A 71,898-nucleotide genomic window follows, 5' to 3' on the forward strand; every position below is an offset into this window, starting at 1 on the left:
CACACTTAGTGGAGGTGTGGTTGAGGTCGTGGCTCCTCAAAGGAAGAAGGGGAGGCCACTTGGTTCGACCGATACTCGCCCAAGGAAGAAAAGGGTGACTAAGGCACAACGAGATCCATTAATCATCGATGTGGAGAATCCCTCTCATGAGATTATCTATGATTATAGTTATGTCCATAAATCATTATTCCGATGTTTGATATGATTCCAGAGAACAAAGAAATCTCAATGAATTATGAGAGTGCACATGAGTTGATGGAAAGATCTTACATACACATTGATGATGCATTTGCATATAATGTTGCTCATGAAATAATAGAGCACGATGATATCAAACCACGTTCTGTTGCAGAATGTCAACAAAGAGCCAATTGGCGTAAATGGAAAGACGCAATTCAGGTAGAATTAGATTCACTGGCAAAAAGACAGGTATTTGGTTCGGTAGTGCTAACCCCACCAAGTGTAAAGCCTGTAGGACATAAATGGGTATTTGTCAGAAAGTGTAATGAGAAGAACGAAGTCCTAAGGTACAAGGCTCACCTTGTGGCGCAAGGTTTCTCAAAACGCCCTAGAATTGACTATGAGGAGACATACTCTCCTAAAATGGACGTCATAACGTTTCACTACCTTGTTAGTTTGGTAGTTTCCGAAGAACTGGACATACAACTTATGGATGTGGTTACAACATATTTCTATGGAGATCTAGATTCAGAGGTATACATGAAAGTTCATGATGGCCTTCAATTGCCCAAGTCAAGTGACTCTAAACAACGGAGTGCGTTTGCAATTAGGTTGAAATGCTCACTTTACGGACTAAAGCAATCCGGACGGATGTGGTATAAACGTCTAAGTGACTACTTGATTAGGAAAAGATATAAAAATAATGAATTGTGCCCCTGCGTATTTATAAAGAAAACAAGTTATGGATTTGCTATTGTAGCTGTATATGTTGATGACATGAACATAATAGGTACTCTTGACGAAATAAGGTAAACCACGAGCTATTTGAAATCTGAATTTGAGATGAAAGATCTTGGGAAAACTCAGTTTTGTCTAGGCCTTGAACTAGAGCACCGAGCTTGTGGGATTTTAATCCACCAGTCTGCATATGTCCAAAAGATACTCAGGCGATTTAACATGGATAAAGTTCACCCTGTTAGCACTCCCATGATTGGTCGAAGTTTGGATGTAAAGAAAGATCCGTTTCGCCCACAAGAAGAGGACGAAGAGGTACTAGGAGCTGAAACTCCCTACCTAAGTGCAATGGGCGCATTATTGTACTTGGCCCAATGTACTCGACCAGATATGGCAATTTCAGTAAACTTGTTAGCTAGATTTAGCTTAGCGCCAACGCAACGTCATTGGAGTGGTGTCAAAACATATTTCGATACCTAAATGGAACCAATGACTTGAGTTTATTTTTTCCTTACAGTAAGAGAAGAGGATCCGCAAATGGAATTGCAGTTTCTAAAAAAAATGTCGATGACAAAATTACTATCCCTACTCTGAAACCCCAAATAATCTTTTGGTTGGTTTTGCTAATGCTGGGTACCTTTCTGACCCACATAAAGGCTGTTTCCAAACTGGTTATGTATTCACTATTGGGAAAACGGCGATATCTTAGAGATCAACCAAGCAAAGCCTTGTGGCTACCTCTTCGAACCACTCAAAGATTATTGCTCTACATGAGGCGGTTTGTCAATGCGTATGGCTAAGGTCCATCATTACTCATATTCGAGGAACTAGTGGTTTAAGTTCTATCACTGAAAAGCCTACGTGCATTTATGAAGATAATGCAGCTTGCATCAAACATATGAAGCTAGGTTATATCAAGGGTGACAATACGAAACATATATCTCCAAAGTTTTTCTATAATCAGCAACAACAAGCTCTCCTCAAGATTCAAGTGAACTAAGTTAAATCTGAGGAGATTGCGACAGATCTATTTACCAATCATTGCCTAAAGTTACGTTTGAGAAACATGTAAAACATATAGGAATGTGAAAGCTTTCCGAACTCCCTGGATTAAAGTAAGAATTAGGGGGATGGGTAGACTTTAGGGGGAGTCTAGACCCACGCATGTCATTAGTGTGCTGTACTCTTTTTCCCTTCGACCAAGATTCATTTTGTCCCATTGGGTTTTATTATCTGGCAAGGTTTTTGATGAGTCAACAGTTCACGCACTACTATGTCTTTGACTTGGTACAAGGGGAGTGTTAAAGGAAACATTATTACATTATTAGTGTGTCTTCGTCAAAGTAACTGACGGAAGCAATTAGGCAAATCACCATTGATATTTAGTCAATTACAAATCTAAATTATGTAACGAATCAATTAACGTTTAATGTCATTAAACTGATTGATACATTTTCATGTAATATTCCCCTATATAAAGGGGGTTCGTAATAATACGAGTAGACCAATTCCGTTTCACTTTTACAATTTGGACATTTTTTAAAATTAATTAGTTAGTTTGTGGACCACATAATTCTGAGTTTGAGATTATGTTATTATTTATTTAAATCTTTTTTTAAGTAATTTGTTATAATTTTTTTGAGTAATTTGTTAAAAAAAATTTAGGGCAAATTATAAAAAGGTACCATCTCCCATCTTATATAAGAAAAAAGTCACTAATGAATTAATTATAAAAAAGTCATCATATTTAAGTGGAAATTAGAAAAAGGTCAATAAAATTAGAAAAAAAATCACTTTAAAAATTTTTCCAGGACTGTTTTGCCCTTTCTCACTATTTTTTTTTTCTAATTTCCGCCATAACTTTCCCGTCCGGCGATAGATTTTGACAAAATTGGTACCGTTAGAAAAGATGTCGCTTCCCTCTTTCATTTGATATACTACCCACTCTGAATCAACCAACCGTACAAGGCGCAATAACCATCGCAAAGGGTTGCCGCTATCGATGGAGGTGCTCCAAGCAATTCCGGCGAAACCGAAGCTCAAGGTTCCCTAATTCTAGCTATCATCTTCATTCTGAGCATACTTATACCAATCTTATTTGAATTTTAACAAAATTTCGCATATTTTCACATTTTCACATTTCCTCTAGGCATGTCACACCTCTTGTCACAACCAATGTTACAGACACTGTCACACTATCTCTTAACTGTCACACCTTCTGTCACAACCGCTATCACACCCACTGTCACAGAAGCTGTCACACTATCTATTTACACTAATTGTCACACCTACTGTCACACCTCCTGTCATAACCACTGTCACACACATTCCCCTGTCACAACCCATGTCACAGCTGCTGTCACACTCATTGTCACACTACCTATCATAGTCGCTATCACACTCACTGTCACACTTGCTATCAGACTACCTATCATACCCGTTATCACACTACCTATCACAGCTAATGTCACACCCACTGTCACACCTCCTATCACAATACCTATCACACCAGTTATCACACTACCTATCACACCCGTTGTCACACATATCACAACCACTGTCACACCTGCTATCACACCTACTATCACACATGCCATCACACCCACTATCACACATGTCGTCACACTACCTATCACAGCCGCTATCACACTACCTGTCACAGATCCTGTCACACCCGCTGTCACAGATCTTGTCACAAATGCTGTCACATATCTTGTCACACCTGCTGTCACAGATTCTGTCACAGATGCTGTCACATATCCTGTCACAGATGCTGTCACACCTGCTGTCACACTACCTATCACAACTGCTGTCACAAGTCACACTACCTATCACAACATCTGTCACAACACAAAATTTCGTTCACAGAGGAGAAACTCGAAAATGTACGAAAAAGATTTTTATGGGTCAGTCTACGATGACTGGTTCGTTCACATAGGAGAATCTATAGTTCCAGAGAAGGATCCTTGAGAGATCCAGCCTTGGTGATTCAACATATCTTCCAGAGGCTGTACTCAACATTCCTCCAAATCCCTCAATAAAAGAAGCCATGAAAGAAGCTGAGGCACTGATGTATGGTGCCATTGACGAGCTTTTTGCCAGGACATCTGTCAAGCCCAAGGACATTGGAATCTTGATTGTCAACTACCGTTTGTTCAATCCAACTCCATCGCTTTCTGCCATGGTTATCAACTATTACCAGCTTCGAGGGAACATAGTCAGTTACAATCTAGGTGGAATGAGATGCAATGCAGGGCTCATCTCAATTCATCTCGCTCAAAAGCTTCTTCAGGTGCATCCTAATTCTTATGCGTTGGTTATCAGCACCTCCTCAGTTGTTTCAGGCGGAGAGAAAGCTATAGTGGTATTCTTGTAAATACTTCCAACATTAGTGGCAACGCTATAAGAGATTTAGGAATATGACTTTTTTCTAATTTCGAAATCTTATCTAACTTTTTTCTAATTTCATATATGGAATGTGACTTTTTCATAAGAAGTCTAAAATTTTATAGGGTGAATTTTTGGTTTTTTCTATCTTGTCGGGTAGTGCAACATCATTTTCTATATTATAAAAGTTGCCTTGGTGGGCTGGGCGGCGTCTAGGCGGCAATACTAATTAAAAACCTCAATTCTATAGAAGGGGTCGAGGGACTTTGGGTTCGCACTCTGCTTTTAAAACCCTATTCTCCTTCTTCTTGATTGGGTCCATTAGGGTTCACTGAAGCACGGCCCCCATGGCCTCGTTTGCGTCGCTAAAATCTGCAATCTTCGACAGAGAAGAGCGAAAACAGTACTATTCTCACTAACCCAACCGATTATCCTTTCATTCGATTCTTTATTCTTGTTTGATAATCTGAAATCTTTTCTCTTTCTGAATGATTCAGGCAGTACCAGGATCACATTCGCGGCCTCAACGCTTACGAACGCCACAACAAGTTCGTCAAAGATTACGGTGACTCCCATTTTTTTTACATCCTTCAAATAGTTTTTACATTTTTTAATCAATCAAACTCTGTTATCTTTTCTGAATAAGTACAGCATTTTTGTTATCCTTACATTGTCAACATTTCTGCTCCGAGTTTCTGTTACCACCATTTTTTGTTATCTGCATAGATATAACATTTATTGTGCTGAAATATTTTGTTTTGACATTCTTGATATTTAAGACAGAGCCGAGCTTCTATTCGGACTAATGCGGCATTTGTAACTTAATAATTGCTTTTATTGTAATATTATAAATGGCTCAAGGCTATGGAAATGTGAATTATGTTGGAGAAAGGACATAAAAGTAAGCGTCCGCAAATAGTGAGCTTTCTATTTATCGGATTTTTTTTATGTCCTAGAGCGAGTGGATGATGAACAGTCTCCTCTACGTAGTAAGGAGGGTGGCTACAGTTTCCATACATGTGTATATATACACAAACACACACACACACACAGATGACCTCTTTACTATATTTTTTTTAGGGTAGCAAAGCCGTGGTGGCTGTGTTTTCCTTTGCTATTTTTGGATTTGTTGGCGGGATAGCCATGGTGCCATTTGAGTGTTTGTTTATGGCATGAAAATGTTTTGGCCAAGAGCTTCAATCTGTGCATATATATTTTCTTTCTGGATTGATTTTTGCAATTAATATCAGTTCTGAAACTTGTAGGCATGGATTTTTTTATCAATCGTTTTGCTCTTGTTTTGATCTACTGCAGTTTTTAATACTCCTGTAATATTGTGTTTTATTTTCTTTATATTTCATTTACTATTGTTAGTGTAAAACAAAAGTTAGCATCATCTAATGGCTGGATGTCCGTTTTGGTAATTCCTTCATATTTAGCTTTGCCAGTTGAATAGTAGACTGGTAATTATCGCTTATGTTAGCTTTGCTTCTTAATATTTAGCAACTGTAGTAAAATTGAATAATTTTCGTTTTAATCTTATTTTATTATTTTTATTACTATTGCAGTTAACTATTATGGAAGAGAAGGGTTTTCGCATGTGAAGTTGCCTGTCAAAACAGATCAAGACACCCTAAGAGAAGGATACAGGTATGAAAGTTGTGTACCCTTGTTCTTTCCTGTGGTATATTTTACCTGCTTTGTAGCATTACAATTTACAAGTCTGCTTTATATATCCTAAAACATGTTTGTGAATGGTTTGCTTTAGGATACTGAGGGTTCTCCCTCAGACACAAAAGAAGGGTTTTTCTGTACCTGCAAAATCTTGGAGATAAAAAAACATATTTCACACAAGCTTTGAGTTGGAATTTTCTTCTGAATGCTAAATGAAGCTTATGCTGGAAGAAGCTTGCCTTTGTAACAATGTTTCTTTACATCTAGAAGAGCAGTATAACCCTCGTGATAACTAAATTTGTCAGTATTTCAGAACCTTTGGTTTCTTAATTGTCAAACAAGTTTTGGTGCTAGCTATTTTATTTTGGTTGTAACTGAACCACATTTCCAAAAGAAACACTATAAATGAGCCTCCCTTGTTACTGCTATGCCTGAGTTCTTAGATATGTGGAATGTTTTCAAATTTTAAAGGGTCATTTGAATGATTTGTTTAAGGTGTCTTTCTCATTAGGGTGGAATGGGTTAAATGAACTTTCTCAGTAAGGCGAAAGCATGAAACAGCTAAAGTGCGCTTGGGTAAAGTGTGACATTTACTGTAAACTGAAATTTGATTCTATGCTGCAATTTAATTTGCAATTCTGTCTCATTTGGGAATTTTCTTTTTCAGTTTTGTCAATTTAATAATTTTCTTGACCACCTACATTCAATTTTTCTTCTAAAGTTTGATGTGCTACACAGTACCTATTCTAGTCAGTGTTGTCCATGTCAGGCATTGTTAATTTATTGAAACTCTGATTTTTCTTTAGTGGCAGTTATTGGAAGTTTAGTGTCTCCCTCTTATTGTGAGATTTTGATTTAGTTCCTAACCACTTTTTACTAGGTTTATAAGATCTGAGGAAGATGACATGGACACATCTTGGGAGCAGAGGCTGGTGAAGCGATACTATGATAAGCTGTTTAAAGAGTATCCTTTTCAAATTGGTTCTAGTTTCCTACGACTATTTTGAATTTTCAAAGATAAGATCATCAATATATTTAGCCTAGTGAATAGCGATGCATTGTTATTTCGGATACACATGATAAAAAAGTTGACACCAACCTTCTTTAAAATCCAGTTTCTTGTTCAGATTAAATGGTTGTGTTTCTTAGCTTCTTACTCGTTGCATTATTTATGTAATAGTTATATTTGCATATTCACTTGTTTTTTCCTAGAGATATCAGTTTTCCTAGATGTCTTAAGAATTAGTACTGCTTGCGTCTTTGATTGTTGCCTTAATCTTATTGAAGATATTGCATAGCTGACATGTCACATTACAAGATTGGTAAGGTATGTACTCACATTGATTCGCAAAATTCCAATAGAAGTTTGATTATTCTCACTTTAGATGCTTACTACATCTGGTCATCTGGGGTGTCCTAAGGGAATGTCCTTGAACTATTGTTTTTCCATATTTGGTCCTTTTTCTACTGTAAATACTGTTCTTATACTATATCTCATTATGCCGTAAATAATTGTTTCTGATTTCCAATTCTCCTGTAGATTGGTCTTAGATGGAGGACAGAAAAAGAAGTTGTATCTGGTAAAGGTAATACTGTTGTCTGCAATACAGTTATTTGTGGTGACTAGTTGTAATATGTTTTCCCTTTATAAGACTGTATGTATCCTATGTATGAATAGAGTAAAGCATCAGTCTGCGAGTGATAATTAAAAATATTTGATTGGGATTGGTGGATAAGATACATAAATTCAGACCAAAAGCATCCATCAAGCATGTTATCCGCTTCATTGCTGGGAAATAAAATTACTCAGGATGGGCATCTGCTAGTTATAACGTGTTTTCCCTTTATAAGACTATGTATCCTATGTATGAATGGAGTAAAGCATCAGTCTGCAAGTGATAATTAAAAGTATTTGATTGAGATTGGTGGATAAGATACATAAATTCAGATCAAAAGTGTCCAGCAAGCATGTTATCCACTTTATTGCTGGGAAATAAACTTACCCAGGATGGGCATCTGCTTATTTTTCTTGCTTTTTTTTTTTCCTTTGAAAGAGTGTAACTTGGTGAGAATTATATATTACTAAATATTTCAAGACGTCAGTTCATAAGGTTCCTTTTCTTGCATCAAGTGGTTGAAGTGTCTGTAATATTCCCTTATAAATTTTGACCTTGAACTGGTTAAAATGTCAGTCATCTGCATTTCTTTGCTCTCCCCTTCTGCATCTGTTTCATATTCATTCATTGCTCGTAAGGCAATAATACAAAGATGACCTTCCGCTGTTATTTTTGTTTATTGATTTTTTTCTTAAATGCATTTTTGTAGCAGTACACGGTCTATCTTTTATTCTGCTTGCTTGCCTCTTAAATTGGAATGATATAGATTATAGAGTTGACATGATGCTGTTTTGTGACAGGGCAGTTCATATGCGGTAGCAAACATTGTGATCTGAAAGATGGCCTAGCCAGCTATGAGGCAAGTGTTTGTGACATTGTATATATTAATTATGACTCAATGACTCATCATCAAACAAAAAAGTCTAGTTCATCATCTGAATGGGGTGACTTGTAATCACTCATTTAATATTCCTAGCTCGTGTTGAGATGCTGTACATTAATATTCCTAGCTTGTGTTGAGATGCTGTACATTAAATAGCACAGTTGGAAAAGTAATCTGTAGATGTGTAAGGAAGAAAATAAGCACTAGCGGGTAATTGCTTAGTGTAACCTTTCAATTAGTGTTGATAACATAAACCACTTCATGTCATTTATATTATTGTTTCATCGCGTGTTCTGAATGTATTCTATGGTGATTATGGTCACTCATTTTTTTATTTGGCATTGAAGCTTCTGGATTACAACTCCTAAATACTATATATAGCTTTCATTTTTCAACAACAATCAGATTATAAGAATTTTGCATCCTAATGTTTTGTGTCGTTTTGCAGGTGAATTTCTCTTATTATGAAGCTGGAGAAAACAAACAGGCGCTGGTCAAATTGGTAACTTGTGAGAGGTAGTTGATGTTTATTATACTGCATTAGGCTCATTCTAGTACTTTGTCGCGCTACTTTCATTTAATGGTTGTTAACAGACTCTAATTGTCTATTTAATTATTTTTGCGTCTGCTGTTCATTCTTTTTGATGTTTGGATTAAATGGGTCTTACAGATGTTCGGAAAAGCTTCATTACAAACGTCAGAAAGAGAAGGAGGAGCACATGGAAAAGGAAAAGAAGGAAGTAAACAAAAGAAAGAGGTTTAACTTGACAAATACAACCTTGCATTTTTTTTTGGCCAATTTAATTTTTAGTTTTGAGATGCAAAGCTAACTAGAGTCTGTTTGCAGGAACAGGTCAGGGGATGATGATAACACTGATGATGAGGGAAGCAAGGGAAGGAGAAAAGGTTTGATGCCATATCATCTTGTCATTGTATAAATTACAAGTGTGAAAAATACTTCCATTAGGTTTTGATGTTTTTTTTTCCGGGGTCAAGCAGGGTTACATTTTTTTTTGGCTACAAAAGGCTGAATTACATTTTGTCAGTAGATATGAGACATAAATCTGATAGGGATACAAGACTAACATCGCTATTTTTATCCTTTGGCACTCTATAGTTTCTAATTAGCTTACACCAGGTGAACTCTCTTTGCAGGGAAAAAGCCTTTACTGTCCACAAGTGAACACAGAGGCAATGATGAAGAAGATGATGATAGCTTTGAGGAGTATCTTGAGGGAATGTTTCCTTGATGGTAATACATTAAGGGATGACAACTCCATCTCCCCCAAATTGCAAAAACCATTAATCATAGTGGAAGATGGAAGGTTAGGAGTTGTAAAGTAATGCCAAACTTACGTGTATATAACCATCAGTGACAGAAGGCAAAGGCAAACCCATCGCAAGAGAGGAGACATGTTGCATTATATTTCACCTTGATCACACACGTCAGCTTGAAAGGGCCTATGAAATGCCGAAATTATTTTTTGCCGTCATTTCATGAGGCAGATACAAATTCAACTGGAAGAGCCAGAGAAACAGTGGAACAGCTGTGGTAGGCTTGACATTGTGTTCTTGTTTTTAGGTGCGACTACATGTCTACATTGTTGATTGGTGTGTTTAGGTTAGTAATGATACGCTTCTGCATCGAGCAATGCAATATAATGCTAGCGTATTCTCTAATCATTTTCGCACGCTTGTACCGTTTTTTATTGAAAGCAAGAGGAACATCAGTTTGAAAGATGATGATCATGTGTTTTCCTGTTTCCTCTTTTGAATATCATTACTGTTTCCTTTTTTAGGGTTTAGGGTTCAATATCCAAATATATATATATATATATAGGAGGATTTAAAGGTGCGGACATATGTACGGATTCGCCGATTTCGGCGACGGCAGGCGGCAACGGCGGGGTAGACCACGACAACTGCACCCCACCTCCCGGCGGTCCCGTTTGTGCTGGCCGGAGCTCCATCGGCGACTCACGGCGGCTGAAATCGTGAAATCGCCGGAATTTGCCCAGCAATTTGATTTTTGCAGATTCTAATCGTCGTGTGTTGCCGATGGAGCTCCGGCTGGCACAGACGGGATCGCCGGGAGGTGGGTAGTGTGGCTGTGCTGGTCCGCCACGCTGTTGCGGCCTGCCGTCGTCGGAATCAGGACGTCCACACGGTGCGGACGTCTACACCTGAAACGCCATATATATATACTAACTTGAACCCAACTTTGGCGCCATTACACATCCAGAAAGAAAGGCTTGTGCAATGGCCAGAGCCCATTGCTGGTCTTCTCCAAACCTTCAAAGCTTCGACCGATTTCTCATCTCACCCATTTTCTCCCAACTCTCTCCTTCATTTCTGCTCCATCTCATGCTCATCTTCTAATCGAACTAAAATCACCCACCCAACTACTCCACACCTTCCAATGGGCCTCTAAACTCCCCAGCTTCACCCACTCCCCGTCCACTTACAGAGTTCTCATCCACCAGCTATGCACCTTTCGCCTCTTCGACACTGCCTACCAAGTGCTCGGCGAAATGCCCCATTCAATTGGTCTCCCCCCGGACGAACACATGTTCGTCACACTCATTCATGGCCTCGGCCGGGCCCATTTGGTGAAGAAAGTTGTCAATGTACGACTTGGTTGCGAGGTGCAACCAGAAACCTTCTCTCAAGATATTCAATTCGATACTCGACGTGCTTGTGAAGGAAGATATAGACATAGTTAGGGAGTTTTATAGAAAGAAGATGATGGGGAGTGGCGTCAAGGGTGATGACTATACTTTTGGTATCTTGATGACGGGTCTTTGTTTGACGAATCAGATTGGTGAAAGTTTCAAGCTTTTGCAGGCTATTAAGTCGAAGGGCGTTGCCCTGAATACTGTGGTATATAACACATTGCTGCATGCACTTTGAAAGAATGGGAAAGTCGGGAGGGCCAGAAGCTTTGATGAGTGAGATGGAAGACCCTAATGATGTGACTTTTAATATTTTGATATCTGGTTACTGCGGAGAAGAGAATTTAGTGCGGCACATGTAATGCTAGAAAAATGTTTTGGTCTTGGGTATGTGCCCCATGTTGTCACGATAACAAAGGTGTTGGAAATTCTATGCAATGATGGTCGGGTGATGGAAGCTGTTAAAGTTATAGAGAGAGTTGAGAGCAATGGAGGGTGGGTTGATGTTGTGGCATATAATACCTTGACTAAGGGTTTCTATCAATTGAGGAAAGCAAAAATTGGTCTTCACATTTTGAAGGAGATGGAGAGAAAGGGATGTCTTCCAAATGTTGAGACCTACAATATCTTGATATCGGGTTTCTGTGAGTCTGGGATGTCGGACGAAGCTCTTGATCTATCGGACGAAGCTCTTGGTCTGTTTAATGATATGAAAATAAATGGAATCAGTTGGAATTTTGCTACATATGATACGTTAATAAGAGGCTTATGTTCAGGAGGAAGAATTGAAGATGGGTTAAAAAATTTAGAATTGATGAATGAAAGCAAATTTTTTTATATTCATCTCTTTTGTCGGATAAGTTCACGAGCTTAATGTCATGAGCTTACTCCTTTGTTATGCTACTCGTGCGGCCTTAGCAAATCCCTTATGCTAAGTCAACATAATTCTCGCAACACTTGGTTAGAACAATTGAAAGACAATGAGAATATCCCTTAAAGAGAACTTGTATTAAACAAAGAGAACTTGCAAGTGTGCTTACAAGTAGACAATGAGAATATCCCTTAAAGAGAACTTGTATTAAACAAAGAGAACTTGCAAGTGTGCTTGAAGACTTCTTGCTTGATGCCTCAAATGTGAGGGGTGTCTTCCTATTTATAAGCCTCCTCCTACATGAATAGTTCTAGAGAATTATAGGACTATGTCCAAGTGTAGAGACTTATAGAGAATTCTATACAAGTCTATACAAGACTAAGAACTACCTTAAGTATTCTAGAGACTTCTAGAGTTGTTTTTGGTCCCTTAGCCTCACCATGGTTCTAGAGAAATCCGGAGATGTCCCAAGGCTTCCTCATTCTTCCGGAGACTTACAACGCTTTCTAGAACCTTCTATGAGCTTCCAAAGAGTTCTGTCATTTTTCCAGATGTGCCTAGAATGCTCAAGTGTCTTCCGTTACCTTCCTTGAGCCATTCTTGCTTCAAAAATGCTCAATGTAAAAATGGCTAAGTTTGGCGGGATGTGACATTCTTCCCCACCTATGCTCGCGATGCCCTCATCGCGCCTTGCTCCTCATATAGCTGGAGTTTGTCCTTGAACTGCCAAAGCGTATCCTCAGACTCCCAGCTTGCCTTCGTATCAGGCAAACCTCTCCATTTGATAAGGTACTTCTTGTAGCTTGGCACGCTTTGACGTCAGATGACCCGGTATGCGAGTACTTCATCGACTTCTTTGTCGAAGTTGGTGACAACCGATGTAGGTGCCCGATGCGATATTCTTTTGATGGGTCTTCCTCGTCCTCATTGTAGGGCTTTAACATACTCACGTGGAAGACTAGATGTATCTTTAACTTGGGCGGGAGGTTGAGCTTGTATGAAACTTTGCGTACACGCTTGATTACCTCAAACGACCTTTCATACATGTGGATCAAGCCCTTGTGCACCTTTCTAAAGGCCTTAAACTGATGCGGCAAGAGTTTCACAAGTACAAGGTCTCCTTCCTTGAACTCTACATGTCTCCTCTTCTTGTTCACCCACTTCTTCAGCTTCTTGGCAGCCTTATGCAACGATGGTCGAGCTAACTCCGTTTGCTCATGCCATGACTTGGCGAACTTGAGCGCGGCTGGGCGGGCTCTTCCCTTCATAGCGAGTGACAAGGGATAGATGGGTTGTAGGCTGGTGGCCCAACACGATCTCAAAAGGACTTTTGTTGGTGGCCTCGCTTTGCTAGTTGTAGGAAAACTACGCAACGTGTAGAAGCTTGGCCCAATCTTTTTGGTTGGCACTCACGTAGCGCCGTAAGTATAGCTCCAAGAGAGCATTGACGCACTCTGTTTGACCGTCGCTTTGTGGATGGAAGCTTGTTGAAAAGTTCAAGTCTAATCCTAGAATCTTGAACAGCTCTGTCCAAAATCTTCCCGTGAAGCACGTGTCTCTATTGCTGACAATGCTTCTTGAAACTCCCTAAAGCTTGACTGCATTGCGTAGGAATAGCCTTGATGTCTCCTCCGCTGTGCATTCGGCTGTTGCAGCCATGAAGGTTGCATACTTGCTAAATCGGTTCACTACCACTATAATACTCCCAAACTCCTCAGACTTCGGAAAGCAAGTGATAAAGTCCATAGAGACACTCTCCCATGGTCTCTCGGGAATGGGCAAGAGGTCAAGCAAGCTCCCCAGCTGTTGCTGGACTACCTTGTCTTGTTGACAAACTAGACACGTCTGCACATACTCTTCGACCCCGTCCTGCATCCTAGGCCAACGTTTTTGAATAATTAGTTAAAAACTTTAAGTTTTATAACGAGTTTGATTTGTTATTTTTAGTTTATTACAAATAAAATGGATTTTGCATGATGCAATGACATTAGATTTTGAATTTTCTTTTTAATTTCTAAATTTTAAAATTTTAATTTCATATAATTCAAACCGGCTCAATTCGAATTCGATATCATCTAATAAAATGAGCTGGTCTGAGCCCAGCTCGAGTATTTTTCAAGCCGAGCCGAGTTTGAACATGAAGTACAAAAATTAAATTTTGGTCTGGCTCGAGCTCGATCGAATGAAAACGAGCCAAACATGGACAACTTAGTATTCGGCTCGGCTCATTTACACCTCTAAGTACAAGCTCTCTCCAAAACCATGCATTTCCCAAAATTAGAAGTAACATACCTTTCCGAATGGGTGAAGCTAATGTTCAATCTGAGCTCAACCAAACCATCCAACTCGGATGAGACTGAGAAAGTGTTCCCAAACTGTTATGAGAGATGCCAAGAACTCTAACCCAGAAAAACACACTTTGGTAAGGAACTGGCCAAAGTGTGTTGCAACTGAAATTTCGTTAGACCCCAGCTATGATTAACTCAGTGGGGATTGATTCAGAAGGTTGTGGACACATCTAACATGTGCAAAAGACTCAATTGGCAAACAATTGATTGCCAATTGACACATTAAATCAAAAGATGGAGACAAATCAAAATTTGATGACATTTGGGTTATAGATGAATGGTTCAGGGGACTGCACATGACTCCTTCCCGTAGATAAACTAGGTATGAAGATATGTGGCTGGTTCCTAGTTGATATCCAACCTAGTCGTGTTTAGACTCTTGCAGAGAATGATCATAGAGGTGATTTGGTGTGAGGATAGTTTAGACAACACCATAGGATTAGAACAACAAACCAATAAGAGATAAGAGTTGATGTGCCCAATCTGGCCACAAGCTTGCACTTCCTTTCTACTAAAAGATAGGATGATCTAGATTAGTGTAGTAGGGCTTCAAGAGGCACAAGAACGAAGGATGTCAAATAGCAATGTAAAGAAGAAGAGAGGGTTAAGACTTGAGAGAGATGTTGGCGTGTTGGAAGGGGAGTTCACTGGACCATACTGGTCTTGGTCTCTTCACAGTAGAAAATAGCGTAAAGGGTTATGTTTCCTTGAAGAACAAATTGTTCCCTTGAAAACCCATAGCTTATTTAGTCGTAGCTTTGACCTATGTCAATCCTTTTCTCTTTTGTTGCTAGTGATAGTGCCACTGACTTAGACAGAGATCATCCGATGGATTTATAAGCTTTCAATGAAATTGATACTGAATCCTCTGTTTGAAATATCGGCAATATCGCCGATATATCGCTGATATTTCGAATCCGATACGATAAGAGCATATCGGTCAAAATTTATCGGTCAACGCAAAAATGATGGTCAACGGTCAAATATCGGTCAAACTTTGATTTTTTTTTTTCAATTTTTTTTAATTTTTTAATATTTATTTCCTCTTTTTTTTAAAAAATTATATAATTTTTTTTTCATTTTTTCATATATATTTTTAATTTATATAAATTTTAAATATATATGATGAATTTCAAGTCTAAATAATCATTCTTAAATACCTATTTTTATTATTAGATGTCGTTCCTGTACTTTAATTGTCATTAAATCAAGTATTTATTTTCTTTAGTTTACTTAGTACTGTTTTTTTTTAGTTTATTTGGTACATATTGAAGTATAATTTTATAAATTATATTGAAAATAAGCAAATTCGATAAAACCGATATATCCTCGATAAAACCGATATATCCCCCGATATATCGTTTTACCTCTCGACCGATACGATGCCGAAAATGATATTTAGACCATTGACTGAATCCAAGCTTAAAATAATAATAATAAGGTATGAGCATTATGTGTCATGATGTCATGAACCATGGATATCCATCTCCTTCTCCAAAGTAGATTAATACATGCGGTTACTTTAGTCGAAAAGGTTATATACTTGCACTGAAAAGGTGTATATAAGTACATCATTGTGCAAAGACGAGACCTCCTGCGCAACAAATTTAATTTACACAGTGCTGCCTTCTGTGATTTGAGCAATTAGAAATTTGCTTGTCCTTGTAATTGCCCCTGTTCCAGTAACCATAAATTTGATCAGAAATATTACAAGACGATTATGCGGAAGTAGTAGAACAAAACATAAATGCAAAAATAGGGGATAGGAAGCAGGTTAGAAAGCAACTAGGTTGAATAGTAAGCAGCTCTAGGAACATTTGAAGTGGCACTGACCTCTGTCACAAAGAAGGCATGGAACCCATACGGTACTCTATGGGGCAATTCAACAACTGCAACAGGATCACTGGACATTGTTTTTGCATCTATTACATGAATGGCTGATTTTCTGCATCGTCAAAATTCAAGTTCAGATTTCATATCAAACTCCAGACGATGGAACTATACAAATGATGGTACAAAATTCTTTGCAGTAACTGTTAATTACAATGGGAATTAGCAGTAGCATATGGAAATGTAAACTGGAGTTGTAAGGGGTGCAGAGAATGAACTTCAAAACTCAAATCTGATCAGCGGTTTAATAGTATAGCACACAGACTACAGACCATTAGATGCTAAATCAACAAAGATTACACAACTATTATTTCATTCACATATGCGAAACAGAGGTTGATATCTATATCCGTACATCATTTACTGCAAACACCAGCACTGTTATTGACTTAAGGTCTAATTAGTTAAGCTGTGTTGCAAAACAAAATAAACCAAGGGTAGATGTAAAGTTTAGCACAAAGATATATCATGATAGTGTACTGTAATCATCATAAGTTAGATTGGAATGAAAATTTTAACTTCATAATTAGCATGAAAGATGAGAGTAGTACCCAGTATTCTCATCATGTACAAAGAATATCAAGTAGCCATCATCTTCTTCTGAAGTAATGCCAGGAATTCGGGGGACAAAAATAGCCTCAGAACCAAATCTCCCAAGTCCCAGGTCATAAAGGCCTTGGACGTTTCCTCCAACCTCAATTTTTGTTTTTCCAGCCTCAGGTGCAGCATGCAGATCAAACTTGACTATCCCTGTCACCTTAGCAATGCTGTCCAGTGTGGTTCCGTAGACATACCGTTGCTTCCTGATTACAAACAAATTTATTAGTCAAAGTAGATCAACATCATGAATACTGCACTAGGTTAATATGATAACAAACAGTACAGAATTTGAAGACAAGGTGATAGAGAATAGGGAGTGCCACAGGAGTAACAAGTCTAATCTGTTATTGTATTCCAATTTTCAAATATCGAAAAGGCCAAGACTGAGCTCTTAGAAGTAACCTATTTCCACAGGCACTCCACAGGCACTAAGATAAGAGTAACATAAGTACATAACCGCCACCAGGATTCCGACTACTTTTTATTTTATTTTCAGCTGATAAGCAAACTGGCCTTTCAATATAGTTCTCCCTGTAATGTCAGCTTTGCAAATTCATGTGCATTTGTGCTCTTTTAAATCCAGAAATCTCCATGCAGCGAGAGGAGATACATACCTTCCAGTGTAGCTCTCATTCACTCTGGGAAAATCTACAGCTGATTCTGATAATTTCTTCTGTATCGCTAGACCGGTTTTTAAGTTGAATCTCATCTCATACCTGAAATTACATAGGAAACTCAGAAACAACATTATATGCGATGGTATTCACATTAGCAACATAAGCCAAAGTCTATTACAGCTCATTTTTGAAGTTGTCAAGCTTTTTCTTGATAGGTCCATTGACCATGTCCAAGTCTGGATTCTCAAGGCGGCATGTCATCAAGACAACTTCGTCCTCTTCCTCCCAAGCATTAGCTATTGATAATGAGTACGTTGGTATCAGAATCTTTACAAGAGCAAACATTAGGCATAGCTTCATCATGAAGGTCGATGAAAGATGTTATATATTATGATTATCACGCACAAAAAAATTAGAATTCAAAACAAAAATCTAAAATGATTATTATCATTTTCTTTTGGTGTGGAACATGAACAGAAAAAGAGAATGAGGTGATATAATTTAAACTCCTTGATTAGGCAAAATAGAAATCTAGCATAGATTTAAGTTAGGTTCCCCTAAATGCTTGATGCAACTATTTTTTTGTTAGAAATGCCAGATGTATTACTCTCTATAATCATGATAATTTTGATAATATTTCTGAATGTGGAATAGATCAATAATCATTGTCTATACATAACAAAAGTAAAAAAGAATCAAAACTCAGATAAAAAATCATCTAAATGCCTGTCCTCTAACAAAACTTTGTAGTCAGGTTAGACCACAACTGTGGAAAGGACAAGTCGGCTAAAAGCAACAGTCAAATAGTTGGCAGAGTTACTAGATTATCTCTACGTCAGTAATTGAATAAACCTCTATCCTGCATTTGATGCAAGACAGTGATAAAGACCAACTTAACCTCAACCACAGGGTGGCCAAAGCAACTTCAGTAATCCTTGATAAGTACAGAAGGTATGCAGTTCCAGCTTGGGATGTATGAAAGAGAAGGAATTGAGGGGAATCTAAAATTGAAAATACTAAAATAAATGAAAACCAAAACAAGTGAGTGGCTGATTCATCGGAGTTAAAAATGATAGTTAAAGAGCTTCTGACAGCTTGTCTACACATATGAGTGGCTGGGATAAAAAAATTGATCACCATGCAGTAACAATATGCATTTCTCCATTAAACAAATTCAACGTTTCTGAAGAAAACAGTTAGAATTAAATGTATGCAAAATGAGCTTGTTTCGGAAAGCATCATTTAGTTCGCAAACAATGTCTCCTTCATTATTTTAGATAAGGAAAGAAGTGCATACCATTATGGAAAATGAAGCAATTTGGAAGCTCAAACCATCTGATATGCAAATCATCCTTGGCATAACGAGGAAGGACACCAAAGCGAGCTTTTTTTGTCTCATCAAATGAGAATATCAGCTTGCCTTCCTTGACCATTTCCTGGAAAATATAAATTCAATGAAATGTTTTGAATCTCGATACTGTGATTGCTTGATGTTGAAAAATGATTCTCAAGTCATTTACTCTTCCAAAGAGCTTAAGTTGACGGAAAAGTTGGCCATTGTATTTCATGCCAAAACCACAGATTGATCACTCCCTCACCTATGTTGCAAAAAAAAAAAACCCTCACAAGTAAGTCTTTTACTGACCATTAACCAGTTCTACGCCCATATGTAGGAAACCACAGAAATTCAAAACTTGAGGATCCTAGAATTAACAAGTTAAGGTAACAGCAGTCTTAAATATTTATAAGACTTAACAATGGATACAAAATTAAATAAAGACACGAGTTTAATCATTTATACATAAAACCTGTAAATCCCCGCGCCCCCTCCCTTTAAGACTGTTTGAAGTATGTTCAGATGTTCAATTAGCATGCGTACTTGAATTTATTAATGCTTAATTCACATAATGGATGGTCCAGCACAAGTATTTACTGATTGAGTCTTCCATACCTTTGGTCTGAAATACAAGGGGAGATCCATGAAAATTGCATAGTTCTCAGTAATGGCAAAATCATGCATCATGATGGGAGCTGGTACTGTTATGGGTACAGGATCGTGCATGAAACCATCCTTTGAAACTACTCTGTACGTAATATATGGTGGATCATGTGAATACCCAAATGTAAACATCTCACCTGCATTAGGTACTCCATAAGTTATACGGGACAATTTCCTAATAAAGACGGACTAAAATATCTTTGATCAGAAATGTGCTTACCAGTGAAAGGGTCAACCTTTGGATGAGCAGTGAAGGAATGCTTCAATCTCTTGTCATAATCCAACAAGCCAACTGTTTGAAGATCTCCATCTTCCAGAACTTTGAGAACATCTGCGTGATAAAACAGACCCAAACAATTCAGTTTTACGCTCGGTGAGTCCCTCATATATGCAAAATACAATACAGTTTCAAATTTTTTTTCTTAATCATGAAAGCAGTGGCGCACTTAAAGAAAACATGAAAAACTTACTTTTCCCTAATAATGGGAAATATACAGACGATCTTAACTAGACCTTTCATCCCTGTGAGATGCTAAGATCTATTGGAAATGTAATCCCGGAGTGAGAAACAGATGAGTTATGCTTACAAGGTTTGTCTCCCTCTGAAAGTGCTAGAAGCTTCCCATGGTGGTATATGAGAGCTGTGTTACCTGGATGAGGGTAACTAACATTTAGTTTCACACATTCCTTCCTTTGACGAGGTAAAACTTATAGGAAAATTTACCAAAATGTAATCACTACTTCAAATAACCAAAAGACACATGTTCTACACTTCTATATACAAGTTTCAACCAAGGTATAATAAAGCAGAAATAAATGTTATCAAGTACTTAAACTTCCAAAAGCAGACATGTCCATGAATGATGAAGTAGAAAATCACAATAGCGAAAAGAGGCAGTAATCATAAAGGCAGTCATGAGTGTTTTGAAAATTTTGTTTACTGTACTAGACAACCTACTTGTCCCATGTCCATAAGAAAGATCTACTACTTTCAGTTTAGCTCTCAGCTGCTGCATGTTAACCATGAGTAAACCGAAAAGCCCCTTAAGGTCTCCAATCTGAAAACCAGACAGTGACAAACATAAGAATTGGATCTCCCAACAAAACATATGTTACAAGCAAGAATTCCAACAGCTCAAGTAGTTTCAATGGTGTACCTTCATAAATTTGGCACCTCCAAAGTACTCTTCTTGTTTAAGACGAGAGGTCTTTACATAGCGAGAGACATATGTTGCTTTCCCATCCTTGATCCGCATACCATGAATCATACTGCAACAATGTTATAAAAATCATCCTCTTCCATCCTTTAAAGCATGAACACACTATCTTACTCTTACAACGCACCATATTAACAGAGTAGACTCCAAACAATCCCCCAAATCGCATTATATATTTAGCCAAGACATGGTTATCAAAGAAGCAAATTTAGCATATGAACCACATTCAATAAGAAAGCAGGGAGTCACTCACCCATCTCCATCAAACCTGAAAATAGAGAGAAACCAACAAAGGGCATATGATCAGCACAACACCCAGATGATCAATTTACTCTCAAGTTTCAATCTACAGAATCTGAAATGGACAAAAGAAAGAATGGCCAGAAAGATATTAAGAGAAAATAGTCAAAATACCAATGATATCCAGCAACCGGAGCAAACTTGGGGTTGGGGCCAACCCTTACAAACTCTCCATTCAAGCAATCCTGTCATGTGTAAAATGTCAATACTCAATAGCAAATCCAGAATACTCACATCAATGATTGACGGAAGGAAGACAAACCGGAAGATGGCCGATGACATTGAGGTCCGTAGTGGGAGGCGTTTCCTCAATAACCGGAGCAAAGTTTCCGGCGAGATAGTGATGAGGCTGAGAAGTGTCGTACATCAACTTGACAATGAGCTTCTCAACCAAGTCCACCAGTTTGGAAGCGAGGCCGTTGCTCGGCTTCGGATTCGGCACCACTATTCCGCCGTTGCTCTTCATCAGCTTCTGCTTCGCGCCATGATCATGATCATCAGTAACGTGAGGCTTCTCGACCACCTCTGCCATCACAAGTGCGGTTTCCCTAGCCAAGCAGATGACACTCTTCTGGCTCTTGTTCTTGTTCTTGTGTTTGTGAACCAGGTAGTGTCGTGTGGTGGGTGGCTTTATCTTCGGAACTGATACCCGCACTTCTCTTATTATTAAATCCACTCCTCTCTTTATTGTATAGTTTTTGTTTTTACATACGTTGTTGTTGTTATGTGAAGTCTCCCATATGCCCTTGCTGCCGCCCAACTTCATCGATAAATCGAGCAAACTTGACACCGGGATACGGCTGCTGGAATCTGTGCCGGCTGAAGTTTTTGGAAGTTTCAGTCCGATGATCGATGTTGCTATTCCGATAAAGCTTATAGGTTAGCCAGCTTCGTTCGTATTTAACATGCATGCATGTCATACAAAATCTCCACGAGAGTAGTTAGCTAGGTTTGCTGTGGACAATGTAGTTTTGGTGGGAATGCGATGTGCTCTTTTGCTCCTTGCGTACTGAAATTAGTGAGGAATGAAAACACTAAGTACGTACTAATCAATCATTAGGACATATATAATGGGAATATAAAAGCTAATTGCATGCATGGGAAACTCAGATATAGAGGTTACAAACAAGAGAAGGCTTGGCCGGCCAGTTGTACGCGCCAAATGTTGTTGTTATTAACGTTGGTATTTTCAACCTAGTGTGCTAGCTCTTGCATCTCAAACACATTAGAACATGCATGGAAATCTATAAGAGAATTAAAGAGTGTACGTATGACCTTCCTATAAGCTAAGCTTCGTTCTAAAACAAGAAGAGTGGCGTGCGTGAACGGTTTGCTTGTGCTTCCACCTTTCCCTAATTAATTCTTCATCTTGCTTACCATTTCCTCCACCTCTCTCTATCTCTACACCGATTTGACGTACAATATCAGAGTTTAGGAGCGGATTGCCAACACTTTCAGGAAAAATTGAAACTTATGAAAGAATCTCTGGTGATACTAGTGAACCAGTACGTGGGGACTAGGAGAAAAATTGCTAGAGAGAAATGGTTTTGTAGAGAGTATATATATAGTTGGTGCAAGGGTAGATTGGAGATTCAACAGATGACAAATTATTCAAAACTATATAAAATTTAAAAAAATGGAACTGCAGCTAATTTTGAGAGGAGTGCCCTTGTTGATTGGAAATGGGAGTGACACGTTTTTATTTAGTTAGTCATAGAAATTGAGCTCCAGTCAGTCACCAATATTCATAATTAGTCATATATATAAGATTAGATGGATCTTCCCCTCAAAAAAAAAAAATAGATAGATCCCGTTTCTATCAAACTGGGAAGATGCCTCCGTTACAAGACAAGCGACGTCATAAAACTTCCTATTATTTTCCCTTTATTTTCTGGCGTACACGAGTACGTTGTACATGTCTGTCAATATCGATCTACTGTGGAAGATTCAATATCATGACTGCAGAGAGCATCCACAGGGGTTTGTCCTGCCTTTTGGATTCATATGAAAGTCTGAACGATATATACAGATACTATATTACAGAGTTTTCTTATGTATTTTTATATATATAGGAACTGATTCAAGAGATTAATAACAATGAATTTATAATATATTGACCTTTTTTATAATATAACAATGAATTTATAAATATATATATATATATTAACCTAGGAAGCCATCAGTGTAATGTTACACATCAAAGAATTAATGAAGGGATACTTTAATATTATTAATTCGGAGGTGATGTCATCGATCATCTTCAATACTTTAATTGCATGTCTTTCTGGCCGGATACAACATTCATTTTTGGGTTGCAAGGGAAATCTTTTTATTTTTTTATTTTCTTATGGACAAGTGGCTCCTTATTGCATGGTCTCTTCTAAGCCTCATCATTTAGCCCGCGTATCCGAAAAATCCGCGGAGGTCCGCAAGCCTGATGAGCTTTTACCCACCCGGCCCGCGAAAAAACTCAATCTGTGGGTAGAGGGCCGGGCTTAGTTAAGAGAAATGAAATCCGACCAGGCCCGTGGGTCCGCCCTGCCCAAAGCCGGTAAAAGCCAACCAAATAAAAAAAATTATACATACATATTATATTAATTTAGAATAAAACTATGGCATTATGAAACAACTATATGAAGGAAACTTCTCAGGATCGATCGACATCAACTGATATGATCGGTATATATATTTAGTAACCCTGTAAAATTTTTATTCAATTCAGACCTCGTCTGTCCGTCGAAATTTTTGTTAAACTGAAAACAACACTAATATGTTATAAGAGATGACCCATTACTAAGATGCGAACGCCAAATGCTGCTTGCATATCTAAATACCTAATTTTTGTCACCAATCGTGCATGGTTGCACTGAGGAAACTCATTTGGTGAAGCCCCGGTCAATGGGGGCTTTTAATATGACAAAACGCCTCTTTTTTAGTTAACCGTAGGTACAGATGGTCAAACCATGTCCAAAACTGACGAAATTTTTACGGGTTCCCTAAATATATATACCGATCATATTTTCTATGTCGATCGACCATATTTTCAAATTGAAGTTGTCGATCGCCGAAGTATCTACTAATGTATCATAACCTTTATATTATGTTTATAATAAAATTATCACATTATTATGCGATTATATGAAGAAAACTTCTCGGGATCGATCAACACTATCTGATGTGATCAGTATATATATTTAGTGATCATATAAAAATTTCATCCAATTTGGACCTCGTTTGACCATCGGAATTTCCGGTAAACCAAAAACACCACTAATATGCCATAAATGAAGACCCATTACCAAGATGCGAACATCGAAAGCCGTTTGCATATCTAAAATCACCTAATTTTTGTTACTGATCGTCCGCGATCGCACCAAGGAAACCCATTTGACAAAGCCCCGGTTAATGGAGGTTTTAATATGTCAAAACACCTCTTTTTTAGTTGACCGTAGGTACGGACGGTCAAACATTTTTACGGGTTCCCTAAATATATATACCGATCACATTTGCTGGTGTCGATCGACTATATTTCGAACTGGAGTTGTCGATCGCCGAAGTGTCTACTAATGTATCATAACCTCTATATTAGGTTTATAATAAAACTATCGCATTATGAATCGACTATATGAACGAAACTTCTCGGGATCAATCGACACCATCCGATGTGATCGGTATATATATTTAGTGATCCTATAAAAATTTCATCCAATTCGGACCTCGTTTGACCGTCGGAATTTCCGGTAAACCAAAACCACCACTAATATGCCATAAGGGATGACACATTACCAAGATGCGAATGCCGAAAGCCGTTTACATATTTGAAATCACTTAATTTTTGTCATCGATCGTGCGCGGTTGCAACGAGGAAACCCATTTGGTAAAGCCGCGGTCAATGAGGTTTTATTATATCAAAACGCCTTTTTTGGTTGACTATAGGTACGGACGGTCAAACCAAGTTTAAAACGGACGAAATTTTTACATGGTCTATAAATATATATATATCGATCACATATATTGGTGTCAATCGACAATATTTTGAAACTAGAATTTATTTGTGATATTTTTTTAAGAATGTTTTCTAAATTATTTTTATTGTTCTAAACCCTTAAATAATAGTGTTATTTTTTTTCCAATACAAACTCGCAAGGCCCGGCTCGTAAAAACCCGCAAGGTCCGGCCCGCAAAAGTCCATAAGACCCGCTTTAGGTGGGCGGGTTTGGATCTTCATATTTGTAAAAATACCCGACTCGTAATTTATTTAAATTTACTAAGGTCCGACCCGTTGACGAGCCCTAGTCCCTTTTTTATATATAGGAACTATTCAAGAGATTAAAGTGGATTGTAGGAATATTTTCAGGTTTCGGCAATTAGCCTGTTCATCTATCTTTCAATTAAGTTCGAAATAGTCTACTACTCTATTAGCATTATTCTCTGGGAGATTCCACTCTCATGCCTAATGCCTAAGTTAGTAATAAACTCAATCAATGGTATATAGTAGGTGGTCAAAATAGCATTACCTTCTGTCGAAGGCGGCTGCGGTCATTAAATAGCCCAAGTAGAGATTGAGCCTAGCAATGAGCTAACTTCGTTGTGGGACTGATACTCTTATGAGATTCCACTTTCAGAGCTCCCTCTTGCTGCTATAGTACTGCTTCAGTCATCATCCTGGCCCAAACCTGGGTGGGACTGATACTAGGCTATAACCTGCTGATGTTAGGCTAGTGGGGCAGGCCCAGGTGATCGATCCAGTAGCAATATAACCGCTACTGCAAACAAAAAGCAATCACATTAGTATTTTAAGTCTCTACTACATTTCAATTTTGGTTCATTCGGTCAATTAACACAGTTAATAGTTTCATTTCTCACCAATTTTTAGGGGTAGTTTCAACTTTTGTTTTCCCCCAATTTCAACTTTCATTTCCCGTCAATGTCTTTAGAGATTGTTTTTAGAAATTTTGAGCATTTTTATAGTAACAATATGGTTGTTCGTTGATTGACATCTACATTATGAAATTTATGTAGTTTTATTTTGTAATTGAGAATTTCAGCTCTCATTCATAATAGTTGTAGATGAAGCATGAATCTTTTTTATTTTTTTTATGAAATGAGATATATTAGTCAACCCGTTTTTAATAATTTTTTTAATGAACTTGCTTGTGGTAATTTAACACGGAGGCAATTCTTGGATACAAACCTGATTTTGGAGGTCACTAGTATTTGCTGCCAAATCTCACAAAATCAAAGTGAAATGAAGCTACTAAAGATGTTAATTGACGAAACTATCCTTGCAAATTAGTGAGAAATGAAGCTACTAAAGATGTTTATTGACGGAATGAACCAAAATAAAGCTGATATAGAGACTTGAGGTACTAATATGATAGTTTCTAAATGTGAGATATACGTGTTTAGAATGAACAATAATTAGGCAGTTGTTTAGTTAAATCTCCCTTATTCTCTCATTCAAATGTTCTTGTGGCAAAATCACCAGCTTTTGTACATAGATGGTTAACTTATTTTCTTGCTTCATCATTGTTTATTTTCTTTTTGCTACAAAAATGGCTAAATTACAAAGGGAAACCTCTGGAGTAGCTTTGTCCAGAGAGGTCGAAATTCAAAGTAGCTACAACATTTTGGGAAAATCATCTCCCAAGGGGGGTATGCTGAACTTTGGCGGGCATTGGCAAAAGAATTGGCAACAAAATTGGCTTCCCTCACTGAAAAGAAATACTTTCAAACTCAGCAGCAAGTCTTGAGAAATCTTAGACTATTATAAGCAATCTCTAAGGGGTGGTTAAGGTTCTTTTGATACAATCAAGGTTATAAAAAACGCTAGACGTTAATCGGGTGGACAGCTGAAACCAGCGTCCAGAGGATGATTCGGGGATTAATCGGATTTGTATTTTTGTATATATTTTAAATTTTTAATAACAAATAATTATATAAATACAATTAAAATAAAGAATATAATGCATGAAATTAATGTAAAAATATATATAATGTCTAGAATACTGAAAATACATATGTTCTTAATCTTTAATCCTTAGAAATGTTCAACAATATTGATCTAATGATCTTAGCCTCTTAGGAAAAAAAGAAATACAATTCAACAACAATGAACTTAGGAAAATCAATAATAAGAAACACAATTCACAAACCCTTTGGAAAATAAGAAAAACAATTCAAACAACGGGACTGCATTCTTACAAGCCTAATCTCTCGGAGCTCATTAAATCTTTCTTCTCCATATCATTCAAGTACTTCTTATGTATCCGAATCAAACTCAAAATCCAAAAAAAAAAAAAAACCTAGCCGCCCAGGATCCGCCCAGCCGCCTAGGCGGCACCTAGGCGGGTAAAAATCGGCCAGCCTCCTAATACTGCCGTTTAACATAAAATCGCGGCGGCCAGGAGTCTCCGGGAACGTAGGCGGCGATTTTTAGAACATTGGATACAATTAATGACCAATAAGGAATCACCTTCAACCACCAGTTTCGCATAGTTGAGTTCCTTTTGCTATTATGAGCAATCTTCAACCCAAAATCTACTTAAGAGTTTGAAAATCCTAAACTGTAACACTATTTGAATCTGAATCTCTCTAGGCTAAAAATTCTTCTTCTCAACTCGAACTAAATCACTGATCTGCCATGAATGATGCATGCTATACAGAATCAGCTATTCACACAATTGCATGTATTTTGCTATCAATGAAAGTAAATTATAAGCACCAAAGCAGAGATAAACTTTCACACAAACAAAAAGCACATCAATACGATCATTATATAGAGCTCTCCCCCACCATCAGTGCCGGGATTTGATTTGATTGATTACAATTCAATCCCTTTCAATTGGGGTTTACAGACAATAGTTTCCTAACAAAAATGTTAACGATCTGAACCATGAGTATCATAAGTCAAGGAAATGAATTTTGCCGTATAAACACAAAATTTTTAATTCAAATACTATGCTTTTCAAATATTATCGCTATTTTAATCCCCCATTATTCTTCACCACGAAATCACGTGAGTCTCGTCTCTCTCTCTCTCTGCATGCATCATGCTTATGCTAGCTAGCTTATATGGTACATCTAATTATCAATCATACTCGTAAGGACTAGCTAGCTGGGACAACATATATAGTTTACGCTAGTGTTAGTGATCATGATGGTGGATTAGTTAGATAGGGTGATTTGTCAAGGGCACCAATACAAAAAATTTTGTGACTCAATTATAGATAAACAGAGAAGAAGTCGGAATCACAACATCAGAATCATCATCATCATCATCATCAGAAGAACACTACAGGAAAAATGATCATTCACAGCGTGCAAAGAACGCCGTAAAATTCATTTACAGCGTGCAAATGCGCGCCTTTAAAGACCGCGTTGTAAAATCAAATTTTATTTACAACATACATTTGCACACCGTAAAAAGTCATTTATAGCGTTCTTTGCAAGCCTTGAGAGATAAATGCACATCGTGAATGACGTTTTTGCACGCCGTAGATTACACATTTGCACGCCATGAAAGGCATAATTGCAAGCCGTGAATGGCAAAACTGCAAGTCGTAAATGGAATACTTTGTGCAACAAAAGAGAAGAATAGAGAAAATATCACTTCATTAAAGATTAATAATCCATTTTAATTACAAAACAATATATATGATAACAACACCCGCTAATCCTAACCTACTAACTAAACCACTACAAGAACTCTATCTGTTGCTATAGAAGAGTAGCCAAACCAACTCATCCTCTGCCAAAAACTGGTGCATACTGAAGTACCTATAACTGAAAAGAAAGAGAGATATACAACATTGGTGATTCATATTAGCACAATGTTAATAAATAATAACACAGAGATATAAGTTCCGTTCAAATTAGTTCAGAATATTTACCTGAAAGTTGTCGAATGGTTCAGAATATTTCGAATCTAAACGCTGGTCATTTGAAGACAGTAACTAATTGGATTTGTTTCTGCTACAGCTGAACCTTTAGGCGGCGCAAATATGCATCTCTTGGTATTAATCACCTATATTACACCAGGATTTCAAACAAAATAGATTTGATATCAGCAGATATTCAAGATAGGCGTGTCATTAAATGAAAGGGATGAAGAAAATGAAAATTTATAACTGAAATAAGATTCATTTAATATATGCCAAATATATGTCCAAGGTAGTCAGACATTAAGTCTTGCAGATACACTTGACACTGTGACTAACAAGAATAGCTAGTAACAAAACCAAGAACTATCACTTACATATATGTTAGAATCATATGATCATGCGATGCTTCAGTCAACCACCTCAGTTCTATTAGTAATATTGGAAAAATAATGATGTATATGGTACATTGATAGGTTTGAGAAAGTAACCTGATGTAAATGGTGACTTAGTTCCCAGCATAGAAACACCAAGAAACTCCCGATGTAGAAAGTAATCTGCTCCACCTTCCAACTTGTGTTCCAATTATACAATACATTGCATCTTCCTGTTATAATTGGTTCCTACTATTAACCACATCAGAAAATTAAATATAGAGATAGGACCGAATACCATGTATAACTAATGACAAAAAATGCATTCTAGTCTATTTTGACCAGAGAAGGGAATAAACAAGTAGCTTAGGAAGCTATACTAGTTTTTGAAATATTTGTGGCACTAGGTGTATCGGATTAATGAAACCTTGAAGCTCGCAGGAAGTACACCTTCTCCATGTGTAAAGTTATCAACCATTTTCTCATGACCTTGGAGGTGAAGTGTCTTTAGGAGAAAATTATTTACTCTATCCGGCTCAGGTGGATTCTTAATGAGGTAGGCCAAACCAGCAGGAACAAAATCTCTCACAAAGACCCGCAGGCCAAACCAGTAGTACTAGAGCTCAATTTCTCATTTCATAATTAAAATGTTTAAGAAGTAGTTACTATGTTCCATTAGTAATGCCTGACAATTCCAGCAATATAACAGATATTGATAAAGAATGCAAGAACAGGCGCACATATAAGGAAATGTGCGCAGGAAATTCTTAGCCCAATGAACACAATGAGGCATGAACAGTCATGACTAAGTGATTATAACTAGATACATTGCATCAAGTTTAAATCAAATACAGAAGTCCTACTACATAACTCAATCAAAAAGAGGCGCAATTACCACAGCGATTGCAAATGAGATTAGAGGGCAGAAACAATTCAGTACATTCATAAACCCCCTAAATAGTTCTTAATTCACAATAAGCACTTCACGAAGTAAAATCATTCTATCAATTTTCACAGGTACACAAACAATCAGCATCCAAACTTCGAAATCATATCGTGTTAAATTAGAGACCAAAATAATGCAAGAAGAACAAGTAATCAATGATCAAGAGCATGAAAAATTTTTGGTACCTGATTTTAATTCAAGTCCCCTGCGTTTGGATCCATGGCAGCAAGATCCCCCCACTGGTTTGCTTCTGTAGAAAACGATGGATTTTCTGAGCCTCTCCCAGGCCTCCTCCACCATTGAAGGTTTCCTCGCAGCTTCCACGATCAACTCATCGATTTGGTCGGAGCTATCATGCCACCAAAACCCTCCGATTCAGAACGGCGACATGAAATACGAAGAAAACGTTCAATTTCTCAATCAATACGATACAGAGAAACCAAATCAACACGATGCAATCGACTCATGTGAAAAGTGCAATTCGAAACCCTAGAAAGCATAAAAGGTAAATGCTCTAGTTCGGTATAAGAAGAGGACGAGGGTTTGGAGAGCGAATCTGACCTGCGCGGACTCTAGAGTACTGGGAGATTGGAATAACCTCTCGCGGCGGAGCGTCCATAGTCTCGTATTGCGGCGGTGCGTCTCTGTTCCCAATTTGATGCCATCGCGATTGTGTTAGGGAGGAGAAATGAGAGAGAGATAAGAGAGATCAAGAAATTTGAAGTAGTGATAGGAAAAAAAATTAATTTTAACATATATACCGAGAATTTTAGTAAGAATTCACGGCGTGCTTTTTAAATATTGTTTTGAAAATGCAAGTTTCACAGCGTGTTTTTAAAGCACGTCGTAATAACTTTCTTTTACGACACGGTTTAATGCATGCCGTAAATGATATATTATAAAAACTCATTTTTCTTGTAGTGGAAGTTCTCCTCCCAAACCCTAGCAGCTGTGGCCTGTGAGAACGTGTGCCCGGTCCGGCGACACGCCTTCCCGGTGTCGTCGTCGGACTGGCAATGGTGGACCTCGTGTCCTATGTGTGGTAGTCTTGGGAGTTTGAGGTGTGAGGGTGGCTTCTGTCGATGTTGTGTGGGGAGGTTTCATTGGAGAAGGGCAGAGGGAGGTAAATCGAAGGTAGCCGAAATCAGAGTGGTTTTCGAGATGGTCTTCTACTTCGGTGTGAGTGGGGTTGGTTTTGATCTTGTTTGGGGTGTTTAGTCCCGATCTAGCCTTTGTGACTATGTGAAGACATATTGAGGGGATCGACATCGGGGATACAATCAGGCTAACGAGTTGGTGCTCCGGTGGTGGGTGTGGTGGAGGTAAGACAGACGGTGTTGGTGGTGTGGACTCTCTCGTTGCCGCTTAGGCCTTGGGCCGAGACTCTCTCTTTGGGCCGCGTTTAGTTTCTTTTTTATTTATGGTTATGTTTTGTTTTTTAGCTTTACTTTGGTTTCAATTTTCAATAATTTCCTACTTTAAGTTAGTAGGCCGAGGTGAAGTTTGGTTTGGTTTATGCACCTTGTGTGCCGGGGAGGCTCCTGTTAGTGGTAGGATGAAACACAATGTTGATAGATGGTTGTCTTGTCGGCAACATATTGAGAGAGTGATCTTATTTGTTCTAATGCTCATTATGTGCTTGTGCAAACACAATGAGGTTTAGCTTTCCAATGTCTCTTTTTAAAGCAAATGGAGTTGCCTAGATGTCTAGTATGTCAACCCTTACTAGTTGGTATATATTTGAGTACATAGGATTAGGGGAGGCTCCTGTTAGTCAGGTTGTTCTCTCGTTACTAATTGTTTGGTGTTTAAGTTTTATGTCCCCCCCCATTGTAATCAGTCGTTTCACTATGAAGGCTTGAGGGCAGCCACAACAGCCCTTACCTCAAAAAAATAAAAATAAAAGAATATTCCGGGAGAATTATTATTCTACCCTTATGTGTATCTTAGCCTTATTAGGTTTCCTGTTAGAGATAGATTCACATCTCTATAATAGATTAGGACTCCGAATCCTACAGGATTGTGGTTATGTAATACCTATATATAGACCTCATTATCAATCAATAAACGGTTACGTTATGTTCCATTACGTTGTTATTATTCTCGTTTCATTATCCTACAATACGTTATCATGCACTTTGTTTTAAAGTGTCTGAGCGACGAGGCCACCAAAATAATTCAACCCTATCCTTGATTTTTTTATTCCGGCAAGCTCTTTTTCTTAGCATTGTCGGAAAAATCAAGAAAATCCAACATTGTTGTCGGAAACCGTGACAAATCAAAAACTGCAGCTTCTATGGGCACCCAAGATTTTCCTCTAGGCACCCTACCTTCATCATCGACCCGTGCAACTCCGATGGTGTCCCTTGACGTTGTCGAAGCCCCAACCAGCAGCCAGCATTGCTGACGCCTTGAGCTTCTAGTCTCTTTTGTCTGCTCCGACGATGAATCGACATCGCCCAAGCGCTGCCCAGCTCCGCTCGACCCGGATTTACAGAGATCGGCCTGGCCTCATGTCCCGATCCATTTTCTAGATTCGACCCGGCCCATAATTCAAGGCCTATGGCTCCACCGAGCCCAACTGAGTCTATTTGGCTTTAAACTTTCTTTTCCTTTTCTTTTTCATATTTCATTATTTAAATGTTCATTAGCACTTTTTTATTTCTAATGATATTTCACGTGTTCGTATAGGAAAAATCATTGTTTGTCATACTATGATGATGACATGCATGCCAAAGATGGATGTTACTCAATAGCTTTCGATGTCATTAGTACGAAGATCGACAAGGAAAAATAATTCATCAAGCAACTTTCTTACATGAAGATAAATTTGAAGACTATCTCAAATTAATGCGGTTTATTTGGCAAACCACAAAGTTTTTCTTAAAGTTGCTGCGTTTGAATATATAAATTATCAGACGCTATTATCATTTTCATGTCTCTTTTCCGGCTCTTCTTACATTGCCGATGAGACCAAAGAGGGATATGATTCCGTTCTTGGCCAACGTGTTTCGTGTGACGGTTCTGAGGGAGTCACGTTATTATTTAAAGAGAAGAAATCGATTTTGTGTTATCGCTTAAGTGCACCGCTATTTTGGATGCGATCATGAGAATCGCCGATATGCATCGATTAATTTGTGACCATATACATCGCAACCTTTCTAATTCCGGTTACATACTTGAATTGTTTCATTTATTCGAAACCAATACACCCCTCATTTCTTGTGGATGAGTCGATATCGCGACTGTTATTTGAATGTTTGAGTTTTCTTAAACTCATGTCTATAAACGATAATCCCAAGGTCTACATACTTATTTATTTAGTTGAAATTCATTACTCTGACGCAGCCCTATTTGTTGACAAAAGATTAAAAAAATACCAAATTTTATGGCACACACTTAAAGTGATTCAATAACCGTCTATGACGTTGTATTACCAGAGTTGACCTTAATGCATATTCCACAACCAAGAAACATATGCCATTTTTGGCACATGTATCTATTTATTGAGGGAACTTTGGAGATGGAAACGTAACATTCTTCCATTCTCAAGTAAGTAAATTTTTGAGCCTCAGGCTAAGGCTTCGCCCGATCTGATATGCAAATTTTTTGTTGCTACGGACTTTTGATTAGTCAATCCCTTTTGACTATGTTTTCCCTCACTATTTTTCAAGTATGACGTTGCCATTGTCATGTTTCTTGTTCGACTTTAGCTTAAGTCGTCTATTGGAATTGGAAGTTTTTTTGTGTTGTATTAAAGATTGGCATATTCAATAACATTTCTCATATTCCTTGTTTACAAGATGATCTTGTGAGAATTTTATTTGCCTTGACTTAGCATGAATGATCAACGTTTGTAACTCATGTGGTTTTTAAATTGGCCGCTTTTGGGTTAGATGAGACCCCAATAGTCCTAAATTGTGAATTTGGACCTTAAAATTTAGAAAACGGACCTCGGAACGTCAAAGATTGACATCGTTTTAGCCTCTTGGTCGTACCCGGTTATTGTTCCGGCGTTTTGACCGCTTTCCGGCCACTTTTCGGCGTTCCGTCGCGACCATCCGGTTTCTCACGGCGTCCCCTACCGGACCTGCAGCTCCGGCCTCCATACCGGCCACCTCCAACCACCGCCGGTTGGTTTTCCGGCAATTGGCGTTGCCAATTTCCGGCGAGTTTTTCGTAGTTTCTCGTCATTTGTTTTGGCATATTTCCCGCAGTTTTTGATGTCACGTTTTCCCAGTCCAAATTTCACCCGGTTTTTAATTCTTTTGACATGGTTTTCTGGTTAATATTCGGGTTTTCTCCAAGTCGTTTCATAGCTCAAACGATCTTATTATTATTGGTGACCACCCGCACCAATTGGATGGTTTTTACCACCCTAATTGTTTGGTATTCAACTGCTCCAATACCATGTTTTTACAACTCTTAAGTTGAAGAATATAGTTATATTGCCATGTGATACACTCGATGAGATTGCAATTTTTTTCAATCCCCTCTCTTATAATATCATACGGCGTATTGTTTAGAGACGTTCACTGCGTCGTTGACTCTCTTAATTTTATTTTGAGCATGTCCCGCAGTGAAATCGAGTGTCTTGCTAACTGCGTAACCACCCACAATGTCCTACGGTGTAGGTAGTTGTTTTACGGATGTCGTCTGGAGATTGTGTTTTATATCTTTGTGCCTTGCTAAGTTTTAAAGGTCATACATGCCAATGATACATCTTTATCTTGCTACTTGTGTTGAGAATGAAGATGAATATCTTTGTGTTACCTCTAAGAAAGCAGCCCAACGCTACATCTTAGGGAAGATAAAGAGTCTTGGGAATGGTTTGTATCTTACTTCCATTCGAAATTTTGAATCATATGCGGTTGGATGCCACTTTTGTGATTTAGACTCTTATATGCTTTGGTATGCCCGTCTCGGGCATCCTGGACGTGATATGATGATTAGAATTCTTACTAATTCACATGGTCATCCATTTTTCAAGTTCGGGAAGCGATTAGAAGACCACCTCACCCGTGCTCCACAACGTGAAGCCGAACTGCCCCTCTCACCATTTCTAATGCCTCAATGGCGATCTCTAATGCCCATCACTCATTTTACAAAGCTTGTTCTCTTGCTAAATTTCAAGGAAGTCATTCATTTGCTAAGGCTCTAATCGAGAACATTCCATTATTTCAAAGTATTTAAGATGACATTAGTGGACCCTATCCAACCGAATGCACACATGTTTTGGTATTTTTATGGTATATCCACACGTCGCTTTGCTATCCACATGGAATGTTGCATTTGCTAAGTTTTTAGCTATGATCATCATACTAAGGGCTTACCACTTTTCCTATCCTCTCAAATCTATTCGATTGGATATCGTTGGAGAGTTCACCTCCAACACTTTTGATGATTTCGTTTTGCATATTTACTAGGATCGTCGTTGAACATAATTGTTCCTCATGTTCATTCACTGCACGATCCAGCAGAGCTCAGACTTGGTTATGGGTACTAACCTACCGATCTTTGCATGGGGATATGTAATGATGTTACATGCAACGACACTTATTCATTTCAGACTCACAACTTACCAAGCGTTTAGTGCGTACCGGATGGTTACTGGATACGATCCCAACGTTCTTTTCACTAATGCCTATTTGGTTAAGTTCTTTATGTGCCTCTATTGTAGTAATCTCAATGGGTCTACTTGAAACGCTTAAATATTTTTGTTGGTTATGATTTATGAATCACCAACACTTGTCCGCTATTTCCAATCTACAACCGTGGATCTCTATCCTGCGATATCTACACACAGTCACTTTGATGAGACATACTTCCCGTCGTTAGGGGGAGATATGGAATGCTCCCATTCCGGCTTTAACGCCAGGAATTGACATGGTGTGGCACTATATCTCATTAAGATCTCGCACTGCTCTGAGTACGCAAGAAGTGCAAACCATTATCGACCTCCAGAAAGTCAAAGATTCGATGCTCAATAACTTTACCGATATTGCGAAGGTGACGAGATCACACATAAATGTTGTGATGTGCCGATAAGGTTGGAACTCTCAGTATATTGGAGAATTTCATATGAATTGGTCCTAGCACCGTTGGCACCATTCTTAATAGTGGGAAGGAAGCCGACGATGACACCATCGTACGATGTGGTGTTGTTGATGGGAGCACTTTGTGTGACGTTCTTAACAAGTTTATGCGACGTTCTTAACAAGTTTATGCGATACACCAAGTGCCTTATCCGGCCACTGCCTCTCGGTCGCCTAACCCCCCCTTTTTTCCGCTGCACCGAGTTGAAGATGATAGGAGCACTTTGTGCGACGTTCTTAACAAGTTTTTACCTCAATTTGTACTTTTCTTAGCCCTTATTGTTGTACTATTGAGTCATTGAGTCGTAGTAAGAGTCTTGGGGGGTATTAGATACATTTTTGTGCTTACATGAGTTAAAAATGCAGAATTGGTGTAGAGTCCTATTTTGAGTAGGAATCCTTGTAAGACTAGGAAACCTAGTTGGATTAGGAGTCTTCATCTTTCTACGTTTTGGTCGCATTTGCGATATCTTGAGAGTACTTCTTGCATTAGGAATTCTTTTTTTTTAGACTAGAAAACGTACAATTTGGGAAAATCTTACTTGAACTTCAAAATTTTATTCCGTAACTTTCATAATCTTAGTCTCCTATTCTAGTAACTTACTTGATCTTTTTATATGAATTATCTTGTCTTTTATTATTTTCAGATTGAACAATGAAGGAAAAAAAATAGAGGAAAAGTCAAGTAAAGGAGGAAAATAAAGAAATAATGAGACACCTACAAAGGAAAAAAAGAAGGAATTTATCAAAGTAGATTGCGCCCACCAATGACAAAAATAAGTGAAAGAAAAAGAGAGAATAAAAAGAGATAATGCAAAAGAGAAAGAAGGAGACACCTACAAAGGAGAAAAATAAAGAATTTATCAAAGGATATTGCACCCACCAATGACAAAAATAAGTGAAATAATTTGAGGAGAATGAAAAAGGAAGAGAATAAAAATAGATAATGCAAAAGAGAAAGAAGGAGACACCAAAAAAGAAGAAAAAGAAGGAATTTATCAGGAGATTGCACCCACCAATGACAAAAATAAGTGAAAGAAATTGAGGAAAAAAAGTTCAAGCTATAATATTCAAAGAGCCAAAACTCTTCTATAAATAGCACATAATTCACAAAGATAAATCATCACTTCTCATTTGAATTCAAGAGCCAAATCTCTACCAAAGTACTACCTCAAACATCCTTCATCAAAACAGCAAGCCATTCTCCCTCACAGATAAATTGCATATCCACCAAAATCACCATTGAAGACACACATCTAAGGTTCCTACAACGTGTGATTCTCGCAACTCATCTCCACAGGTTTGTTCGTTTTTGATTTTTTACAATACTTTGTCTATATAGATTGTAGTATGATGTTTGTGTGGGATTATTGTTTTGTATTAAGAATCGAAATTTTCAGATTGTTTTATTGGATCTTTGGATCTTTGCCGAATTGATGGTTTCCTATAATTAATGAGTTTGTATTTTTATTGTTGTGTTCTAATCATCTTTCTCATACTTTTAGATAATTTTCAGATATATGCATATGAATTTAGTGCTTGGATGCAGTCCCTAAGATTGTGTTTGAGTGCTAGATTCATCAACCATATTGACACAAATCGAATCATGCCCTAAGTAGGTATGGTTTGTGTTGTTTAAAAATGGTAAATATTCTGGAAATTTACATGTGAAACCTTGGTGGGTGACGCCATACATGAAACATGTCTCCAACAAAGATTTGGTACTTAAATATAATCTTATTTGATTTCTACTCTAAGTGTTATTGAATTCGATTGCATGCAAATTTAGATTAGGCCCTAAGTCAATCTAAATGTTAATTGAAATCTTACATGATTAGATGATCCCCTAAGGCTCTAATTGTATTGGTGTCTAAACAGTATGTAATTTGTCAAATTATAATGCATGATAGGTTTGAACTTGTAATTATGTGGTGTAATGGTAAATTTGGTTTAAGTTTATTAAAGAGAAGTCGATCATATAAATGGTAATTTAGGTTTTATTTTAGTAGTTAATAATCAATCTCAAACCCCCCAATTATTTGTTAACACTAAAAGTTTAGAGTTCCCTTCAATTCATCAGAAAGAACGATCCATACTTATTCTATACTAACGATGATGTTTTACATGGTTTATTATAGACGTTTTAATTAACGCTCTATCAGTTGTCGGCACTCGTGGTATTGCACCACAAAACAAGGGCGGCAAATGCAAAGATGGACTAGTAAAGATCATAGCTTCGGTCTTGGCTCCTACCTAGATGAGGGGGAGACCATCAAATTCTCTAGAATCAAAACCAGAAAGAAGTGAGGTGCGTAGACACAAGTATTTCACCTATGACCAAGAGATATTCTCTGAACATGTCTATCAACAAAGTTTATATGAGACGTTACAGACTCTTTTTGTTGAAGTTCGAGAACAAAATAAATCTCTCAAATTGATCGTATAAGCGTGCGTGTATGTTAATGGATTGATCTCCCATAATTGATGATGTGTTCGCTTATACTCTTATTCCATCGTAAAGTATCAACAATGAGCAACTTGACCGAAGTGGAAAGAATCAATACAGGCTAAACTAAACTTGTTATGTTAGTCATTGTTCATAAGTGTAATGAGAGATATGAAGTCATACGATATTTGCAAGACTTATGGCGCAAAGATTGTCACATTATCCTAGTATTGACTACGATGAGTTATATTCTCTCGTTATGAACATCATTACTTTTCGCTACTTGATCAGTAGTAGTGTCCATGAAAACTGATATGCAGCATATGACAGTGGTCATAGAATATCTATACAGGGATCTTGACACATATATGAAAGTGCTCAAATGACCTTAATTGCTTGATTAAATGCCTCCAGACCACGTAGAGATTATGTAATCAGATTGTGACGTTCGAAAGAACGTAGTAAAATCGGTTGCAAGAATTCATACCCATATGTGTTCATATGAAAGCTAATTCTTGATTCTCGATTCCGTCTAAGTAGAGATGATGAAGAGATTCAATGAGCTATAGATTCGTACATGTAAGTGTTGTTGGGAAACTATTACTTTTATTATGATGTGATTAAACTATGCGCGTATGCATTGACATTGGACTTGCATTGCTCCTTTGACATGGGTTTAGTTCTACACTTAGTGAACTAACACAAATCCTATCCACACCAACGTCGCCAGCAGCTTCAGCAATATCAACGTACTCCTTGGTGTAGCAGTCGACACTGGCAACGTAAATGTGTACGGTTCCGTCTCGGACTAAAATTAGTCCTTCATTAGTCTATTCCCCCTTTCTTTCTTGAAAGACACATTGAATGTGACAAATCAGAATATGTCAAGTTTCGTATGTCAACTTCAATGAGACCTATATACCAGCTCACTCGATGAAATATGGTGAATTTGGTACCATTGGAAAGGCCTATGTGTCTACGTTCCAGAGACACCAACCATTTGTTCATAACTTCGTATTAAGTGAGTTATGGCCGTTTTAGCAAAGTAGGATAGCTTTGTCGGGGAATTTGAAAGTCAGTCAACTTTGACAGAGCACTGTGAACTGCTCCGGTTGAGTTAAGTTGTGAACTATGTCAATGGAAAGCCACGGGTGTCAACTTTCTAAAACATTTTACGGTTTGCTAATACCTATTGTGACGAAGAGGTTATGGCCGTTTAAATGAGTGAAGGTCATTCTACCCGAGAATCTGATTTTCATTGCAAACTCTTGTTTTGAGTTGTTCTGCAATCTTGTTTCCAAAGATCTAAGTTTGGCTATGTATAGATGTATGATCTAAGGATATGTGGCAAGATTAATGATTAATCATTAACCCAAGACTACTTTTGAGAAACATATAATGAACGTTATATGTGTTGTTCTTTGTACTCCATGATTATGACACTAATCAGGGAGAGTTGTTTTGTAGACTTCAGGAGGAGTCTACCTCACATGATGCTATCAAATGTAGACAGTGCGTTGTGTTCTTTTTCCCTTCGTTCACGCTTTTGTTTTTCACCCAAGAGGTTTTATTTTGGTTGACAAGGTTTTTACCGAGACAATATTATGTGCACCATGCAACCTAGGCATGCGACACAAAGGGGAGTGTTCTGGGAGAATTTGTATTCTGCCTTTGTATGTGTCTTAGCCTTATTAGGTTTCCTGTTAGAGATAGATTCACATCTCTGTAATAGATTAAGACTCCGAATCCTATAGGATTGTAGTTATGTAATGCCTATATATATGCCCAATTATCAATCAATAAACGGTTACGTTATGTTCCATTACGTTGTTATTATTCTCATTTCATTATCTTACAACAAAGAAGTCATTCATTGAGTCATTATGATCTTTTGCCCATTTGGGGTTTATAGTTTATATTGCAACTTAAGCAAAGCAAATCTCTAGCAGCTCAGCTAAACAAAGACACATGACCAAAACCAAAAACTAAATTTAAAGCATTAGATACTTATTCGGTGAGAATTAGCAAAAAGGCAACAAACTTTAGCACCAAATCATTAAAAAAAAATCCATATCATATCTCAATAGTTAAACATGAATTAAATGCCAACCAAGATATCAAATTTCTAGTTTATGTTCATTCAAACTGTTATATTATAAAGCTTAAATCAAGTGAAGAAGTCATAAACAGAACTGGGAATAAAGAAATTCCACATAAATAATAGAGCTTGATGAGTGATGAGTACTTGAGAATAGAGACATGTTGCAACAAACTCTTGAACTGCCTAACATCAACCCACTGCCAGATAGAGTAGAAGTGAACTAATATCTGAAGAAGAAGAAGAAGAAGAAACCTGCTTGGCTGCTTCTGCACATATAATATGAGAGATTGAAGATTGAATAAACTTGATTTAAAATAGAAGAAGATAAGTGGAACGATTTAGAAGAGTAAAAAGGCTTTCGTGAAGTGTGAATGTGTGATCATCTGATTCTCTCTTCCATACTTTTAGTTTTTCCCATATAGGCTTATACTATAAAATAAAAATAGGGAAGTTGGAGTTAGAGACTTAGAGTCGTGATAGTTGGCCTTTTTTGGTTCACCTAGGGGAAAAAAAAAGGTATGAAATCTGAGTAGGCGCAGTGGCCCCCGCTTGCCCACCCTCGCTCCGCCTTTGTCGTCTAGCTAGTGTTGATATTCGTCAATGCAAAATGTAAATAAGAAAGTTAAATTACATCTCCTTGCTCCTAATGCTCTTTCGCATGATGCAAAGTTGCCAAGTCTCATCTTCTTGGTCATAGACGAAATCATTAGAGTGCTACTTATAGTTTATGTGAAAGTGAAAACACTCTAGCTAAGTGTAATTAGATGCATGTTAATTTATTATATCTTAACGTGCCAACAATAAAAAAACAATATGATGTTGTAGGAGAATTATCTCTGTCATCTTCTATTGTATGTTGCTCTAATTAGTGTAGGTTAGTCTAAATAAGGAATGATATATAATCCATTATTCTACGAGATACTCAATGTAATGCCTATATGAAGGTCTCCTTATCAATGAATAAAAATGATGCTTCTCCTATTCTGATGCGTATTACAGTCTTTTGTAACACGTTATCAGCACGTAGTTCTAACCCTGAGTTATTAAGTCTAGAACCTTATTTTATGAAAAGATTCCTTCTGCCATGAAAAAAATTCAACTAAACACGATGAAAGAAAAAAAAACCAATAGAAATCGTATTTTTTTGTGGGCACCCATAAAATCTCCATGGGCACGCACCTCTTTCGATCTACCTAGATCGGACCTCCTCTTCTGGTCAATGAACGTCGTGCGCTCCTTGACGAGTTTGGATCCGCAGGTCTGGACGATTGCCCTCACATCGCCACCAAGCTATGATGCTAGTGCAGCCCCGCGCCTTCAAGGCTACCTTCGCTGCGCCGCCATGCCCCTCTTGCCCCATATGGCGCCTCATTCAATAGAACCTAGCAGCAGTAGCAGCAGTAGCAGCCTTGACCCAAATTCATAAGGTCTGACCCGCGTCGGTGATTCAGACCCGACATGACTATGTTTTGAAAGGTTCTTACTTCTCAGGTAATTTGGTAAAAGGGGTATGTTACTTCGCGACGTATATTCGTGGATTCAAGCATAATCGTGGAATCAAGCAAGAACAACACTTATACACTGTAAAACAAACAAGTATATTTTAATTAACGTTACTGCTTTCATGCAATTTAAATTCTTCTTAATTTTTTCTTTCATCGGGGACTTTCAACCTCTCTTTCCTTTTCAACCCGATTCTTTTGCTTCTCGGGTGGTATATATGGATATAATTCCCCTGGTACTGAGTTTTATGGGCAGCTGGGAGTGCCGCCGATACAATTCGTAGCCGTGAACGTAGCTACCAATTTGAAAAAAAGAGGACAAACATTTGTTTTTTTGTGACGGCAATTTGTCGCTTATACAATTGGTTTGTGACGAAAATTGTCACTGATACTAAGGTGACGGAATTTGTCACGATTTATTGAATTGAGTTACCATACTATGGGACTTGACCTCCAATTCAGTATTTGGAAGTTGTATCGTATTGATACTAATGAATATTCCATCTTGTTGGCCACAACATGCGCCTGAAATTTAGCATTATCATGTTGGATGTGTTTATGCACCTAGTCCAAATTAATTTCTTTTAGTGCAACATCGTTTCATTGAAAGACCGAAACATTATGGTCAAAATATACATGAGCGAGATATGAGAAGTTCTTGAAACAAGACAATCATTATATGGAAGAACATGCGAATATCTTCTCACTATTACACAGATTACAAAAGCAATTATACATTGCGGTTATTAAAAGAAAATAATGAAGCATAAATGCTTCGATTAATAGTCTGAATGACTACATATCTGTTTATTCCCAAGTTTATGTGACTAATTTTACTTAGTCAATACATTTTTAATTGGTTCATGATTAAGATCTCAGTACAATTGTTGGCTATAAAATTCTCATGAAGTTCAAGTAAACGAATATACGAGAATGTCTCGATGTAATTATGGTTTCATTACCAAAAACAATATGTTAATGCAATGTAACACATTATATACTATATGACACTACCTACATAATCCCATGGTTTTAATTGTGGCAACACGATCTTTGTTTGGCGCAATGCACACTTATATGATATTTGATGTTGTTATTATACATCTGTTTCGGTTCTCCATAATCTTTGGCAGATTAGGTCATCATCTATTGATTGTTATCAAAACTTTAAAATTATGGTGATGTTTTCCTAAAGTTCAAATTGAACTAACGCTTGTACAAGATTAGGGGAGTGGCAAACTATAACAGGTTGCGAGTTATGACCTTGGCAGTATTGCCAAGAAGTTCCATCTACCGCCCGTTTTTACACTTAATGGCATCAAAAATTAGCCGAGTTCTTGTCTCGGCCCTTAGGCATCCAGTAGCCCCCTGCAGCCCCTACGAGTACCCCCCCCCCCCCCGAAACCCCTACGAGTCACCCCCATGCACCCCCTGTGAGGCCCCATGTAGTACCCCTGCATGGCCCCTCAAGGCCTCCGCAGCCCCCTGCACGGTCCCCTCACGAACTCCTAGCCTTTTTGGTTCTATTTTTTTTATGTTGGTAACCCTTTTGGGTATCAAGGAAACACCGATCCTTTTATTTGGATATATGGTGTATAGGCATGACATTAGCATGTCAAAATCACTCGTGAATGTCGTTTGAGGGTCCTAAACCCTTAAGTAACATTAGGCGGCCATTTAGGACTACATTATTACACTTGTCAAGCTTTATATTGTGATATTTATTTGTCTTGACCTAAGACTGTTGTCTCTACATTCTTGTAGATGAATATGTTTAAGAGATATTGAGTTCATAGCTAAAACAACTTAAAGCTATTTATAAATTTAATTTTTAATCCATTATGACAACGATGCCTATGTCATCACATAGAATCAAAGAGTGGTTTAATGCTCAAGTTTAAATATCTAATGATGTTATGATTCAAGTCACATGCTTTTATACATCAAGAGAACAATTAAACATATGAATTGGTTTTGCCATAGTAGTTGTCTACATTGATGACTTAACAACGAACCATGATTAAATTAGTGAGACGATAAGCTACTTGAAGGCAATATTTGTGCCAACATTTATCACCTCGAAACTCATTGTGAAAGATTTCTTATGTATCGCTTCTAATGATAGAGTATCTCATGAGTCGAAATAGTGTGAATTATATCTTTTCACGTTATTATTATTCGGTTTAATGAATTGGTGACTCGTATAGACTATTTTGAGCAAAGATGTTATACGGATCAATATAATTCCTCTGACATAAAGGAGACATAATCTATGCGTTAACAAGTGCATAACCCCTTATGATCCTTAATTAACTACGCTCAACCCTCAAGCCTATTCTTTAGCAAAGTTTAGGAGTGACATACACCCTCCTACGCTAAAGAGAATGAGATATAAGATGGAAGCCTAGATCGGCTTATCATGATTCACTTTGAGGATAAAATATATTATGATGATACATATTTCATGGTTAAACTTAAGCGTTAACACGCTAATGTTATGGAGCACCCAAACAATGACAAAAAGTTAAAATCTAAAATTTCAGGATTTCCAGATTACAGACTTGTCATTGTGAGGACCAGTTTATCTACTTTTTGGTGTGCTATTGGGGTTCTTCTTGCAGCCACGGATTCCTAACATTCAAGACTACCTACTCATAAAACTTGAGTCCATTTGGAAACCTGGAACATGGTGAACCGCTCGATACAAGTGGTCACTAACCTCCAGCAAGTATTTCGGCCGGTTCAGTGTATTTCCTAAAATTTCTTAGCATTCGGGGTTCGTAAAGTTAGTGAACCATTCAAGGAAGTGTAAAACAGAGGTTCGGTATTGGTTATTGATGAGCGCATGGGTCAACCGTGATATATTTTGGTTGGTCCCATGGGTCCGACGATAAACGAATGTTTTCGAACCATAAGCTATGACTTGTAGTATATCTTATGTTATGGTATCCATCTATATCACCATCATTGACGTTACGGTTGTAACGGTACACATGTTAATGTTTAAAGTTTAATGAAATATGCATGGTTGTTAATGGATTATTTTAACGGTTTATTGTCCACATATTTTATGTGCCCAATTGCGTCTCCACAAACGCATAGTGATGAGTTATTTGATGTTGAATGTTGAATGTTGTATTTGACTAAGAAATAAACTTCCACCTATGTCCACTTTTATAATTACCTTAATAGGCGATCTTGTTTCATCACTTTTGATGAGTCAGTCTCCCCGTCGTTAGGGGGAGAGAAGAACAAGTTTGTTCAAGTTAAATAACTTGGTTTTTCCGTGGTTTGTCTCACTGAGCCTCATCATGTTCATAATAGTCCTATAAATGTAAGTGAAGGGTGTTGGCATAGGCTTATGCCCGCCATAATCAGCACAACTACCAGCGCATTAAAGCTAACGTATAGCACAATCCTACAACACTAACAGCAAGTCAGCCGCGCTAACTACACAACGGGCCTCCCCACGGCCCAAACTGACTACGGACGTCCCCTCACGCGCATCTCAAAGAAGGTTCCAGAGAGCACCTTAATCGGACGTCGTCCCACATCGAATGGCAAGTAAACGATCCACTTCAACTCAACAATAAAAGGTCAGACTCTTGACCTTACAAGGTAAGTACACTGAACTTCCTACCATCACTCTGCACGAATTATCATTGTCCTGACTTGAGCGTCGGAGAGTCGAAGACCACGCCGCCGTGGTCTCTACTCTAACGACGTGTGTTACCCGTGGCAGGGAAGTGACCGGGAGTACGGCGTACTACATACACGTGGAGCACGGCGTACTGAATCAAGTATAATCACAGCATTAACATTGGCGCCGTCTGTGGGAAACCGCAACAAAAAGTCAAACAAAAAAAAAACATCCCATGCAACACCTAGCCAAACAACTACACTTCGACATGGGCACTACGAATCCGTCCCCCTCTACTCCGGCAGGCGGTCACATCGAAGACGTCACAGACCTTAGCCTCAACCACCCTCTACCCTCCGCCAACGACCCTTTCATCCTCACACCTACACCCGGAACAGTCGTTAGTACCAATGCGACTACAGATCCGGCAACCGCCGCAAGAATGGAAAGCATGGCTCGCGACCTAGCCGATTGCCAGCAGCGCGAGGTACTGGAACGCGAGAAAGCAGCAGCTCTTCAGAGCGAACTTGACAGGATACGGACACAGCTCGAACGGGCTGAGCGCAGTCATTTACATGAGGAGTCAAATCGCGAGGGCAGCGCGCAAACAAGAGGACGAGAACAAGTTCGCTTAAGTATCAGCTTGACCCCCTCCGAACTCGCCAAGAAACGGCCACCATCACCACGGCGTATCCATAACCGTGAGGAAGGAAGCACAAGCGTCACCTCCCGCTCCAGACCCCCCACAGCTGCTCACAACAGCGAGTCTGCCACGCTAGCCCTGATCTTGCAGCGGCTAACAGCGATAGAACAACGGGATGCCAATCCACGGTGCCAACCAGTGTTCGCAGCCAGGCCAGGCCCATTCACTACGAGAATAATGAACACCGTGCGTCCTTCTCAATCTAAGAGCCCAAAAATCACGCCGTACATAGGTGAAGGCGATCCATTCCGGCACATTGATAACTTCAAAAAAGTCACTGCCAGTAGAGAATTCGACGACGCCACCTTATGCCACCTATTCAGCGAAACCTTAGATGGGGATGCCATGAATTGGTTCTTTGAACAACCAGCGAACTCCATGGATTCCTTCGCGCAGTTAACCACAGCATTTCTTAATCGGTTTATACTCATGGCCGGGGCCGCCCACACAACTGATGGCCTATTTCAAGTAAAACAAGAGAGCAGGGAAACATTGGGCACCTTCGTCATGCGATGGCAGACTGCAGCATCCAGATGCCGGAACCTGAACAAAACGCTCGCCTTGGCTGCTTTTAAGGAAGGACTACGGTCAGAGAACTTCTTGTTCCATATTAATGTGGACCCTCGAATGCGCGACGCCACATACGATGACATCATGACTGAAGCAGTACGATACGCTCAGGCAGAATACGTCACATACGGAGAGAAGCGGACCCCAGTACCATCAGACAAAACTACTATGACGCAAACATCTACACACACAGTCCCCCTCCAGCGCGAGCTCTTCCCAAACACAGAAGACCATAGCAAAGGCAGGAAGAGAGAGTGGCATCAAGCCAATCACCGTGATGCGCGTAACAACGATCGGCACAGGGGCCGGGACAGGAACAGAAGACTTGGCCAGGAACGTCGCGACAACAGAGACCCCCGCCAAGTTAACGCGATGGGACGCCGTAGTGACCACACACTGCCTAGGGAAGAGACCCTGGAGGACTTTTTCCACGCACATCAGGACACGTTGAGGAAACCAGCAAGACCGCTACGCCCCCAAACCGAAGCGGAAACTGGTAAATGGTGCAGATTCCACGAAAATGGAAGTCATAACACGAATGATTGCCGCACCCTCCGCACATTAAGAGCCAATGGCGACACGGGAGTTCGCCCGGCGCAACAGAGGGTACAACAGAATGTGGTTGCCGCAGTCGAGACCCTACGCCGCATCAACGTTATAGAGGGAGGAGCCCCGAAGACCAACTTGTCCAACCGAGCAAAAAAGCGCCTTGACCGCAATAATCACCCAAGGCAGGTGTATGCCATCACAGGAGGAAACGTTAAACGACAGAAAGAAGGATGGCAACCGATCACCTTCACTGAGGACGAGGAAATTGGCATCTCCTTACCCAATGACGACGCTTTCCTCATAGACGCAATCCTGGGCGGACAATGGGATGTAGGGAAGATGATGATCGACACGGGATCTGCAGTCAACGTCCTATTTAAGGGCTGCTACGAAAAAATGGAGCGTAGCGGCAAGAAATTGGTACAAGACCACGAACCGCTAGTCAGCTTCTCTGGTGACATAACCCAACCCCTAGGTTCGGATTATATGACAGTACGTATTGGGACCGCACCATGCACAGTTTGCGTCGAAGCTGAGTTCATCATAGTCGATGCCTACAGCTCATACAACGGGATCATCGGCCGACCCACACTTAACCGGATGAGAACCTTTATCGCCGGACACATGATGCTCATAAAATTCCCAACTCCGCACGGAACAGGACAGGTCCGGGGTTCACAATCCGTGGCAAAAGATTGCCAGACACGTGCAATTCGACAAACGCGCAACCGACACGAAATCCTGGCAGTACACGCCACAGTAAACTTAACTGACAAAGTTGTCGACGCACGAGATGGCGAAACGTCGAAGGGAAAGAGCAAGCAGAAGGCTACGCCATACGAGACAAAAATTCCGGCAAACCCCGAATCCTCATTGAAAAGCATTACGCCATTCGCAAGTCATCCGGCGCGCAAGATCAAAATCGGGGCAACTCTCAATCCCACTGTTGAGAGAGATTTAACAAGTTTCTTGGGCGACAACATGGAAGTCTTCGCATGGTCTTATGAAGACATGCCTGGCATCTCGCCCGACATCATCATGCATGAATTGCACATCAAACCTTCCGCACACCCAATTAAGCAAAAGCGCCGAAGCTTCGACGATGAAAAAAGCACGGCGATACGCCAGGAAGTTGACAAATTAAGAGGCATGAAGTTCGTCCGGGAGGTACAGTACCCTGAGTGGATCTCAAACTGTGTTATGGTACGTAAAGCCAACGGTAAATGGCGTATGTGTGTGGATTACAAGAACGTAAACAAAGCATGCCCAAAAGACAGTTTCCCCCTACCCAGAATTGACCAGCTCATTGATGCCACGGCAGGTCACGAATTGCTCAGTATGATGGACGCCTACTCCGGGTACAATCAGATACGCATGAACCCGGCGGATCAAGAAGCTACGACCTTCGTCACTGATAGGGGCCTGTACTGTTACAACGTAATGCCCTTCGGATTAAAAAATGCGGGTGCTACGTATGTGCGTTGCGTCACACAAATGTTTGACCAACACATCGGTCGGGAAATCGAGGTGTACGTCGATGACATGCTGGCCAAAAGCATAAAAGCAGAAGACCATGTAACCAACCTCCGAACCATCTTCAATGTGCTCAAAAAGTACAAGATGAGATTAAACCCGGAGAAATGTTTTTTCGGCGTAACAACAAGCAAGTTCCTGGGCTACATCGTCAGTCAACGCGGCATAGAGGCAAATCCCGAAAAGATACAAGCCATCCTAGATATGGCGCAGCCAACACTCAAGAAGGATGTAGAAGCCCTCCAAGGCAGGCTCGTGGCATTATCTAGATTCATATCAAGACTGACTGACAAGTGTGAGCCGTTCTTCAGATTGTTAAGACGTTCTAAGAGTAAACTGATCGAATGGACACCAGACTGCCAAGAGGCCTTTCAGGGATTAAAAGATTACCTCGCCGCAGTACCATTACTGTCAACCCCGCAGCCGGGTGAACCCCTGTACCTTTACCTCGCAGTATCCACAACCGCGGTCAGCAGTGCCTTAGTTCGCCGTGATGGAACTAAAGAACTACCAGTTTTTTACGCAGGACGAGCTATGAACGGCCCAGAGACAAGATACCCAACATTGGAGCAATTAGCCCTCGCGCTCATCGTAGCAGCCAGACGACTGCGCCACTATTTCCAAGCTCACAGCATCCACGTACTCACAAATCAACCTCTCAAACAAGTACTACAGAATCCAGAACACTCCGGGCGACTCAGCAAATGGGCTATCGAGCTGACAGAATTCGACATCGAATACAGGCCACGACCCGCCATAAAAGGACAGGCCGTAGCCGATTTCATAGCAGAAATGATCCCCCGAGATACGGCGGAAGTGGAACCAGATAATGTCATCAACCCCGTCAGTATTTCGCCATGGAATTTGCACGTATATGGCTCTAGCTGCGCAAAATCTAGCGGAGCGGGGATCATCTTGAGCGGACCGGGGGGACTCGAACTCGAGTATGCTTTAAAATTCAACTTTGCCGCCTCCAACAATGTAGCGGAGTACGAAGCACTGATTGCAGGACTACAATTAGCCCTAAGCACGGGTGCCACTAGCATTAATGTGTTCAGTGATTCTCAGCTCGTAGTCAATCAAATCACCGGGTCCTTCACTGCTAAGGATGAGCAACTAGCAGCCTACCTGGCGTACGCCACAACATTATTAAAGCGGTTCGAATTCTACCACATCAATCAAATACCGAGGGCCAATAACGCAAGAGCAGACTCCTTAGCAAGACTCGCCACGGCGCAACCCCACCAATGCCACAAGGATACCAGGGTCGAAATTCTCCACCATCCCTCCATTCACCAGACCTTGCAACAGATATGCCAGATAGAGCGCGACCAAGCCTCGTGGATGGATGAGATAGTAGCATTCAAGTGCAACGGCAAGCTACCAGAAGACGAGACCATGGCAAAACAACTAAGGAGACGGGCGGTAAGATATTACCTGCGGAACAACACACTCTATCGCCAAGGTCTGCTGAATGCTGACCTCAAGTGCGTCACAACCAAAGAAGGCAAGCAGATCTTGAACGAAATCCACAGTGGTGATTGTGGCAACCATTACGGCAGCCGCGCATTGGCCGCAAAAACACTCCGCACAGGATATTATTGGCCCACGTTAGCCTCCGATGCACAGGAGCTCGCCAGGTCTTGCCACAAATGTCAAATCCATGGACCCATACCACGCCTACCCTCCGAACCACTATCCTACATAGTCAGCCCGTGGATCAACTGCCTTTGGGGAATGGATCTGATTGGCCCATTACCCGTCGGGAAATGTCAATTCAAGTGGGTCATTGTATGTATCGATTACCATTCCAAATGGATTGAAGCTGCGCCCCTGACGGCCATAACAACCGAGAAGGTTCAAAACTTCCTGCAACGCAACATCTTCTACCGTCACGGTACGCCGGAGTCTATCATCACAGATAACGGCACGCAGTTCAACAACGAGTACCTCATCACTTGGTGCAAGGCAAGAGGAACTAAGCTCAAATTCGCATCCGTAGCACATCCAAAAACCAATGGGCAAGTAGAAGCCGCCAACAAATTGATTAAAAGCCTTCTTCGGAAAAAGCTGGGTGAAGCTAAAGGACTTTGGCCAGAAAAACTCGACGAGGTAGTATGGGCAATCCGTACCACACCAACAGAAGCCACGGGCGAAACTCCTTTTTGCTTAATGTATGGCACGGAAGCAGTTCTACCCATCGAAGTAATTCAGCCAACACAACGGGTTTCACTATTTGACCCCGAAACCAATTCGGACAGTATACACCTTGATAAAGATCTCTTGGAAGAGAAACGCATCACAGCGCATCGCCGTAACATCCAGAACAAACAACGCGTGGCACGCTTCTATAACTCGAGAGTCAAGAGCAGGACACTACAAGTAGGCGACTGGGTCCTAAAGAAGATCCAAACAAAGGTCACTGGACTACGCCCGAGATGGGATGGACCATATAAAGTCGTCCAAATCATAGCCCCAAACACGTACTGCCTAGAAGACAAGTACGGAGAAAAATTAGCCCATCCTTGGAACATGGAACAACTCAAGTACTATTACAAGTAAGAGTCCATCCGTAGCACAAGGACCAACTGTTTGAGTGCTTTTGGCGCGCTGCTTTAGCTATCTTTGTACAAAATGGCTACGGCCAGGCTATCAATGAAATGAGGAATTTTTCAAACCATTGATCCTTACTACGCTAGCGTACTATGGCAATTAAATTCCTTCGACAGACAATTTCATTGTGCGCACAACGAAGATAGAATTAAGCATACAGCCAAAAGCACAAAACAACAACCATAATATTGCTACGGCAATAATATAAAAAAAACACACGGGTCAAAAGAACTTCTATTCATCAAAAGATAGCAAGTTCGGCACAAAGGCCGTTACAGAAAATGCAAAAAAAAAAATTACAGAAACATAAAGACTACAGCGACAGGAGACGCATTACAAACGATCTTATCACCCTATCCTACTCCTCCCCCGCAACTTGGTACGCCAGCGTTGCTCAGACCGCATCGCCGGTACTCTCAGCTTCTAACCCCGCCGCTTCCCCCGATTCGCCTTGCGGCGGTTGTGCATCCTGATGCTCTGAGAAGGAGGAGTAGGAGAGGGAGTCTCTGGATTAGAATCAGACCTGTCATTATCACAAGAAAAACCAGACGAAGAAGAGTTAGAAATTTCCTTACCACCTTCGGCCTCCGCAGTAGAAGTAGGCTGCGAAAAGGGCGGAGTCACTTCATGTGGCATGGGCGGCGGTTCCAAACCCTTCTCCGACAGCCGGACCTCGTAGTCCGCGGGATCCAGCATCTCCAGCTCCTGGAACTGCGCTATCATGTCACCCACAGCCGTGACATAGTACCCTTCCAAGTACTTAGTCATCTCCATCGATGATTTGAAGGCAGTCACGGCGCTAGACGCAGCCTCCTCTGCTACGCGGGCCCTCTCAGCTTCTGCCTCCTCGCTCATCCTTCTAACAAGCTCCTCTGCATCCGCAAGGGCAGACTGCGCGGCATCCCTCTCCGCCGCCGCTTCTCGGGCAAGTGACTCCGCTACCTCTCGACGGGCAACCTCCTGCCGAAGGTCCTCCTGGAGATTCGCCGCATTTTCCAACTTGGCCCTAGCATTGGCCAAATCATTTTCCAGCAGCAACACCCTTGTCTCACGGGTGCTGTCTCGTTCAACCACTTCGGCGAGATGGCGCTGTGCCTCCAGAGCATCCCGCTCCGCATCAAGCAAATTAAAAACCATCTTCGCTGCCCTCGTGGCAGCAAGACCGAGGGGACTCCGCAGGTCCAGACCAGATCCTTCAGGTCGCCTCAAACCCCCGAGCCCGGCGCGCTGGCTTAACAACACCAGCTTCTCCAGTTCCGGAGCTCCTAGCTGGCTCAGAGGACTGCGGTCCAAGGCGGACAGATCCTCGAAAACCCGAGACTCCGTGAAGGTGAGTGGCGCCAACTGCGTAGTCCTCTGTCTTTTAGGAGGCGGAGCCTCCACTGCCGCATCCTCCACATCCTCGGGGGCAACAGATGACTTTGCTCTTTTCGAAGACACGCTCGCCTTCTGCGGCTTCTTCTTCCTACCAGTCTCAAGCGACACCGCCGGATCAGCCAGATGCGGATCGGCATCGATACGGCCAACTCCTTCCGCATCACTGCGGCGTGGTATTCCCTGCTCATTTGGCAGGTTCGCGTGGAGGGGAATGGACAGGTCCACAACCGCGGACGAATCCTCGACTCGCTGCGCTACGACATCTACTTTCTTTGTAGAGGCCGCCGCCTTCTTAGACATGACGCGTCGCAACATCGTGATCGCTAGCCCTTCAGTATCCGGCGTAACGTCAGGATCTTCCTGCTGCAGAAACCGGGCGTAGCAGACGCGCTCTGACTTTTCGAAATTCCTGTTCACCGAGAGTGTCGTAGCTGCACATATAACAACAGATTAATATGCCACAAACAAAACAAAAAAAAAAAACAGAGCACTTCTACTTACGATGACGACGGAGTAATCCTTGCTCGAACAGGAGGTACGGGTTCGTCAATACCTTTAAATCGTGAACCAAGTCTTCACCTTGACACCTCCAAAGATAAGTTACACGATTCACCCGTTCAACCTCTCGCTCGGACAAAACCAATCTCCTTCCAGCTACATAAACAAAAACAGAGCGAAGGTAGCATCAGCAAACAATCATTCCGTAGTAACAAAAGCTAGTAAAGCATTGAAACCTACAGTTAATAGCCCGGAACCGCGAGGGAATACGTTTCCTTGGGATATACTCTACCCCGTTAATGCGCCCATACTCCCACCCGTCCTCCACCACGAAGCTGTTTTTTCTCCAGTTCGCCTCCGAGGTAGGCCAGTTCTCTAAAACCTGGTACTCACTGCGCTCATCCCGCCTCACAAACCGCGCGGTCCCCCCATTACCATTACGTTGGTTGTAGTCCACTTTGAAGAAATGGAGAACCTCCGCCGCAGTAGGAGCCGAACACCCCGACAGGTAGAATAATGAACAGAGACCGAGAAGAACCCGCCACATGTTATAACTCACTTGGCCAAAGGCCAAGCCAAACTCCGCCACAAGACATTGCAGACGAGGGTCTAACGGCAACTCCACCCCAAGTCGTAATACGGAGGGGCTCACCAACGCTTGCCCGTTTGGCAACATTGAACCAAATTCATCACGCCGAATCGCACGGGCGAGGATAGTCCCAGGTAACTTAAATTCCTCGACATAACCACTCACTGCGGCGGAGTCGGCTCCATGTACCTCCTCCACTTCCGACCTCTGCACACCACCATCTAACCAGCGCCTTACAGGCGCTGGGCTCAGCGTTGGGCCTGAAGTGCTAGTCCCCGAAGCACTTATAATACGCTCAGATACTCCTTCACTTTCTCCAGTCTCTTCACGCTGCGACTCCATGGTGCTTGACGACTCACTCATGTCCCAGTTCGCTAACACTCTAGCAAAGACAGTAGAACGATCTTCGCGATGCAAATCGTTTCCACCACTACGCCGCACCAAGTCCAAGTAGTTGGTCTCTAATTCACTTGTCCAAGACCAAGCGGATGACGACGCGGACCAACTTCCTTCTGCAGACGCGGAATCGCTATCAGTTAGTATAATTATCCTAGACATTACGCCGCAGCAAGCAACACCGAAGTCAAAGGCGAACAACCTAAAACTAGAAGTCAAAAAGTAAAGTCAGATCTATCCTACGAACCTCGCAAGAACGAGTTTGAAGAACATGAAGAACACGAAGAACATGAAGAACACCAAGCCCAGTTAACGGCGAAAACCCATCCGCACCGCCTATACAAACACCCCACCTTGCCGGAAAATAATCATCTAAAGATCAAATGAACCCAAAACCCACATATCTGCCGGAAAGACCCAAAACCCAAGACCACCGATTTACCCTACAAACACAAATCTACCAACAAACAACCAGCCACAAACCGAATAAAGAAGGATCCGACCAGAAAACATACCTCAAAAAGCCGATTCACGCCAAAATCCCGATGAGTTTACGCTTGGAAGAAAAGGAAGCAGACAAGAGCAAAAGAGAGGGAATGAGAGAATTTGGATTTCGAAAACTTGGGTCTGTCGATAATGACAGCCATTCTGTCCCTTTCACCCTTTTGTAGTAAACTCCACCTCACATCCTGCCCGTTAATCCTTCAGAAGCGATCCTTAACCGTCAGATTCAGAAAACCGTTACTCGCATCCTAGTCGTCGACCCAAGAGACATCGCTCCAGATCTCGCCACGTGGCCTGAGTTACCGAGGCAACGTTTCGGTTACACACGCCTTAATTACACGCAATAACTGTCTTCTCGGATAACGTCACCCCACGAATTCGAAACGTTCACGAAACATCCGCCCAATGCATGTATGACACGTGCTCCCCACAGTACGAATGGCGCTGATCCCAACCTACACACACCACGCTCAAAGACAGCGTTAAGACGTCCTACGCGTAAGAACTTACTACGCTATGACAGACGCACTACGCTCAAAGACAGCGACAAGACGTCCTACGCGTAAGATCTTACTACGCTATGACGGACGCACCACGCTCAAAGACAGCGATAAGACGTCCTACGTGTAAGAACTTACTACGCTATGACGGACGCACTACGCTCAAAGACAGCGATAAGACGTTCCACGCGTAAGAACTTACTACGCCATGACGGACGCACTACGCTCAAAGACAGCGATAAGACGTCTTACGCGTAAGAGCTTACTACGCTATGACGGACGCACTACGCTCAAAGACAGCGATAAGACGTCTTACGCGTAAGAGCTTACTACGCTATGACGGACGCACTACGCTCAAAGACAGCGATAAGACGTCCTACGTGTAAGAACTTACTACGCTATGACAGACGCACTACGCTCAAAGACAGCGATAAGACGTTCCACGCGTAAGAACTTACTACGCCATGATAGACGCACTACGCTCAAAAGTAGCGACATAAGAAGTCCCCAACAGAGAGAAGCGATCAAACATACTACACAACAAAAACTCGGCATTCCTTAACCGGGGAGTGGGGGACTACGAGAGGGTCCGCAAGACCCATTGCTGATTATGGCAAGACGCTCAATTATTAACTCCCCAGTCAAGAAATTACCTCCCTAGACTGGGAACTTGGGGGGACTTGTTGGCATAGGCTTATGCCCGCCATAATCAGCACAACTACCAGCGCATTAAAGCTAACGTATAGCACAATCCTACAACACTAACAGCAAGTCAGCCGCGCTAACTACACAACGGGCCTCCCCACGGCCCAAACTGACTACGGACGTCCCCTCACGCGCATCTCAAAGAAGGTTCCAGAGAGCACCTTAATCGGACGTCGTCCCACATCGAATGGCAAGTAAACGATCCACTTCAACTCAACAATAAAAGGTCAGACTCTTGACCTTACAAGGTAAGTACACTGAACTTCCTACCATCACTCTGCACGAATTATCATTGTCCTGACTTGAGCGTCGGAGAGTCGAAGACCACGCCGCCGTGGTCTCTACTCTAACGACGTGTGTTACCCGTGGCAGGGAAGTGACCGGGAGTACGGCGTACTACATACACGTGGAGCACGGCGTACTGAATCAAGTATAATCACAGCATTAACAAAGGGATTGGAGATACATGCTGCAGCTATGCATGTAAGGATTGATGTCCGACAAATAGACGTGGTGACTCCACAAACGTGGTAGATGATGTCACTAGACCGTGGCTCTTACGAAAGTGTAGAGAAACCACTTGGTTCGATAATACTTGTTGAATGCGAGTGATGGCACAACATGATTTACGATCAATGATACTCACTCGTCTGTTTTCTTGAATAATGGTTATCGTTTGGGGACGCCTCAATGTCAATACCAATCTAAATGAGAGATCTCGAAGAATGACGTTGTTGAATAAATTTGATATCGAACCATAATTACTAGGGGTGGGCACGGGACGGGATGGGACGGGACATAGCTCATCCCACGTCCCGTCCCACTCTTTTGAATCGGGACGGGACGGGATAAATCCCACCTTCTTATTAAGTTCAATAAAAACCTATATTTTTATTTTTTTCATAACAAAGTAACATTTAATAATGAAATTTTAACAAAAAAATGCATATTATGTTCAAAATATTATAATTTACCATTATTATTTGAATTGATATAATTTTAGAGTTATTAAGAACATAATTAGTTTCATTTTGATACAAATATATAAGAATTTTTAAGTTTTCATTAAAGGTGGGACGGGACGAAGCGGGATATAAATTATTCGTCCCACGTCCCGTCCCACTATTATGAAGCGGGACAGGATCGGGACGGGACAAACATTTTTATACCTCCGTCCCGTCCCGTCCCTATGAATTTCGGGACGGGATCGGGACGGGATCGGGATTTCCGTTTTTTTATGCCCACCCCTAATAATTACGCTGTTAAGGCAAAATTTCAACATTATAGATTGGCCTACATGGAAAGTGTTATTCCGCCAGATTAGGTGGTGTTGTGTAAGGTTGTAAATGACCGTTCGCCCATCTGCCGCCTAGAAAGCCGTAAGATCCAGTTTTAACAAAGAGATAGGTCATTGGTCAGGTAATGTCAACACCGCACATGTAAATCATATTGGTTATACCTTTGTTAGGCGTAGTGAGAAAGAGAATAGTTTAGACTCAACTTATAGCGCAAACTCTCTGATAAAACACCCTAGAATCAAATATGAGAAAATTCGCTCTCATAATGGATATCGTTGTACTCCACTACCTTATCAGTTATGTGGTTTCCAAAACAATTGAATTTGCAGCTTGTGGTTACATATCATCTCTATTTGGACTAAGTTAAGAGATGTGGATAAATATCCTGAATGAATTAGTTTTAACCTAATACAAGTGCCTCCAGACCACTAAGCGCGTTCACTTGATAAAGGTAGGGATATTAAGATGAAGTGTGATCGACTCTTAATGAACTAAGAGCCGAATGCTGCTTTTCCGAAACTCCTTGCTCAAAGATCAGGGCTCACCACCTTGACCATCCAATCAAGTCTATTAGATTGGATAATGCAGGAGAATTCACTTCGAAGACATTTGATGACTATTGCATGTGCTAGATGTTGAACATCCCACAACCTTATGTTCATTCTACGGGCAGATGAGCAGAAGCGACAATTAAGCGGTTATAGCTTATAGTTTGGGCCCTCGTTACGCATAAGTAATTTTCCCATAGTTGCCTGGGGATATACAATATTGCATGCCGCTGTACTTGGAATGAAAGGATCTTGAGAATATTAGGTCTTGAAAGTGATGACCGTTATTGATGATGTTATTCATCGGTTGGCTAAAGGCAATAAGGACGTTAAACTAATGCTGAAAGCCACGTGTCTACTTTCCAGAACCTTTTACGGTTCGTTTATACCTATTGTATCAAATAAGTTATGACTGTTTAAGTGCGTGAAGGTCATACCACACGTGAATCTGTTTTTCATTGCAAACTCTTGTTTTGAGTTGTGATGCAATTCTTTTTCTTTTGATCCATGTACGGATAAGTGTACATGTTGAATTTAAGAATGTTTAGTGAGATTTGATATTCAAATCATTGACCCATTGCTACTTTTGAAGAATGTGAAGAGCGTTCGTATACGTTATCGATCTTAACTCCGAGATTGAGTTACCGACCAGAGGGGGTTGTTTTTCAGACTTCAGGAGAAGTTTATACCACATGATATCTTCAACTGTAGATGGTGTGTTGTGCTCTTTTTTCCTTTGACCAAGATTTTTATTTTACCCAAGAGGTTTTTATTTTACTTGACAAGGTTTTTACCGAGGTAACAATATTGCACAATGACACATTATGATCACAATATAAGAGGGAGTGTTGTAGGAGAATTATTTTTGTAATCTTCTGGTGTATCTTATCCTAATTAGTATAAGTTAGTCTAAATAATGAATAATATATAATCTCTTATTATACGAGATACTCAATGTAATGTCTATATAAAAACCTCTTTATCAATGAATAAAGATGATGCTTCTCATATTCTGATGTGTATTACATTCTTCTGTAACAATTGATCAATTAGATATAACAATGTGTAGTACGTCATCGGTCAATTAGAAACAAACCAGTAAAGATTCTCACAGTATTTCCACTTGTAACCTTAATTTGCAGTAACAATCTTTTATCATAACCAAAACAAGAAAAAAAAAAACTTAATCCAACGGTCTCCTTTGTCGGAAACTAGTCTATGAACTCCATGCCTATAGAAGTGCCTAAATTTCCGCCTAATATTTCATCATTAATTAAGTTGAAGATTAGAACTACACAACATATGGGAAATGGGTTCAACATCTTTTCCAAGGACACGAGTTATGTTAATATGGCACTCAAATTTGGGATTAGGTTTCCAAAGTCTACCATATATGCGCGCATCAGACGCCGAGATTAATATCATCAATTCATACGTTGAATGTCAAAGGGAGTTTCAGACTGCATGCCATGAGTGGAAACATACCTAGCTATGAGCTTCTGAAATGGGAAATACCAAATTATACCTAACAAAACTGCATGTAAACTGCTACAGTGTATAGAAGAAGAGGGAAAATAAGAAAAAAAGAAGAAGCCATTTTATGCCAAGAGTAACATCTATGGTTTACATACCATTTCCTTAGTTGCCTCATTACGGTCGACGTACGAGCACGTATCTCCATTATTAGGTGCATCACGTACTCCGATTTGTATCTTTGCGACCTGGTAAAACAAAAATGAAAGTGTATGTGCCAAAAGCCAAAAGTTTGCATGCATGTGTTGTGTCATCGGAGACGTATTATAGTAACGATCCACACAATTACACGCAAATGTCATCAAATACACGTAGAAGTATCTGAGATTTCTAATGTTTCAACTTTCGATTAATTTTCTTGATCAAATATGTTGCAATAAGTAGAAATGTAGAATACATACCACATATATATAACTAATAACTGAAACGGGGTAATTAAGACTTCCATAAATCATCAGGTTAATTGTAACTGAGAACAATTAAGCTGAGAGGACAGGGACTTTAGAATTCTGATTTCTGAGCCTTGAGAGTTGTGATTAATCCAGAATAGCGAAATAAAGTTTTCGAGGTCGAATGTCGTTTGTTTCTTCATTTTTTAGTTATAATTCCACATATGTGCTTTCTTCTGCGTTGGTAAACAAGCACAATATATCATCAGACCTAACTCTCTCTCTGTCTCTCTCATATTTTTTTCAGCCGAGTTATTCTTTCGTCGACTCAATTCCTCTTGAAATCTTTCCATACCTCTCTGACTCATCGATCATCATCACGATCACGAATTAGAACAAACATTCTCTCACTTGTTGTTGCTTTTACCCTTCTCTCTCTCTAGAATACAAGCAAGCTTTGACTACTTTCTCCTATAAATAGATAGCTGCTCGATCGAAGCCTTCAGTTCACAGCCGATGACTTGTGTTTTTTTCTGTCTAATAAGTTAAAGTTAAGATGCAGCTTTCATCTCAAAGCAATTTTCTGTCACTACTACTCCTCATCATTGCCCCTACATATTTCTCCTTCCCTCTTGGCCATAACCCACAGGAACCACCTGTACTTGATCATCATCATCATCAAACGCATACTGGTCATAATCTTTCGAGACCCAACCCTGGAATATTATGGACAAGCAGAAGAGAGCTTGTTACAGCCAGTTCTTCAGCAAAGGCTGTTTATAATGTGCATGATTTTGGAGCTAAAGGAAATGGAGGAGATGATACCAAGGTGATTGCATGCATGTCCATCTCTTTTTCTTTGAAAGCGACCATTGTCTTTAATTCATTACGAAGAATGCCATTAGCATTCTCTGTTCAACTTCTTGCTTTGCCATTTCTCAAATTAAATTGCAATTATGCCGTCTTTAATTTATTTCTTTAACTTACGTTTTCCTTTCAAATATTTGGCATTGATGATCAAACTCGTTATGTTGATGAGGGCTTGATCATTGTGGTTGTTAAGATATGGTTGGTGTAATTTTTGGTGTTGTAGGCTTTTAGGAAGGCATGGAAGAAGGCATGCTCTAATTCTAGAGCAAGATCTGTTGAGCTCGTGGTCCCTAAGAACAGACTCTATCACCTCAAACCTATTACATTCTCTGGTCCTTGCAAATCTCATGTCACCTTTAAGGTGAGTGCATCACATTATAACTTGCTAGGTGTATGCGCATGAAGGCAATATATGACCAACACGTACATACTAGCTAGATAGTATAAAATGTACATAGTTACGTGCATGTACACTGCTGTTGATTGCTATTTCATTACTTCACACTTTATATTTGTGTTCCACATCTAGATCTATGGAACGATCAAAGCATCACCATTCTTATCGCATTACAAAAGGGACAGAAGACATTGGATTCAGTTCGAGAATTTAACGAACTTTAGAGTTGAAGGTGCCAGCACCGGCATCATCAATGGCAATGGAAGAAAATGGTGGGAGAGCTCTTGCAAAGTTAACGAGTCCCTTGTAAGTCATGTTCTTCACAAAATTTTTACTTGATTACTAAATATTGACTAACTATCTGCTGTTTTTTTCTTTTATGGAACCTTCGATTCTATCATATCACAGCCTTGCACAGACGCACCAACTGTAAGTTTGTGTTTATGGGCTCATATATATTTCCAATTCCTCATCATTATAACCTAACACTAAGTCTTCTCTTTATATTTAACTACTCACCTGATGTGTTTCTTTACCTATATTCTTGTTGGATTTTAGGCTGTGACTTTCTACGAGTGCAAAAATTTGGAGGTAGCTAATCTAAGGTTCCGAAACGCACAAAGAATGCATCTATCGTTTCAAAGATGTGTGCTTGTAAAAGTTTTGAATCTCATAATAATAGCACCAGAAAATAGTCCCAACACCGATGGAATTCATGTCACTGAAACACAAGATATTCGCATAAATAGCTGCCGTATTAGGACAGGTAAAGCTCCAAAAAAAAAACTACGTAGCTAGTCTGACATCTGAAATTATCTACAAATCTTACAATATAGCCGACTCGCAACAATTAATCTTATATCAGATATTGAAATTTATGGCAAAGAAAAGCTCACCAGAACTTGTGTGTTAATGAAGGTGACGACTGTATTTCAATAGTTAGCGGGTCAAAGAATGTTCAAGCTAGCGATATAACCTGCGGACCAGGTCATGGAATAAGGTATTGCATTAGATATGGGGGTATATTACCTATCATTATGAAACTGTTACTAAACTGCTTAATACGATGTTGTTCATGCAGTATTGGAAGCTTAGGAGCTGGAAATTCAGAAGCTGAGGTTTCAGATGTGGTAGTCACTCGAGCCAAGCTTGTAGGCACCACGAATGGACTAAGAATCAAGACTTGGCAAGGAGGTTCCGGTTATGCAAAAAACATCAGATTCAAAAATGTTCTAATGCACAATGTCACCAATCCCATAATCATAGACCAACATTACTGTGATCAGGAAACACCATGCCATGATCAGGTAATGCTACCTTCAGTTTTAATAATCCTCATTAGTACATTTAGTTTCATATTGCAATCCTCATAATGTACTACGTGCAGGCGTCGGCCGTAAAAATAAGCGGAGTGGCATACCAAAATGTGAAAGGCACAAGTGCTTCTAAAGTGGCAGTAAAATTCGATTGCAATAAACGATTCGGATGTCAAAAGATTTTGGTGCAAGATGTGAACATAGTACCTCTGAACGATGAAGGAATGGCCACAGCTTCATGTCAGAATGTTGGATTACGCCACATAGGGATAGTTTCACCAAAATGCTCTTCAACATAGTAGATCCATTCATAAGGCAACAACTTAGAGTCTCTAATGCGTTTAATTACATTAGCATTTCAGTGCTGTAAAACAAAAGGAATAGTATAATCACTGATTAAAGGTATACAATTTGTTTATTGATAGTGGAGTTCATTTCTAACTACTTGTACTTTGAATTAATCTTTCATGAAGCTTAGAGGAAGAAAAACCTTTTTTGTGGTCTAAAGAAAGAGAAAGCCAGTAATGATGGAAATCTGAAATTCAAACTAACAAGCAAGAAACACAAAACAAAGGTGAGATGACAGTACCATGCCACTTTCGCTTAAATGATGTTCACAACAGGTCATTGAATCTTTCAATTAATGTGAATGAAATCACTACATTCCTGCAATTAGTTTACATGTTTTTCTTCTATTATCAGATATTACAGTACATGTAAACTAATTAAACTGCACTAGACTTCAGGAACTCAAACATACAAATGATTAAAAGCATTTCCGGTGAACAACTGAAGGGCCATTTTCATCATAGTCTGCTTTGGTAACATGCTGATTCTGTGGAAACACAACTTTGGCAAGTATTGCACCGCCCACCCACGCTGAATAGTTTGTCAAGTTCTCTGCCATGTACTCTGGGGGCTGTTCCACCAACAGCTAGAAGCATTAGAACCACAATCCAAAAAATGCCCTTGCGTAAATCTATATATATATATATATATATATATATATTCTCAACCTATCTTATGGTAAGAGTTATTAATGATATTACTACTGATACTTGTCAAGTAATCAACAAACAATTAATTCTCGTTAAACAGATATTGGACCAGCAGAGGCAGGGAAATATATATTTGAGACAGCTGAGTGCAAACTTTGGTACAAAACAGGGAGAACAAAACTCTAAGCTGCCAACATGTAAAATTGTGGTACCATAATACAGCAAATAATGAATGTCAAGATATGGAGAAACAAATCATTATACACATCGACCACAAACTGAACTCCACATTTTCCAGACAGGGTCTGATCACCCTTTAATAAACTAGGTAAAATGTCAAGAGATGCCTCATGTTGAAAAGATGACAATGATCAGCAAAACATTAATTATATTTTCTCTGGACAGATTTTAACTTTTTACCAACCCACCTCCCCATGCTAACACATTATTGCTCATTTCATGATTAAATAGCGTTTAGTTGTGCTTTGCAACATCAGATATGCAGTGTTTTCACATTGCTTGTTCAAAGTGGTGCAATAGGAAAAAATAAAAATGCGTGGAGGTTGCAAGGTGAGACCAAGCATAAGCTAAATTACCTTAATTAAAGCAGGGCGAACAGCAGATGAGCACAGACCAGCTTCTTTCTGAAACCTTTCTTCAAAACCTGTGAGAAGCAATCCACACTACCAATCAACAACAATAGAGAAAACTTTCTATCTCTTCTGGAAGAAAACTGTTGGACGTGTACGTAAAGTTGCACTGATACTATTCATGTTCGTAGAATAGTTCCATAACATATATGATAAAAGGAATTTTAAGTCTTGGGATGCCCATATTTTAAACCTCTTTTTATTTGCTTTTGATAATGATTATATAGAATGGGTGAATTACATTCAACATTTGAATAATTAATTACCAGTATATCGTTATACGTGCTCTTGTTATAATTCATTAGGCTTCATTAAAATTGAAAAAGACATAGATAAGTCAAAGATACTAACCCACTGAATATGGAATGCACAAATAAATATTATAAAACTCACCAGTCATAGAAGCAGTGCCACCACACAGTACCGTATTTTCCAACAATTGCCGGTGATTATCCGAGGATACTGTTGAAATACAACGAACAAGCTGTTCAACAATTCCATGAGCCTCTAAACCCAGTATAGATGGTTGGAATAAAGCCTCGCCAACAGTATACTTTTCTCTTCCAATTGTAATGACCTACACAGTAAGTAATGTTACATTCAGACGATAAGAACATTATGAAGAGAACATAGTCTAATTAAAGAGGATTTATGTTTTAAAAAGAATAAAATTATGTGACATTAAAGTTTTCAAAATTAGCTGGAATCAATGCATGCTTTGAGATGGGATCACTCCTAAAAGAGGATTAAAAAGCATATAAAAAAAAACTGTGTTAGCTTAAAGGAAAAAAAATCAGAAAATTAACAACAAAGTGTGTACTTTACAGATGATTCACCAGATCTCATTCAGAATTCAACATCTAAAATTAGAGAAGATTTAAGTGTGTGGATAACCTAGTATGAACGTTCACCCTACAAGCAGAATAATGAGCATATACTACATAACATGGTGTGATCAACTAAACCTTTCATAAAGACAACCTTTATGCCTACGCCTGTCTCTTTGTCCATTAATTTCTCTATAATATATTTCATTAAATTAAACATACCTGTCCATCAGGAAGGGTATGTTTTTCTGTCTGGCAAGATCTCTTAATCTTTTCATAAGCAAGCTCATCATCAGCACAACATGAATATTGCTCTTTTATTTTCTCCACATCAGACATCTTGAAATTCACCAAAGGATTGGATTTCCCAAGCTCTTCAGCAAGTAACTTTGTCAAATCAATACCTCCAAGTTCAAACCTTCTTGAGGCAATATGCTGAACCGCCCCTTCAATTACTGGTGCAATATCTGTTGGTAATTGGCCAACATTTCAAAGAAAGCACAGTTCAAAATAAATCAAATGCTCACAAAAGATTGTGCATTTTTAACCACTTGACAGCTTTAGTTCATTAACTAGCACGTCTTTATGACTGTTATCATATCGCTGCCTTAAGATCTGAATTACTGTGGTCCATAGTCACAGTCGGCATCGCAATGGAATATCAAATATCATTAATCTACTTCGTTGTACCACTACAAAGTGCATAAACAGGAAATTTAAGAAAGTTGCAGATGTTACGAGCATATAAACTGACTGATAATAAGCTAGAGAGTAAAACTAAACATTAATTATATACTATTGGCTTTAATTAGGTATAACTTGGTTTGTCCAAAAGAAGATATGAATAGACCAAATATTATAATGTCCCAATTAACCATATCCTGTAAGAAATCCATCTCATAAGCCTAAAATATATTAATAAAGGTTTCATCTGAAAGGTATACACACCAATCTTCCCATGCCCTATATCAACAGTGCATCCTGAGATACGTCCTACAGCATAAAGTGACAATACTGCTTGCTCTGATGCATAGAAGCCCGATATGTTAAAAGTTTCAAACATCAGCTGTACCAACTGTTCTCTGGCAGCCTGGCCAAAAAAATTAATAATTGTTAGTCTTCCTTATCATGGCAAACATTAAGTAGAACTAGAGAAAGTGGAATTATGAAGTACATTAGATTGATCAGCAAGAAATTTAATCAATTTAGGGTCATCAAATCCTTAACTTAACAGTGAAATCCAAATTAATGAGCATGCAGACCACAAAAACGCAGAAAACAGTGAAATCGATTTGCAACTCTTAGCAATATGAAGTGCCTTTCAACTGATTATATGAAATAGAGAAGAGAGGCGATAAATTTCTTTCAATAATACAAGTTAGATAAATTAAAATAAAAAATAACATGCGCTAAGATACTGAGACTTTTGAATTTAGAGTTTGCAGAGTGGTGCTGGTCTAGAGCACAAGATTTAAGAAGAAACTATTGCTCCTGAAATTGAATACTATCACAATACAACCAAACTATCAAGCTTTTCCACATAGACCATATTCTTTTAATGTGCGGTAAAATATATATTAATTACAGGAAAAAGGAACATATGAGCTAACCTTGGGAGTATAAAGTGGATCAGTAAAAAGTATCTGCCCTTCATTGCCTATTTCCCATCCCAGACCAGTGTATAGAATATGATGCAACAGATCTTCCATGGCATCCCAATCTTTAATAAAACCCCGCACAACAGGCTCAACAATGAAATCTTCAAGTGATGAATTATCATTCATCGATCCATCCTCAGGGATGCGTTTCATTTGGTTGGGAATTATCTGAAATTGGACAGAACATTAAAAGTAAGGACATCGAAAATGAACTAGAGGAACATATTTTGTTACTACTGTTAGTGAAATTTACTAAGCATTCTGTACAATACAATCCCAGAGTGAAATTAAGTTATGTGATCCCCTGATTCCTGTAAGGTATGCACTTTTGGATTGAAATAGTTTTATAACACCAAAACAAGAAGGCTTAATAGAGCAGAAAAAGAATGTTGGTCTTTGGCTATTTGGAATCTAAAGGTTGAAATTCTTACTGTTATTTGAAAACTTTTGACAGCAGAACTTTGGTTCTGCAAAATACCCGTCTTCTTAAATGCAAAGCTGTGTTTCCAAAATAACTAACAGCCTGAAATTCCTATTGCAATGGATTTTGCTAATTGAAACTCATGCAAAGTAACAGAGTGACTGGCCTCAGTGGTTGTGTCAAGAATAGAGTTATACATTCTCTTCATAATATCACCAACATGTAAACTTATTAATAATATTAGCGGACCCAATGTAGTCGAATTGAAATTGAATTTGGTGAACCAACATAAATCCGTATCTCTCACACATGGTTCTGATTCATAGTCCCTGAATTAGTCATAAATGCGTAATGCAATAAAAATAAAAGTTTGTACAAAGACAAACACATCGCCCTCGCAGTACATATATACATGAAAGAATGTAAAACGATTCTACCTTCAGCCACTAAAAAAAGAGGTGGAAACCAAAAGGGTCAAATTGCCTTGGCCGCAGTAAAAAAAAAAAAACAGGTTAAATTATCCTACTTAATAAAGCTCAACCTTTCATGAAATCGAAACGAATCCGAGTTAACCCAAACCAAACGAAGGACATGGAGACTGTAATTCTCAGTAAACAAACGAAATGCTCGGCCTTATCTTTCATACGAGACTTGAACTTGAGAGCAAGACCAGAAGAGGAGAGGAAGATATACCATTGCCGGAGCCTGATCGGGAACGGCGGGTCCCGCTTTGAGAAGCTTGGTGCCAACATCGACCACCGCAGCTTCCATCTTGTCGTGAAATCCTAAAACGTAAACACTAGCCCTGAATTGGGGTTTAGCAGAAGCTAATGCTGAACTGGGTAGAGAGAGAGAGAGAGAGAGAGAGAGAGAGAGAGAGAGCGGGCTCTGTATCTGAAGTTTAAATTGCACTGCGTCTCTCTGCTCTGCTTTGGTTGAACCAGCAACGTCTTCTTTCCCTTGTGGGCTTTGCCTTATTTGCGACACACCTCCCTCAATTTTGTAAATATTCTAAACGAGCCCCTCCAACTTTATACAATTATAAACTGACCTCTCTCTCTCTCTCTCTTTTTAGTTTTACTCCAATTTGCCTGGACTCCGCCTTCATCACAACATCTATAGCCAGTTTTGCATATCGCAGATGATGAAGGAAAAATGAAGAGTTCGGTATTAGGGAATACGGAAGAATGAACTGAAGAATGGAAATCGAAATAAATCACAACCACAAGTGAAAATAAAATGAAAGAGAACACCAGAATTTAACGTGGTTCGGCAAAGTGCCTACGTCCACGGGTAGCAACAATAAAGAACCTCCACTATACGAAGAAAGGTTACACCGAGAGAAACACTACTACAAGACTCACACTTGAAGGGATACACTCTCAGACACTTTATTATGCTACACACACAAAACTCTTTACTTTGAGTTTTCTCTCTATCTCTCACTTTTGATCACACACAAGATGATCTCTCCCTTATTGTTCTTCTATGTTTATTGCACCACTTCTCATGCCTTTATATAGGCAAACATCTTTGTGCAATTCATGCATTTGCATGTAGCATGCATGGAAGCAAAGTCAATCTTCTTCCTTGATTCATGCTCAATGTTAGCATGCTCATCAATGCATTCTTCTTTCTTTATCAAACAAATCAACCACCTACCACCATAAGGTTGTAGATTTATTTCTTACATTCAACAAAGGTTGCTCCAAGTTTCAACAAAATCAACTCCATTAATTAATGGGTCACCAAAGCAATAGGTGTGCATGATTTACTCATGTGAACATCACATAGTTTTCATACCTTCATTAAAGAGGGATTGACCCTATCAATCTCCCCCTCCCGACTTAGATGGAGGGATGCGCCATTCCAGACGCGCTTCTGCAGAACTCGAACTTCTCCTTCGATAGAGACTTCATCATCATATTTGAACTGTTCTTGTCTGTATGAATTTTCTTCAGCAGTATTTCCTTAGCTTCCAGCACATCACGTATCCAGTGATACCTCATATTAATGTGTTTTGACCTCGAGTGAAAACTCGAATTCTTGCTCAAGTGAATCGCGCTTTGACTGTCACAATGCAAGACAAACTCTTGTTGTGTATGACCCAATTCCTGTAGGAATCTCTTTAACCACAAAATATCTTTGCACGCTTCCGTAGCTGTAATATACTCTGCTTCTGTAGTTGACAAAGCAACACATTTTTGTAGCTTTGATTGCCACGAGACAGCTCCCCCTGAAAACGTGATCAGGGTTCCGGATGTGGACTTTCTCGTGTCAATATCCCCGGCCATATCTGCATCTGTGTAGCCAACTAGTTCAGACTTGCCACTTCCAAAGCATAGACTCATCTTTGAAGTTCCTCGCAAGTATCTCAAAATCCACTTGACAGCATTCCAGTGCTCCTTGCCTGGATTAGATAAGAATCTGCTAACAACACCAACTGCATGTGTTATGTCTGGTCTAGTACAAACCATTGCGTACATCAAGATCCCTACTGCTGAGGCATATGGCACTGTTGCCATTTCTTCCTCCTCCTTCTGACTCGTAGGACTCTGCTTTGAGTTGAGCTTCATGTGACTAGCAAGTGGAGTAGCAACTGGTTTTGGTTTCTCCATGTGGAAACACTCTAGTACCTTCTCAATGTACTTTTCTTGTGATAACCACAATTTTTTGTTCCCACGATCATGGGTAATCTCCATGCCCAAAATCTGCTTGGCTAGTTCCAAATCATTCATATCAAAGGACTTTGATAAATCTGTCTTTAGATGTTGAATCATAGCAGTATCTTTGCCAACAATTAACATATCTTCTACATAAAGTAGTAAGATGATAAAATTACCTCCAGCAGGTTGTTGAATATAAACACACGGATCTGCTGACGTTCTTTTGCACCCATGACTCACCATGAAAGAGCAAACTTCTTATACCATTGTCTTGGTGCTTGCTTCAATCCGTACAGGCTTTTCTTCAACTTGCAAACCATATGCTCATTTCCATTGACTTCGAAGCCTTCTGGTTGCTCCATATATATTTCTTCATCTAAATTACCATGAAGAAATGCAGTCTTCACGTCCATCTGCTCCACCTCTAGATCCATGCTCGCAGCCATGCCCAAAATGACTCTAATCAAAGTCATCTTGACAACAGGTGAGAAAATCTCATCAAAATCAATTCCTTCTTTCTGGCTGAATCCTTTGACAACTAAGCGAGCCTTCAATTTTGTCAGTTTCTCATTCTCATCTCGCTTTAACTTGAACACCCACTTGTTCTTGAGTGCTTTTCGGCCTTTAGGAAGCTTCATCAACTTATAGGTGTCGTTCTTTAGTAAAGACTCCATCTCAGACTCCATGGCTAGCCTCCATTTGTCGTGGTCTTGATGAATCTTTGCTTCCCTGTAACTTTCAGGCTCTCCGTCACTGGTCAAAAGGATGTAATTTGCATAAGGATCATTTCCATCATTAGTCACCAAAATATATTGAGATGATGGATGCTTGGTGGATGGAATTTGCCTCCTGGTGCTTCTACGAACATCTACTTGATTATTCACATGCTGCTCCCCCTGATCAAACTCTCCTTCATCTTCGACTTCAGCATCTCCCGTGTCAGGTACATTTTCAACTCTATCACCTTGCAGCCCAACGTTGTATTCCTGCTGCAATGGTGAATCATAAATGCGGCTATCACTTGTTGCATTTGGTAGTACCTCTTTGTCGAAATCTGCAATAGATTGGTCTTCATGGAACACCACATCTCTGCTTCTTATGAATTTCTTCGTCTTTGGATTCCTTAACCGGTGGCCAAACTCTTCTTCACCATAGCCGACAAATATGCATGGTGTCGCCTTGTCATCCAGCTTTTTCCTATACTCTTTGGATACAAGTGCGAATGCTTTACAACCAAATACTCTTAAATGTGAGTATAATGCATCTTTCCCGGTCCAGACTTCATTTGGAGTCTTAAATTCCAAAGGTACACACGGTGCTCTGTTGATTAGGTAGCACACAATCTTCACAGCTTCTCCCCAAAATTCTTTTGATAATTTTTCCATCTTCAACATGCATCTGACTTTCTCCATAATGGTACGATTCATCCGCTCTGCTACGCCATTATGTTGAGGGGTACCAGGAACTGTCTTCTCATGTCTGATGCCATGCTTTGCACAATAATCTCTAAATTCGTGCGCTATGTACTCTCCGCCATTATCACTACAAAGGCACTTCAATTTTCTTCCAGTCTCCCTTTCCACCATAGTGTGGAAAATTGTAAATGTCTGGAACACCTGGTCTTTGGATTTCAACAAATAAACTCAAACCTTTCGTGAAACATCATCGATATAAGTAACAAAATACTTATGCATACCTAATGATTCTTCTTCCATCGGGCCACACACATCTGAATGTACAAGATCTAGAATATTTTCTTTCCTAGTGAAAGTCTTTGAAAAACTAATTTTCTTATGCTTTCCATATAAACAATAATC

The 71,898-nt window shown here is 39.7% G+C and overlaps 6 protein-coding genes and 1 long non-coding RNA gene across 8 annotated transcripts; 4 read left to right on the top strand and 3 right to left on the bottom strand.

Moving 5' to 3' along the window:
• Positions 1-4,544: 4,544 nt before the first annotated feature.
• LOC126802466 (uncharacterized) lies at positions 4,545-10,218 on the top strand. Its single transcript, XM_050530103.1, has 11 exons — positions 4,545-4,705; positions 4,800-4,867; positions 5,871-5,952; positions 6,857-6,940; positions 7,264-7,303; positions 7,517-7,562; positions 8,393-8,451; positions 8,924-8,991; positions 9,146-9,232; positions 9,323-9,381; positions 9,631-10,218. The coding sequence occupies exons 1-11, from the start codon at positions 4,650-4,652 to the stop codon at positions 9,723-9,725; spliced, it is 744 nt and encodes a 247-aa protein (XP_050386060.1). The 5' UTR covers positions 4,545-4,649; the 3' UTR covers positions 9,726-10,218.
• Positions 10,219-10,991: 773 nt separating this feature from the next.
• LOC126802644 (pentatricopeptide repeat-containing protein At2g17525, mitochondrial-like) lies at positions 10,992-12,021 on the top strand. Its single transcript, XM_050530296.1, is given in 4 exon segments — positions 10,992-11,104; positions 11,106-11,415; positions 11,417-11,504; positions 11,507-12,021. Coding segments are annotated over 4 exon segments (1,011 nt in total). The 5' UTR covers positions 10,992-11,006.
• A 3,810-nt stretch (positions 12,022-15,831) lies between these two features.
• On the bottom strand, positions 15,832-21,770 carry LOC126802446 (carotenoid 9,10(9',10')-cleavage dioxygenase 1). Its single transcript, XM_050530077.1, has 14 exons — positions 21,252-21,770; positions 21,104-21,174; positions 20,943-20,957; positions 20,630-20,741; positions 20,431-20,530; positions 20,060-20,122; positions 19,693-19,803; positions 19,425-19,609; positions 18,771-18,909; positions 17,652-17,769; positions 17,471-17,572; positions 16,808-17,059; positions 16,200-16,311; positions 15,832-16,040 (listed from the first exon to the last, which is right to left on the bottom strand). Exons 1-14 carry the CDS (start codon positions 21,753-21,755, stop codon positions 16,011-16,013), a joined length of 1,914 nt encoding a protein of 637 aa, XP_050386034.1. The 5' UTR covers positions 21,756-21,770; the 3' UTR covers positions 15,832-16,010.
• Positions 21,771-28,588: 6,818 nt separating this feature from the next.
• Positions 28,589-30,896, bottom strand: LOC126802476 (uncharacterized). Its single transcript, XR_007672959.1, has 4 exons — positions 30,375-30,896; positions 29,361-29,495; positions 28,882-29,015; positions 28,589-28,774 (listed from the first exon to the last, which is right to left on the bottom strand). It is a non-coding gene; the product is annotated as an uncharacterized LOC126802476 (long non-coding RNA).
• Positions 30,897-46,241: 15,345 nt separating this feature from the next.
• Positions 46,242-51,890, top strand: LOC126802648 (uncharacterized). Its single transcript, XM_050530300.1, has one exon. It carries the CDS (start codon positions 46,242-46,244, stop codon positions 51,888-51,890), a length of 5,649 nt encoding a protein of 1,882 aa, XP_050386257.1.
• An 8,944-nt stretch (positions 51,891-60,834) lies between these two features.
• On the top strand, positions 60,835-63,160 carry LOC126802650 (polygalacturonase). Its single transcript, XM_050530302.1, has 8 exons — positions 60,835-61,107; positions 61,372-61,509; positions 61,678-61,851; positions 61,954-61,974; positions 62,104-62,311; positions 62,464-62,545; positions 62,627-62,852; positions 62,933-63,160. The coding sequence occupies exons 1-8, from the start codon at positions 60,835-60,837 to the stop codon at positions 63,158-63,160; spliced, it is 1,350 nt and encodes a 449-aa protein (XP_050386259.1).
• Positions 63,161-63,421: 261 nt separating this feature from the next.
• Positions 63,422-68,308, bottom strand: LOC126802458 (actin-related protein 7). Of its 2 annotated transcripts, XM_050530095.1 has the most exons (8): positions 68,268-68,308; positions 68,109-68,234; positions 66,947-67,162; positions 66,285-66,426; positions 65,559-65,803; positions 64,903-65,086; positions 64,456-64,523; positions 63,422-63,780 (listed from the first exon to the last, which is right to left on the bottom strand). In XM_050530095.1, exons 2-8 carry the CDS (start codon positions 68,184-68,186, stop codon positions 63,628-63,630), a joined length of 1,086 nt encoding a protein of 361 aa, XP_050386052.1. In that variant the 5' UTR covers positions 68,187-68,234; positions 68,268-68,308; the 3' UTR covers positions 63,422-63,627. The 2 variants fall into 2 exon arrangements, with proteins under 2 accessions (XP_050386052.1, XP_050386051.1); XM_050530094.1 differs by lacking the exon at positions 68,268-68,308 and having other exon boundaries at positions 68,109-68,248.
• Positions 68,309-71,898: the final 3,590 nt, after the last annotated feature.

The sequence above is a fragment of the Argentina anserina genome, chromosome 7, assembly GCF_933775445.1.
Source record: "Argentina anserina chromosome 7, drPotAnse1.1, whole genome shotgun sequence".
In the NCBI taxonomy this organism is placed as follows: domain Eukaryota; kingdom Viridiplantae; phylum Streptophyta; class Magnoliopsida; order Rosales; family Rosaceae; genus Argentina; species Argentina anserina.

Coding starts and splice junctions, on each gene's coding strand:
- LOC126802466 (XM_050530103.1), top strand. CDS start 4,650: ATGGCCTCGTTTGCGTCGCTAAAATCTGCAATCTTCGACAGAGAAGAG. Junction 4,706..4,799: donor GACAGAGAAGAGCGAAAACA/GTACTATTCTCA, acceptor TGAATGATTCAG/GCAGTACCAGGATCACATTC. Junction 7,304..7,516: donor CACATTACAAGATTGGTAAG/GTATGTACTCAC, acceptor ATTCTCCTGTAG/ATTGGTCTTAGATGGAGGAC.
- LOC126802446 (XM_050530077.1), bottom strand. CDS start 21,755: ATGAAGTTGGGCGGCAGCAAGGGCATATGGGAGACTTCACATAACAAC. Junction 19,804..20,059: donor TTCAGAGGGAGACAAACCTT/GTAAGCATAACT, acceptor TTTATCACGCAG/ATGTTCTCAAAGTTCTGGAA. Junction 19,610..19,692: donor AAAGGTTGACCCTTTCACTG/GTAAGCACATTT, acceptor TACCTAATGCAG/GTGAGATGTTTACATTTGGG.
- LOC126802648 (XM_050530300.1), top strand. CDS start 46,242: ATGGGCACTACGAATCCGTCCCCCTCTACTCCGGCAGGCGGTCACATC.
- LOC126802650 (XM_050530302.1), top strand. CDS start 60,835: ATGCAGCTTTCATCTCAAAGCAATTTTCTGTCACTACTACTCCTCATC. Junction 61,108..61,371: donor ATGGAGGAGATGATACCAAG/GTGATTGCATGC, acceptor TTGGTGTTGTAG/GCTTTTAGGAAGGCATGGAA. Junction 62,312..62,463: donor TAGCTGCCGTATTAGGACAG/GTAAAGCTCCAA, acceptor GTGTTAATGAAG/GTGACGACTGTATTTCAATA.
- LOC126802458 (XM_050530095.1), bottom strand. CDS start 68,186: ATGGAAGCTGCGGTGGTCGATGTTGGCACCAAGCTTCTCAAAGCGGGA. Junction 66,427..66,946: donor ATCCACTTTATACTCCCAAG/GTTAGCTCATAT, acceptor TTTTTTGGCCAG/GCTGCCAGAGAACAGTTGGT. Junction 65,804..66,284: donor TATAGGGCATGGGAAGATTG/GTGTGTATACCT, acceptor AATTACCAACAG/ATATTGCACCAGTAATTGAA.